Here is a 72089-nt window from a genome sequence, read left to right on the forward strand (position 1 = left end):
ATGGATGAGATGGTTAGATGGATGGATGGTTAGATGGCATCACTGACTCAATGCACATGAATTTGAGCAAACTCTGGGATATGGTAAAGGACAGGGAAGACAGCCATGCTGCAGTCCGTGTGGTAGTAAGGAGTCGGACTCGACTTAGTAACTGAACTACAACAACAACCCTTTTATCATTATAAAATGATAATTTTTTAAATTATAACAATTTATAAATATTATAAAAAATTGTAAAAATTTTCCCTAGACTAGGTAATCTCAGTTGGTCTACAAGTTCACTCATCTTTAATTCTTCTTGCTCAAAACTGCTGTTGAACTCTTGTAGTGAATTTTTCATTTCACTTATTGTACTTTTAATCTCCAGAATGTCTATTTGGATTTTGTATAATTTCTATCTTTTTATTCATGTACTCTATTTGATGAAACATTATTTCACAATTTTTCCTGTAGATTTTTAGACATGTTCCTTTAGTTCCTTGACCATATTTGAAACAACTAATTTAAACTCATTATTGTTAAGTCCCAATGTTTGGCCAGCCTCAGGACCAGTTTTCTATTGATTGTGGGTATGGGCCATCCTTTCTTGTTTCTTTGTATTTCTCCTATTTTTTGTTGAAAACTAAACATTTTGCCTCATATAATATGGCGACTCTGGAAATCAGATTCTCCCTCTTGCCCAGGGTTTGTTGCTGTTGCTGTTTGATGTTTATTCAGCAACTTTTCTGAACAAATTCTATAGTGTCTGTATTCTTTTGTGTGTGTAGCCAGGAAAGTCTCTGCTCAATTATATTAATGGTCAGCTAATGCTTCAACAAAGACTTCCTTAAAAGCCTGGAACTGCTTAGTCCCCCAGTCTTTGCCTAGAGCTGTGTGTGTGTGTGTGTGTGTGTGTGTGTGTGTACTAGATAACACCTTTAGCACTCAGCTGGGCTGCAGCTTCTTAGCCTTCTTTTTCTGCTTGCACAGAACCTCAGGTCTAGCCAGAGATTACCCACTCCAATTCTCTTGCCTGGAGAATCCCAGGGATGGGGGAGCCTGGTGGGCTTCCGTCTATGGAGTCGCACAGAGTCGGACACGACTGAAGCGACTTAGCAGCAGCAGCATGTTTTAGTCTCTCCTGAGCACAGACAGTCCTGGTCAGATACACAGCCCAACACATGCACATAGGCTTCTAAATTCCCAGGAACATATTAGGGATTTCCAAAGCCTCCTATGGACATCTCATTCTCTATCTTTTCCTTTTAAGCTTTTGTTAAGCTATTGTCTCAGCTGTTAGCCACTGCTTCAGGGAGTTGCACTAAACAATCACCATATATATACATATATATATATGTATATATGTATAATATGTATTATATATATATATATATATATATTCAAATACCCCTGGAAAAAAGGCTTCTGGCATTGGGTGAACTTCAAGTTACAACATTTAAAGACAGCTTTGCAAGTGCGATCTTTTAGGAAACCACAAAACAGGTCAAACAATGGTCAGCTCTCTGGGAATGAAGCTTTGAAGATACTCCAAGCTTGTTATTCCTTTTCCAAAGGCTGCCAAACTGCTGGCTTTAGCTGTGGTTGTGGTTACTGGTTTTCAAGGGCACTAAAATTTTCGGGGTGGGGGTGGGAATAGGGCAATTTAAAGCACTGTAAAGCTTACTTTTCTTAATGACATTTATCCTTTTTTAAAATGCCCTATGAATTGCTGCAAGCTTATAGCAAATTTTCAGTTATAAAAATGTCAGTTCTGACAATTTTTACCCGTGTTCTCACTGTCTTTATAGAGGAGAGGCTTTTTGGATGTCCTTACCAAAATTTTCCACTACAAAAGTCTGTCTAGTCAAGGCTATGGTTTTTCCAGTGGTCATGTATGGATGTGAGAGTTGGACTGTGAAGAAAGCTGAGCGAAGAAGAACTGATACTTTTGAACTGCGGTGTTGGAGAAGACTCTTGAGAGTCCCTTGGACTGCAAGGAGATCCAGCCAGTCCATTCTAAAGGAGATCAGCCCTGGGTGTTCTTTGGAAGGAACGATGCTAAAGCTGAAACTCCAGTACTTGGGCCACCTCATGCAAAGAGCTAACTCATTGGAGAAGACTCTGATGCTGGGAGGGATTTGGGGCGGGAGGAGAAGGGGACGACAGAGGATGAGATGGCTGGGTGGCATCACCGACTTGATGGATGTGAGTTTGAGTGAACTCCGGGAGTTGGTGATGGACAGGGAGGCCTGGCGTGCTGCAATTCATGGGGTCGCAAAGAGATGGACACCACTGAGTGACTGAACTGAAATGAACCAAAATTTTCATGATGCTACTTTTAACTATTGAAAGACTCAGTTAATGGTGTTTATCGTTCTCAATTGGCTCAACAACCTGATAATATGAGTATCATTATTATTCTATTACAAATGATTATGAAGTAAAATATTTGGTGTCTTCCACCTCCTTTGTCTCTACTATTCCCAATTCACCTGCTGGAAGGGCTCCTCATTCATGTCTGTCCTCAGAAAGGGATTTTATATTAATCAATTATGTCAGGTTAATCAATTATATGGATTTCAGGTCATATATTTTCTCTGCGAAGAAGATGTATACTGAGTCAAACTGTCTTTATTTTTTTAATGGAGTTTGAAGTATCAGTGCAAAAAGTGGAATTTTGATTTTAAGGCAGGGAAGGCCTTGAGTGCCTGAAAGAGCATCACGTGGACAGGAGACGTTAGTCTTTTTAGTGGGTCTAGTTTGGAGTTCGCCGTTGCCTGTGGGCTTGGTGATCTGCCAGGGCTTGTGTGGGATGATTTAGGGCACTACCTCAGGGGGTGGTGTGCAAAGAGGGGAAGCAGCCTAGAAAGTTGATTGCATTCTTGCTGGGATGTGATGAGGACTGGCTTTATAACATGTGGCTGGCCAACTCCTAATAGGATGTGAAAATCAATAGCAGAAAGCCATGGCTGTACCTTAGGATCAGTAATGTCGTAAGACCATCTTACTCAAGAAAACAAAATTTTCAAACATCTCGTTTGCTTGTTGATACAGCAAATAGACCAACTGTGTTTCAGAAAAGAACTCCCTGGAATTGATTTCCCTCTGTGGCTCCTTCTGCATAGATGACATACTATGCTTCCATAAATGACAATCATTTGAAGGATGATCTCAAAGAAGATTCTGTTTTAGGTAGAGGAAAGATTCTGCCTTATATGCTGGATCAGTCCTATACCAGATATACTAACTGCTCAATTCTAATATAGGTGCTTCAGTCACTAGAGATAAAATGTAAAAAGATTCAGAAAACTGAGACTTTTTTAAGAAAAGAAATGTATTGTTTAATAGGATTCAAGCATCTTTGGCACAGCAGAGCATGGTTTAATAACTCTGTAGCACTTCTCACTGCTGCTAAATACTCTCACTGTGCTTGGGAGAGTAGTATCGCCAAGATGAAAAATTCAGCACCACCTTGGATATCAACTAAGACCAGCTGTGTTCTTTCTGCCTTTTCTGTCTTTGTTTGTTTGTTGTTGTTGTTTAGTTGGTTGGTTTTGATTTTGTGTGTGTTTGTGTATTTGTTTGGTTTTGCTTTGCTTTGTTTTGGTTCAGGAGAAAACAGCAAAAGCCTAATATTAATCTGGTATTGGATGTGGGCCTATAGAATCATCTGACTTCAGATAAAGTTTCATGAATGAGGAAACTAAGGCCCAGGGAGTTTGGGTGACTGTCTACTGGAATTCATGAATCAGAGAGCTGGACCTTAACCCCATACCCATGTTCCCCTTTGCCCAATGTTTGTTTCATGTTACTGCTCTACCTCACATATTCCATTTAGGTGAAATATAATATTAAGGTGAGAATACCTGAACATATGTGAAAATATCCACAAGTGTGTTTGTCCTTATTATATGCACTTTAGTTATAGGATTCATGTTATGTGAAAAAATTCAAGCCCATTTAATATAGAAATCACTTAGTGTGGACACTCTGTTGATATGAATGCAATACGTGTCGAATACACTCCTTTAGTTCATAAATTAATATATTGAAAAATGATGATTCACCTTGACTGTTGGTTTTAAAATTAACTCCAATTCAGGTAAGAGAATTTGGATTCTGTTTGCCTGCCTAAAAAGGATGAAATGCCAGGCAAATTGCTAAGAGAAGTTCTGGAGTTTGTTGTACTTGCAAATAGTTTAAAAACAAGCATATAGTTTATTTGTCTTCTAGTTTATTTTGTATGATGGTCTACATGGAACAGGCTTCCCTGGTGGGTCAGACGGTAGAGTCCACCTGCAAGGTGGGAGACCCAGGTTTGATCCCTGGGTCAGGAAAGATTCCCTGTAGAAGGAAATGGCTACCCACTCCAGTATTCTTGCCTAGAAAATCCCATGGAGAGTCGCCTGGTCAGCCACAGTCCATGGGTTCACAACGAGTCAGCCACAGCTAAGCAACTTTCACTTTCACTACTTGGAACAAAGTGACCTTTCAGATTTTTCAAAATCTGTGATTCTTGATGGAATGTCATTTCCAAAAGGACTTGTTACTAACAGCCGAGGTGAAAGTCAACAAGCTCAGAAAGATGATCTCATAGCAGATAAAAGTTAGAATTTTCAATGATGCAAAGGATGACACAGAGAAACAATAATAAAATGCCATAGAGAGTAAAAAATAAGTAATGTAAGCACGTTATATACTGTGATTATAAACTGCTGAATTGGCTTTTACTGTAACAAGAGTCTCCAATTTATTGGATGCATGTCACTGGAATTTGCCCTTTCTATTTATGTGTCTTTCCATGATGAGTCCTGGTGCTGCAAGATGAAGAGCTCTTACCCTTTTCATACTTTGCATAGTGCTCGCAAACTTCCCAACTGATGCTTCTGTAATTTTTGCCTCAAGGTCACCGGAGGGGACAGAGTCATTCAAACAAGGTCACTGACTTTATTGAAAGTTAATAGTTGTTTCTTGAAAAGAGAAGTCAGAGAAAACTTAGGGCGACACAGATACAATTACTAGAAGATGGAAGATGGAGTAAGAGAATACTTTCCTTTAATAATGAAATTCATGTAAAATAAAATGTGATAAATAGTGCCTGGACAACTAAGGTCATTTGGTCTGCTCTCAGTAATTCAATTAGGAGAAATCTGAAAGCAGTAAGTGTATGGTAGGTGGGAGCTGTAAAAGCACTGGACTGTTAATAATCGGAGGCTTTCTCATCCCTTTATGTGGATGAAAGTGGATCAATTATGTGAACGCGTATTGTCCTCATTTCATGTATGGGCCCTGAGGGACATTGCTCAAGGACCCCAAACGGTGAGGAAATGATCTTTTCTTTTTCAAGAGGGTCACTGTCTTCAACTTGATTTTTCAAACCAGGAAAAACACAATAACAGATTTTTTGTTGCTTTTTTTTTTCCTTTTTAAGTCATAATTTCAATGTTCTGAGAACACGGAATCCTTTTGAATCACAGCTTCTGTTAAGAACTAGGATAGAAATTCAATGGTGATTTGAGAAAACATTTAGCACGATCATAAGCAGAGCCATCCTAAGAGTGCAGACCCAGAGAGCATGTGGGCCAGGTTTCTGACAGGTTTTCCACTACAGAGTGGAATTCTTAGATTTGGGTAGGCTTCTCCACCCTCCGGCAGACACTGGGGGTGGAACCTAAATTTAATTTCACCCAAAGCAGATCTGCTAACAGTGTTAATGTTTTTCAAATGAAAAAAATTAGAATACATGGGTTGACAATTACAAATACATTTATGAGGACAGTAAGACTGTCCTGAAAATTTTTAGAAACAGGATTAGTACACATATGCTGTACCCCAAAGCTAAATAGAGCTTTTAAAAAGTTGTCTCATACATCTGATTGTGATAACAAATGTCTAGTTATCCATAGCATGATTCGTATCTAAATAATTAAAAATTAACAATCACTTGATTCTGTTCTTTAATGAAGTTAATTGCACACACACAAACTAAATTATCTAGATACCACCTTTTTTTCTAGTGGCTTTTCTTAGTGTTTATCAGTGCAACAGGCCTGTTGGCTATTCAGTGGAATGCCTCATAGCAAATGTCAAATGACCTTTAAAAAGCTGCTTTTGAGCACATCTAGGAAACCACATTAACCATTTGGAAAGTCTAAATAATGTATGTTATTTAGTATTATGTTGGAGTATTTAGATGTCTTGATGACATTCATTTTAAGGAAAGCTGAAAGTGGTATATTTTTTTCTTAGAGTAGTTCAAACTGAAATCCTTATATAGGTATGGTGAAAAACTTGTGTCTATTCTGAGAGAGGCTGAAAAGAAAAATTCTTGTCTGTATCTGATATACTTTCACCTATCAGGGAAAATATGTAGAGAGAAAGGGGAAAAAGCTACTTTGTAACAGTAGCAAAATGATGCTAGCTTGAAAAATTAATCTAGAATATAGCTTCCTCTTTACTGACTTACTTATGTCTGTGCCGGGTCTTCGTTGCTGCTCACGGGCTTTCTCTAGTTGCGGCGAGTGGCGGCTGCTCTTCGTTGCAGTGGCTGCTCTTGTTGCAGAGCCCAGGCACGTGGGCTTCAGTAGTGGTGGTGTGTGGGCTTCGTTGCCCTGCAGCATGTGGGATCTTCCCAGACCAGGGACTGAACCCACGTCCTGCGTTGGCAGGCGAATTCTTAACCACCGGACCACCAGGGAAATCCCTAGAATTTAGCTTCTTCTTTTGCTTTCTTCACTTGAAGCTCTCCTGAGCCCCTTAATATCTTGGCTCTAGTTTTCTCCTGTTTCTCCTCTGAAGATTTCTTTCTTTCCTATGACTTTAATTTCCCTTCACTAGAGATGGTGTCACAAAATTTAAAAGTTTAAAAAATATTTTATTGATGAATGGTGATCTCCTAAATCTGTGTCCACAAATTCCAAAACTCACAACACTCTGTATACTTTAAAATATTCATTTTTTTTTTTACCAACATTAGATGCTATTATATGGAACAGAAAGCAAAACAAAACCCTAGTAAGCCAAATAACTGGTAGGATGTTCAGAATACTGCACAAGAGAAGAAAAACATTCAAAAACATTTAATAAATTATTGTTTTGAGTCTTAGCCCTATGTTTCCAGCTGCCACTAAATGTTGTGACTTCTGGTTGGTAGCTTACAATCAGCCATGATGGGAATATTTACACTGGAGAATTTGGCAAATGCTGCAAATTACACTCCCCTCTGCTGGAGTCAGTTGTTAAATATTTATCAGCACGTCATTAGCGGTCACCTGAATTTCGAAGTTCAGCTTAAACACAGCACGTACAAAATGAAACTCATTTATTGAATTGGCCATGTCTCATAACACTGAGGCTTTCTCTTGTGCCCTTAGGGACAGCACCATTATTCTGCTCAATCTCTTGGTGTTGAGTGCCTCTGAACCCTGTCCTTGGTCCTCTGCTTTTCACTTATTCCTTTGGTAATTTCATCCTGTCTCATTATTTTCTATGCAGCTTATATGTGAGCATGTTCCAATTTATACCTCCAACTCAGACCCCTCTGTAGACCTCTACACCCAACTGCCTTTTGAACATCTCCTTTGGTATCTATTAGACATCTTTTGCTCCACATGTGCTGAGCTGCAGTCCCAATTATCAGCACAAATCTGCTCCAGCCACTCTCTTCTCTACCTCAGTTTTTATAGCAATTTCATCTTTTAATTGTTTGGGCAACAAAACCCTTTCACTCTCCGTCCATTCCCTCTCTCTATCCAACTCATCAGGAAGACATGAAATACATCTCAATTCTGCTCACTGCTCACAGTCTCTATTGCTACATCCTGATGCGACCGTTGTCATGTCTCACCTGGGTGGCTGCAGAAGCCTCCTCACTGATCTCTCTGTTTCTATTCACAGTTTGTTCCTTTTTTTTCTTCAATGCACAATCAGAGTAATCCCTAAAAATATCAGGCAGGTCAGGTTACTTGACTCAAATGTGCTAATGGCACCTAGTGAAAACCAAAGTCCTCACAATGGCTTATAAAAACCTACAAGATTTTCTCCAGATTTACTATGATTTCATGTCCTGTAAGACTCTCTTTTACTTACCATGAAGGAGATATCCTGGTGTCCTTGCTGTTTGCAGAACTTACTAAACATGTTACTATTATTCCTACCTGGAATGCTCTTCCCCTAGATACTTACTTGGCCATTTACCTCCATCTTCTATCCAGTCTTGGCTTATCGTTCCCCTCCTCAATGAGGGCTGCCAGCCTGACTCAATGTCACATCCTACTGGCCCACTTCTTCTGCCTTCAGTACTGACTCCCCCATACCCAGCTCCCCTTTTCCCATAGCACTTAGCATCTTCCAACAGGCTCCATCTTTTATATATATTATCACATTTCTCACGAATTGATTCGCTCCCCCACTTAGAAATCAAGTTACGCAAGAGAATGAATGTTGGTTGTTTTGTTCTCTGGTTAGTATCAAGCATGAAGAGCCATGATTGGCTTATAGTGGAAGCTCTATAAATATCTATAACGGAATGACCTGCCTTATAAGACAATTGATTTTTGACTTTTATTTCCTTCCCACATATAATCTATACAGAAGTCCTCCTCTACTAACTCCTTCCTTGGTGGATCTACCTCCAGGGGGCTCAAGAAATAGGGTAGGTTCTGAACAAATAGGCCACCTTTGGGGTTTGGGTCCAAAGGCTGAGGCTGGGATGAGGGATACACTTACCTGAAGTAACCAGGAACAGAAGGAATACAAAAATGAATGCTGAACCACAAATTGGGGAAGTAGAACTTATCTTAAGTCCAAGAGAGATGTAGAAACTTGCCTGGAAACAGGCAATTGAGCTAATAGGGCAGAAGACCAAAATATGAGAATGATGCTAGAGGGGAAATAAAGTGTACAGACCTAAACCATGGCCAAAATACGCCTAGAGAGCTTGCGGTGTGTATTTATTGGCTTGCAAAACTGTGTGTTCTTGTGGGTGGGTAAGTCTGGGAAAGCTATGTAATAGCAGTAGATAGTTCTACCTTTCTGATGTTTTCAAAGTCATTCTATCTCCATCTATTCAATTCCTACTGTTACCTAAATCCCTGTTAATTTGAGTCTGCAGTACAGTGATAGGCTATTCTTTCTGCTACTTCTTCTCTAATCCATCTTTTATGTCAATTCTGGACTCACAGTGCTGCTCCTGTCACTTTTGCCTTTGAAAATCCTTTAGCCCCTCCTTACTGGTGACTGGGGCTTCCCAGGTGGCGCTAGTGGTAGAGAACCTACCTGTCAACGCAGGAGATGCAAGAGATGTGGGTTCGATTACTGGATCTGGAAGATCTGCTGGAGGAGGAAATGGCAGCCCACTCCAGTATTCTTGCCTGCAGAATCCCATGGACAGAGGAGCTTGGTGGGCTACAGTCTGTGCGGTGGCAAAGAGTCAGGCACAACTGAGTGGCTTTCACTTTCATTTCACTAGCATATGCCAGGAATGAGCAAAGTTTCTTATCCTAATTGTACATTTACCATTCCCTAAGTCCACAATATGTTCTTATCTACACTCATTTCCTAATGCCATCCTGTTCTTCTGGAATTTTTTTTTTCCATCCCATTTCTGACTATAGAAGCCATATTTATTGTTTAATACTTAGTTAAAATGCCTTGTCTTCCCCATTATCATCCCTGACCGAATCAGTAATTGCCCATCTTCTGACCTAGATTCAGCACGGTGTCTACATCATAGACCTCCTTGTCCCTGGCATGGCTTCCTTGCTGCACCCTCCTCTCCAGGTGGGTGAACCTCCATGCGATTCCTCGGAATGGTGTCCCCTCCTTCTGGCAGGGCCCTGCTCACATTTTTCTATTGGCTTGCTGAACTCTTACTCCTTTTCCAACTGTTAAAATGAACTCTAAAACATCCCCTTCAAGAAACATTTCTTTGTACCCTTCCATCCCCAGACCATACAATGAAAATCCCTTCTTTCTTTAGTTCTTCTCAGCCTCAGGTTTTATCTGTATCAGGACACTGGCTTCATACTGTTCAGTGCTCAATGAGTTGTTTATATGACTTTTCCTTAATGCAGTTTGAAACTCATTTGAACTGTGGAAACCATATTCTCATTGACCCTCTTATCTCTTCAGTATGTGGTTCAATTCTTTGCTCATAACAAAATCTTTAGTAAAATTTTGTGGAATGAATGAATGCACTCATAATTCATATTTGTCATGACATACAATGCCATACATTGCTGTCATGACACGTATCAGATATGTAGAAGCTTAATACCTTGTATCTAGTCTCAGATACATATATTATATTATACATATAGTTATATATATATATCACCAACTCAATGGACATGAGTTTGAGCAAAGTCCTGGAGATAGTGAAGGACAGGGAAGCCTGATGAGCTGCAGTCCATGGGGTCACAAAGAGTTGGACGTGGCTTAGTGACTAAACAACAAAAAATAATTATGTATATAATTAAGTTCTACTATTATATATCTATATATCTATATAAATTCATTTGTATGTATGTAAGTGGTGTGTATATATATATATATGTAATATATACATGCTTATTTGTATGTATGTGTGTATATATGTGTGTCTGTCTGTATGTATATTTGTCCCTGGAGTAGGAAATGGCAACCCATTCCAGTGTTCTTGCCTGGAAAATCCCATGGACAGAGGAGCCTGGTGGACTACAGTCCATGGTGTTGCAAAGAGTTGGACACCACTGAACAACTGTATTCATATATATTTGTATGTGTGCATATATGTATACACACACTTATATAAAGTAGACAATTTTATATTTGGCATGCAGTCCAATATATATAGAAAATTTGATATACAGTCCAATAATAGAGGCTTCCTATCACCTTCCCTTGAGCTGAATATATCAAGAAAGCCCTCATGTTAAGTAGCAGGAAGGACAGACAAGAGGGTGTCATGGCTGTGGACCACGTGAGTGAGAGCAGTAACGAGCGAGTGGTGTGGGCACAGGGAACAACATGCTGTGAGCTGAGAGTCTCCCGTGTTTCTCTCCATGGGGGCCAATATGGCATTTTCCCAGCTGTTGACTCCATCCCTTGGTCACAGATGTTCCGACACTGTGCCTGTTGGGCCAGCCCCCTTATTCATCCCTAACTCTTTTCATCTTGGACAGCAGCTGTCTTTCAAGGAAGAGACTAGACCCTTTGGAGCATTGGGAAAGGTAGTGCTGGGACATGCTGGATGCTCTTCTGTGTGTAAATCTAATCTCCCTCATTCAAACTCAGATAATCCGCTCCCTGCCAGTCAGTCTTCACATCGTCCTCTCCATCTATGGTCTCCGCATCTATGGAAGAGAGGCTCAAACACACTTTTTGTTTCTTTGCCTTTCTCTCTATTCCATCTCTTCTCTACCTGTTTCTCTCCCTCCCTTCCCTCCTGTCCTTCTTTCTCTTCCTTCCCCCTTCTGTTTGTCTATCTTTTGCTTCCTCATTCTTCATCTTTAAGATATGACTCTGCTTTGATGTACTTGGTACACACAGTAAAAGAAGCTGATGGGTAAAATAGCCATCATCACTTCGTATTGAATTGTTGATATATAGCCTTATGGATTGAAAGCATCTCACCTGTTTGTTCTTGATTGTACAGTGCATTAGGACAAATTGTTCTGTATCTTTCTTTGAAGGGAAGACTAAATTCAGTCAAAGAATGCTTAGTAACCTTTGATGTGAATTATGCCTCCAGTCTTTGAGGAACTGTGGGGGCACAGTTTCTGGAAATATTGCTACAGTCAGCGATAACACTCGTAATTACTCTAAAACTGTAAATTTAAAAAGGCATTGCAGGGCCATCTTCGTCCTCCTATTTGGTTGTTTTTAAGAAATGCCTCTTTAAAAAAAAAAAGCAACACTGGGAAAGGAAATGGGACAGATTTTCTTACAGTGTCACAAAATTCCAGTCACATCAGAGTAATTGTCAATGAATTGATGACCAGACTCTGATGGTTGGCTGTTTGCTCTGCAAGAAAATAGAAATGCTTTGAGCAAGTTTTTTAAATGTCAGTACTATTTGGGGTCTTGCATTTGCTAAAATCTTTCCTGAGGTGAATGCAAAGGCAGGGGATCTTCACTTTTTTACTCACATGGATCTTGAACCAAGAGTTTTAGAAAACCCAATTGTCTGTTCACTGTGGATTTAATTCTTATCTTTCATTCTTTCCCATTTAACAGAGACTAGATAGTAGGTTATGGATAAAGCCTTTTGCAATTTGTGTTTGTAAAAATGCCACTTGCAAAAAAGAAATATCCTAATTGAAACAAATCAAATCTGTAGGAACTAGCCTCTCTGTGGCTTATTTTTAATCATTAGTATAAAAACATGCATCTCATCTTTATCTTTTACACATGCTTAGATATGCCTATTCTGAAAGCCATCATTATTAGGGAAAAAAAATAGAGTTAACCTGTGTGAAGTGATTATTTAATTTGACAAGGTTAGAATCAGTTTTTTTCCCATCAGGAGTTGAAGGAAATTTTTTGCTGTCATGGCTGGCTTACCAGCAATTTTTGTTATTTTTTGAGGTGTTTATCAGTGGAGGGCGAATATCACCTGTGCCCTTAGGACATTGTTAAGTTTATATTTTTTTCTCTGCCAGTATCTGACAGGAAAAAATAAAATGATCATCTTACTTCCTTACTTTGTGCTTTTCAGTTCAACCCAATTTCTCAACAACAACAAAAAACACACATTCATGGTGGCAGGGACTCGAGAAACCGTAAGCCCACCCCTGACATGGGTGGGTGGTCACTTTGTCTTAAGGAGACTAAATCAGGGGACATTTCATATATGTTAGAAAATGAGTTTCAAAGTCAAGTTCAATGGGGGGATACAAAAGTGCTTGAAATGCACATGATTATGGCTTATGTGCAGAAGGATAAATGCAAAATAGAAAACATCATCATTTTAAATTCTTAGTCAAAACTCATGTCAAAGGGAGGGGAGCTATCAAAGGGAGGACTACTGATTTTTACTTCGGTTTATTCATTTGTATCTATCCCCCAGTAATCAGTCTTCTTGGAAGCCTGTACAAAAGAACTACTACTTTGTGTAGAAGATGGTTCAAAGACCCTCTGTGGTGAGCCATCCCTACGAAGAAAATTCTGCTTGTATGCTGAGTATTATTAGAGCCAGTGCTGTGGGAGGTGAGGCATTGGTGATAAAGAGTAAAATGAAACTCTGCCAAAAACCTGTAGATCTTTCTCCTTCCACATTCACTGGATGTGCATTTTGTCTCTGGAAGTTGGATACGAATGGCTGGGGGGAAAGGACAAGAAAATTAGGCCGCGGTATGACAGAGTGGAGATGTGTCTCCTGACTTTGTTTACTTGCCAATCTTCTATCAGGCTACTCAAGTCTCTCTATATCTTCTGAGAGGAGAACTCGCATCTCAAGAACAAAGGAATGAGCTGAACATAGTTTTTGGTAGTAAAAGATCTCACTCATTTTCACTGTTATGATGATGAGTCTTTGGTTTAATGATAATTCAGAATCATTGGTTGCCAAGAGAAAATCAGATAATGTATGAAACATATCTATAGGTATAATTCCCTGAAGAGCTTCCAAATTAGACTAATATTTCTGTCTTTGTTTATAAACTAAGGGAACGGTGAAGCTTGTCTTTGAACCTCTGAGAAAAGCATTGTTAAGAGTTATTGTTTAGTCTCTAAGTCATATCTGATTCTTTTGCTACCCCATGGACTTGTAGCCCACCAGGTTCCTCTGTCCATGGGATTTCCCAGGCAAGAATGCTGGAGTGGGTTGCCATTTCCTTCTCCAGGGGATCTTCCCAGTCCAGGGATCGAACCTGAGTCACTTGCATCTCCTGCATTGGCAGACAGATTCTTTACTGCTGAGCTACCAGGTCATGTAATATTTTTTCAAATGCAAGAAAAGTAAATTATGGTCATGGACCTAGATGCCAGGTACAGTTTAAAGTTATATACTGGATAAATTGATTTTTATTCTTCAAAAAAAAAAAAGTAATATGCAAAGCAGAACATTAATGAAATTAGTAATTTATTCTCCAGTAATGTTTCCCACCCATGATTTCTCAAGATGATGTACAATAGCCCAATTACATCACACCATAAATAAATTCTTTTCCTACTGAATTTTTGGCACCTTTGTCATAAACCAATTTACTCTATATGTGTGCATCTGTCTCTGAACTATCTATTCTGTTTTCACAGTCTTCAGTAAATTTTTTCTGCTTACATATTGTTGTTATATTCTCATGTTAATAGGTATTCTACATAGTACTTTTTAATGAGTAGGATTTAATTTATAGATGCACCACAATTTACTTAATTCCCTAATGGCCTATGAACTCAATTACTAAATTTATTTTTTCTTACATATACGGAAATATATGTACCCTTGTTCCATACACATGTGGTAAGACTAGCAAGGAAATTAAATTTTTAATGAAGAGACCTCTGTTGTATAGTGTGAAATATATTATTCAATACAACATCAGAAGAACTGAATTCCAATCAAGATTCTTCCCCTAATAACTGTGCAGAATGGGTCTCAGCTGTAATTTGTGTATAATAACACTTACCTCCCAGAATTATTAAAAGAATAAAGCCTATTAATGGACATGGGAATGCTTTCAAAAATGTGAACCATTATAAAACATTTTTGCTATAGATAAGTAATAAATGTTTGACAATCATTTTTGCATGTTTATTAAAAAATAGATTTATCTGACACAAGCCTCTAATTCAGAAGATACTTCCAGTCTTCAGGTACTTTAAATTGTAGCAACCTTTTATATATTAAATACTTGCCCTATCTCCAAAATTGGAGCCCCCCTAAATCTATAATTGTTAGGTTAACCAGACAAGTTATTTTAAAGTTTCAAGAGGAACTGCCCCTGTGTTCCTTGTCATCTACCTTATGAAGCATGGTAGGTACACTTGTTAGCCTAGATTGCAAAAATTAATAAAGGTGTCTCAGACATAAATTCAGGGAAGGCAATGGCACCCCACTCCAGTACTCTTGCCTGGAAAATCCCATGGATGGAGGAGCCTGGTAGGCTGCAGTCCACGGGGTCGCTAAGAGTTGGACATGACTGAGCGACTTCAGTTTCCCTTTTCACTTTCATGCATTGGAGAAGGAAATGGCAACCCACTCCAGTGTTCTTGCCTGGAGAATCCCAGGGACGGCGGGGCCTGGTGGGCTGCCATCTATGGGTTCGCACAGAGTCAGACACGACTGAAGCGACTTAGCAGCAGTAGCAGCAGACATAAATTCAAAGACCTGGGGAAATGTTAAGAATAAAACAGTCCTTTAGTTTACCACGGTTGGAGTCAAATAATTTTGCATTGCTTGGACACTAGCAATTTCAGCGATGACATTGCAGACGAATGGTCCTCTTAGACATTCTAGAATTGTCTGTAGGAGACATGATGACTTTGCCATCTTGAGCCTACCCAAGGTGGAGATCAACAAAAATGTATCTACCTTTGTTCATTCCAAAATGTTGCTCCTCACACTTAACTCATTGGATAGTTCTCATTCCTATCTTCCTGAGGTTCACAGAAAGATGGACTTATTCTGAACACTACTTCCAGCTCTGGGACATTTTAGTCAACACAGTGTCCTGTTGTTGTATGTCGGTCCATGGAAATAATAACCTAAGTGACATGGAGACAGTGTATTTTCTAAATATTAAATGATGGGAATTGTATGCAATTGGATTCTCAGAGAATGCAATATATTGTTATATGTGTTTTGAAGGGCAGACTTTGGGAGAAGTGTGTGTGTTACTGGGAACGAGAAGAAGATGGAGTGTCTACATGTAGTGGCTGAAAAGCAGCAGTGAATCTTAACTGGCAGGTGCAGTGCCCAACAGAGTCATAAAATTGTTAAGGTTAAAAACTGAAGCACCTGCTCTGTTGGCATCAGTCACTTACCTGGTTGATGATATTGTAAGCAATAAGAAAAGCTGCCTTCTTGAAGGAATATTAAGATATAAATAGTGAAATGTTTTAAAGTTTTCCTTGTATCCTTAGAACTAATAGGATATCTGAAGTCATCAAGACCACAGAAAAGAAGACAAGAAGTGACTAGAAACTCAGATAAGCCATATCTGATCTCCAGGAAGAGTTAAACACTTATTTCCAAATTGAAAAGTTACCTAAAAGAAAAAGTATGCAAATTTTCCTAAGAACACAGTGCTAAAACTGTGTCTTATTACCTAACCTTACAATTGCTTGTTTAGGGTAGATGGTGTCTTTACTGGCTTTGTAATTTAAACCTGTAAGGTGCTAATTAAGGAGAAAAAAATCAATTTTTTTTTCCTGTTTTGTGATGTCTGTATGCTATCTAGAAGAGATGCAGACATAAATAGCTTGAAAGTAAAGATTGGAAAAGGAATACCATGAAACAATAAAGATTATGGGTCTGGAGTAGTTATATTAATATCAAACAAATTTTAATATAGTAATATTATAGAAACAAAGAAGACATTTCATAATGTCAAAAGAGTCAATACATCAGAAAGATGTCACAATTATAAATGTATATGCACCTAATAATAGAAACTCAAATGCTTGAAGCAAAAACCAACAGAACTGAAAGGAGAAATAGACAATTAAAGAAGTAATAGTTGGGGATTTCGATAATCCACTTCAATAACTGATATAAGAAGTAACTCAACAGGCTATATGCTGAGCCATTCAATAATTCTCAGTACAATTTTTAACTTAAATTATGCAACGTCTGTTTTCTGACTATAAAATAAATTGCAGATCTAAAACAGAAAGAAATCTGTGCCAAATATTTGGATACTAACATACTTCTAAATAACCCATTGGTCAAAGAAGAAACCAAAAAGGAATAAAAAAAATATTTGGAATTGAATGAAGACTAAAACAAAACAGATGTAAATTATGGAATGCAACCAAAGCACTGCATAGAGGAAAATTTACAACTCTAAATGCTTATAACACCAAAAAAAAAAAAAGAAAGTTTCCAATCCCAATGTAACCTAAGCTTTCACCTTAAAATACTAGAAAAGAAAATAGCAAGCCAAATTGAAAGTAAGCAGGAGGAAGGGAACAATAAAGATCAGAACAGAAATAAAATTCTGTTTACAAATTACCAAAATGGATTCAAGAAAAAATAGAGAATCAGAAAAGACCAGAACAAGTAAAGAAATTTAATTAGTAATTTAAAATCGTCCCACAAACAAAAGTCCAACCCCTCATGTCTTAATTAGTGCATTCTATCAAATATCAGTTTTGACAAACAGAAAATGGATGAAAATGGAACACTTCTTATCTCATTTTTTTCAGGCCAGATTTACCCTGATGCCAAAGCCAGATAAAAACATCATGGGAAAAGAAAATTATAGACCAACGTCCCTTATAAAGATAGAGGCAAACTCCTTAACAAATATTAACAAATTCAGCAGCATATAAAAAGGATTATGCACCATGAGCCTGTGAGCTTTATCTTAGGAATGCAAGTTGGTTTACATCTGAAAATCAGTCAGTATAATAACCACATAAAGAGAAGAAACAACAGAAAGCATATGACCATCTCAGTAGACACAGAAACACATTTGACACCTACATTCGGGTGGGAATACACAGTGATACATCTACTTTGAAAATCATTTTGGCAGTTTCCTAAAAATGTACATAACCTTACCACACACCCTTGTAATTCCAAATTCCACTTCTAGGAATCTACACAAGAGAAATAAAAATATATGCCCACACAAAGAATTCTACATAAATGTTCACAGCAGCATTATTCATAATAGTCCCAAACTGGAAACAATTAAAATGCCTATGAATTTTAAAATGTGGTATAGCCATATAATTAAATTCTATTCAGCAATATAAAAAGGAGCAAAATACCGATACATTGTACAGCATGAATGAACCACAAAAGCATTATCCTAAGTGAAAGAGGCCACATAAAAAAACAAATCTTTGTATTCTTTGATTCCATTTATATGAGATGTCAAGAAAAGGCAGATTTATTGAGATAGATAGTGCATCTGTGGTTGCCTGGGTTTGGGGGTTAAAGCAGGATTGAGTGCAAACAGGCTCAAGGGAATTTTTTGGAGTGATGAAAATGGTCTAAAACTGTCTTGTGGTGATGGCTGCCAACTGTAAAAACTTATAAAAATTATTTAATTCTGCATATGCAATGGGTGGATTTTATGGCAAGTAAAAATATACCTTAATGTGTGCGTATGCAATCGCTTAGTCATGTCTGACTCTGCGACCCCCCTGCCAGGCTCCTTTGTCCAAGGAATTTTCCAGGCAAAGATGCTGGAATGAGTTGCCATTCCCTTTTCCAGTGGATCTTCCTGACCCTGGGATCCGACCCAGGTCTCCTGCACTGCAGGTGTATTATCATCAATTCATTGAACTACATTAATTCATGCTGATTTGTTTCTTTTTAAATTAATTTTTATTGGATCATAGTTGCTTTGCAATGTTATGTTGGTTTCTACTGTACAGCAAAATGAATCAACTATATATAAACATATATCTCCTTTTTTGGATTTCCTTCCCATTTAGATCAACATAGGGAACTGAATAGAGTTCCCTGAGCTATACAATAGGGTCTCATTTTATATCTCTTTTATATATTGATTTTTTTTCTAATACTACTTTATTTCAATATTTTTATTAAATTAAGATTTTAATACAGATCAGTTCAGTGCAGTTCAGTTGCTCAGTCATGTCCGACTCTTTTCGATCCCATGAATCGCAGCACGCCAGGCCTCCCTGTCCATCACCAACTCCCGGAGTTCACTCAGACGCACGTCCATCAAGTCAGTGATGCCATCCAGCCATCTCATCCTCTGTCATCCCCTTCTCCTCCTGCCCCCAATCCCTCCCAGCATCAGAGTCTTTTCCAATGAGTCAACTCTTCGCATGAGGAGGCCAAACTATTGGAGTTTCAGCCTTAGCATCATTCCTTCCAAAGAAATCCCAGGGCTGTTCTCCTTCAGAATGGACTGGTTGGATCTCCTTGCAGTCCAAGGGACTCTCAAGAGTCTTCTCCAACACCACAGTTCAAAAGTGTCAATTCTTCGGCACTCAGCCTTCTTCACAGTCCAACTCTCACATCCATACATGACTACTGGAAAAACCATAGCCTTGACTAGACGGACCTTTGTTAGCAAAGTAATGTCTCTAGTTTTCAATATGCTATCTAGGTTGGTCATAACTTTCCTTTCAAGGAGTAAGCGTCTTCTAATTTCATGGCTGCAGTCAGCATCTGCAGTGATTTTGGAGCCCCAAAAAATAAAGTCTGACACTGTTTCCACTGTTTCCCCATCTATTTCCCATGAAGTGATGGGACCAGATGCCATGATCTTTGTTTTCTGAATGTTGAGTTTTAAGCCAACTTTTTCACTCTCCTCTTCACCTTCATCAAGAGGCTTTTTAGTTCCTCTTCACTTTCTGCCATAAGGGTGGTGTCATCTACATATCTGAGGTTATTGATATTTCTCCCGGAAATCTTGATTCCAGATTGTACTTCTTCAAGCCCAGCATTTCTCATGATGTACTCTGCATAGAAGTTAAATAAGCAGGGTGACAATATACAGCCTTGACGTACTCCTTTTCCTATTTGGAACCAGTCTGTTGTTCCATGTTCAGTTCTAACTGTTGCTTCCTGACCTGCATACAAATTTCTCAAGAGGCAGGTCAGGTGGTCTGGTATTCCCATCTCTTTCAGGATTTTCCACAGTTTATTGTGATCCATACTGTCAAAGTCTTTGGCATAGTCAATAAAGCAGAAATAGATGTTTTTCTGGAACTCTGTTTCTTTTTCGATGATCCAGGAGATGTTGGCAATTTGGTCTCTGGTTCCTCTGCCTTTTCTAAAACCAGCTTGAAAAACTGGAAGTTCACGGTTCACGTATTGCTGAAGGCTGGCTTGGAAAATTCTGAGCATTACTTTACTAGCGTGTGAGATGAGGGCAATTGTGCAGTAGTTTGAGCATTCTTTGGCATTGCCTTTCTTTGGGATTGGAATAAAAACTGAACTTTCCAGTCCTGTGGCCACTGCTGAGTTTTCCAAATTTGCTGGCATATTGAGTGCAGCACTTTCACAGCATCATCCTTCAGGATTTGAAATAGCTCAAATGGAATTCCATCACCTCCACTGGCTTTGTTTGTAGTGATGCTTTCTAAGGCCCACTTGACTTCACATTCCAGGATGTCTGGCTCCAGGTCAGTGATCACACCATCATGATTATCTGGGTCGTGAAGATCTTTTTTGTATAGTTCTTCTGTGTATTCTTGCCACCTCTTCTTAATATCTTCTGCTTCTGTTAGATCCATACCATTTCTGTCCTTTATCGAGCCCATCTTTGCATGAAATGTTCCCTTGGTATCTCTAATTTTCTCAAAGAGATCTTTAGTCTTTCCCATTCTGTTGTTTTCCTCTATTTCTTTGCATTGATCGCTGAGGAAGTCTTTCTTATCTCTTCTTGCTATTCTTTGGAACTCTGCATTCAGATGCTTATATCTTTCCTTTTCTCCTTTGCTTTTCACCTCTCTTCTTTTCAAAGCTATTTGTAAGGCCTCCCCAGACAGCCATTTTGCTTTTTTGGATTTCTTTTCCATGGGAATAGTCTTGATCCCTGTCTCCTGTACAATGTCACGAACCTCAGTCCATAGTTCATCAGGTACTCTGTCTATCAGATCTAGTCCCTTAAATCTATTTCTCACTTCCACTGTATAATCATAAGGGATTTGATTTAGGTCATACCTGAACGGTCTAGTGGTTTTCCCTTCTTTCTTCAATTTAAGTCTGAATTTGGCAATAAGGAGTTCATGATCTGAGCCACAGTCAGCTCCTGGTCTTGTTTTTGCTGACTGTATAGAACTTCTCCATCTTTGGCTGCAAAGAATATAATCAGTCTGATTTTGGTGTTGACCATCTGGTGATGTCCACGTGTAGAGTCTTCTCTTGTGTTGTTGGAAGAGGGTGTTTGTTATGACCAGTGCATTTTCTTGGCAAAACTCTATTAGTCTTTGCCCTGCTTCATTCCATATTCCAAGGCCAAATTTGCCTGTTACTCCAGGTGTTTCTTGATTTCCTACTTTTGCATTCCAGTCCCCTATAATTAAAAGGACATCTTTTTGGGATGTTAGTTCTAAAAGATCTTGTAGGTCTTCATAGAACCGTTCAACTTCAGCTTCTTCGGCGTTACTGGTTGGGGCATAGACTTGGATTACTATGATATTGAATGGTTTGCCTTGGAAATGAACAGAGATCATTCTGTCATTTTTGAGATTGCATCCAAGTACTGCATTTTGAGCTCTTTTGTTGACCATGATGCTACTCCATTTCTTCTGAGGGATTCCTGCCCACAGTAGTATATATAGTGGTCATCTGAGTTAAATTCACCCATTCCAGTCCATTTTAGTTCGCTGATTCCTAGAATGTTGACGTTCACTCTTGCCATCTCTTGTTTGACCACTTCCAATTTGCCTTGATTCATGGACCTGACATTCCAGGTTCCTATGCAATATTGCTCTTTACAGCATTGGACCTTGCTTCTATCACCAGTCACATCCACAGCTGGGTATTGTTTTTGCTTTGGCTCAATCCCTTCATTCTTTCTGGAGTTATTTCTCCATTGATCTCCAGTAGCATTTTGAGCACCTACTGACCTGGGGAGTTCCTCTTTCAGTATCCTATCATTTTGCCTTTTCGTACTATTCATGGGATTCTCAAGGCAAGAATACTGAAGTGGTTTGCCATTCCCTTTTCCAGTGGACCACATTCTGTCAGACCTCTCCACCATGACCCGCCCGTCTTGGGTGGCCCTACGGGCATGGCTTAGTTTCATTGAGTTAGACCAGGCTGTGGTAAGATTTTAATACAGTTATAGTAAAGTAATTAGCCTCCAATTAAAATAAATAAATTTAAAAAATAGTTATAGTTAATTTTCAAAGTGCTGAAGATAGTTTCATTTTTTTCTTTACCATTGCTGTTATTTAATACCATGGTTAGAATGTTACAATATTTTTAACTTCAGCTTCTTTATTTCCAAAATAAGGGATTTGAACTAGATAATAACTATGGTCATTTCCATTTCTAACAGGCTGTGGATGCACATTTCTGATCTTTCTGTGTAAGTTAATTTTCAGAATTTTACTTTTTATCAAATAGTAGCTATATTTTATGCCTTGATGAAAATAAGTAAATGAAAGTAATTCATATAAATATTTCATCCTGTTTCAAGATGTGTAATTTGTAGATAAGACAGTGCATCTAGTTCAGTGGCTTTTTTATGTAGAATAAATTTGAGTCAAAACATTCAAAATTCATACTAAAAGACATTTAAATTGTCTTAATGTTTATATTAATACATTTTAATTATATCATGTCATCTACGATGAATTACACCAGTGTATTTGCCAGTTTTTGTGTTTTTTTCTTATGTAGATGTCAACTAATCATGGAATCAAAAATGTCTTTCTCCTACTAAGAGGGTTTTTAAACCACGATAAACATCAAATTCCCACTTTTATTTGTTTTATTTATGATCCTCATAAAATAGTATGACTATGGATTGTGCATAAAGCAATTTGTATTTTGCTAAAGCCCAAATTCATCAATGGTATTGAATATGAAGTAAAAGCGTGTTTGTAAGGCAATATTTAAACAGTCAAATAATAAATAGAAAGTAGCAGACAACTCCAGGTAGATTTTTCTATTCTCTTAGTATCCAACTTTAACTTGTAACAAAATCTTCTGAAAGGGTCAGTATCCAATTATACTCTTGTACTGAATGTTGAATACAGAAGCAGTTGCTTCTTTACAGGAAATATGCCTTCTGGAAACTTCTATAATGCATGTCAACTTTTTGAGGATAAAAAAGCACATTTGTTATCGTGGTTCAGAGATAATTGCTTGCCATTGGGCTGGCTGGAACGTAAATTATACTCATTTCTGTCAGCTAGTATGTCAACTTCCCAAACTCTATCTCCATCTGCCCCTCTAGTGACAAGCTGAACATCATTTTGCTTTCCACCGAAATGATAATGACTCATAAATGTAAATTTCACTGAAATCACACGTGTGGAAACATTTATTAGCTTTTCTATTTTTTTTTTTTTTTTTTTAGGAATAGAGAAATCAGATGAGTTATCTTGGTTAAGCAACATTATTATTAAAAAAAAAATCCCATCCAAACTTATTTGGTTTTTTTCTTACAATAGTGTAAACATATTGTTTACTTTCAACTTTTTTTTCTGGTTTTTTCTTTTTTTTTTTTTTTTCCTTCTCTCTCTCTGTTTCAAGAACTCTATATGCATTTGGCAGTCAGGGCCTTAGACATGTGTGTCACGGAAGAGGTACTTGCTATGCCTTCCTCTAGAATGGGGTGGGGCGGCGAAACCAGCCACCTGCACATTTCCTTGTGCCAGGATTCTCGTCTCTAAGCCCAGAAGCCACATTTTAGCACCACAGACTGTGACTTTAGGGAAAAGCCTTTAATAAAAATAGCTGTGGTCTCCAAAGGACCTACTGTGTTTTTTCTTAATGTTCACCAAGTCTGTACTATTTGTCAGGCTCTGTTTTAAGCTCTTTATAGGTATGAACTCATTCTAATTTTTACAAGAACCCTTGCTATGATGGGGCTCTTGTAAAAAGATAAGATGCTGTTATGATGCCCGTTTTGTAGATGAGAAAACCTAGGCACAGAGAGGTTCATACATATTCACAGACCAGGAGAGAGGAAGCCAGGATTTGAACCCAGGAAGTGTGGACCATTGGATGTTACCCTGTTAATCACAATATGTGTTTATTCTGTAGCATACAACCTTATTCAGTCCTGAGAAAAACCTGATCGGGCGGGTTGAGAAAACAGATGCTCAGAAAGGTAAGCTAGTGCCCTCAGTGGAACAGCTAAAGCAACTAGTAGAGTGGCAGAGCATACCTGGCTGAGGCTAGCGCATGCTCAGAGTGCTCTGTGATGTTGTAAGATCCACGCCTGCCTGTTGATTCCCTACAAGGTACTGATCTGCTGAAGGTGGCGAGGTAGGAAAAGGTCACAGTGCTGCTGCTACACTCTATCCATTCCTGGTAAAATCCTTTCAGGACTGGGCTGAGCACATTTAACTACTGTATCACACCAGTTCTAGGGGGAAAATGAAGACAGTGGAGGGAGCTAAGCACATCATTGGGCTTCCCAGATGGCTCAGCAGTAAGAATCTGCCTGCAACGTAGGAGACAGGGGTTCCATCCCTGGTTTGGGAAGATCCCCTGGAGGAGGGCATGGCAACCCACTCCAGTATTCTTGCCTGGAGAATCCCATGGACAGAGGAGCCTGACATATTACAGTCCATAGGGTCACAAAGAACTGGACATGACTGAAGTGACTGAACGTGCATGCACCCACGCAAGCACACCATTACAAATCGTCTCTTTTTTTGGTATTAGGTACATTTGGTATAATGCACATTTAACTTGTTCATCTAGATTTTCACAGGAAAAAAAAGGCAATGTGGTTTTCTTATAAAGATATGAGGTACTGGCACATTAGTCTTACATTTACCCTTGAGGATAAGAATTCTTCCTGATAAGAAGTGAGCAATAAAATATGGATACCATGTCTCTAGTATTTAAGGATAAAGCGATAAACATGCAGATGGGGCCATTAATGAACATTAATTGCTTTAAATTAGGTTTTATTGTGCAGCGGGTAAATTGGAAAGTACACATTTGCATTGGTAATAGAAAATTAATTTAAATGCTTCAGGAAGCAAAATATCACCTGATGTGCTAAAACCTGTTATTTGCGGTAGACTTCAAAGGAAACTTGAAGGGCACTATGCATTAAAATAAAATAAAGTAAAATAAAATAAAATAAGCTATGCTGGAGGCACACATATGTGAACACCTCCTTGAGTGTACACCCTGATGGCTACTGAGTTTGCCTAGGCCAGGATAGCTCCAGATGGGAATTGGTTTAATGTTACGTGTTTATTGCACTGTGTCACCAAAGCATGGTGGTAATGTAATGATGCACGTGAATCCGAGTGGAGCCCTCAGGAGGTCATTGGATCCCTGCTTCTCCCTGCAGGAAGGACATGTTGTCTTGACATCTTCCAGAACAAAATGCTGCCTACCCAGTCTTGTAAATGCTTGGAGGGACAATGTGTCTCCCTGTTCTAGTGGCCCATTTCTAGCTGGGACCCATCTGGGCTCACATCAAGAAATCTCTCTCTCATGCCTCCCTTAGTCTCTGCAGAGGTGGTTTAAGCCTATACCTTCTTTAGTTTCCGAAGAGTTGGTAACCAGAGGATATGCGTGATTTGATGGTTCTCCAAGTTTCCTATGTTACGGAAGTAACCTTTAGTCTTCTCTTTAACACTTAAAAATTTCTTTTCATATCACTATTTTTCTCTGAATGCTGCTCTGAAAATGATAGTATTTTAAAATATTAAAAATTCTCTAATAAGGGAGGTACATTATAAAGACCTTTCGTTTTAAGAAAAAAATAGTAGGAAATTGTCATTATAGCTATTCTATTGACTCAGCCCATGGTTGCAGCTCCTTAAAATAGGGGAGAGGAATAGGGTTGGGAGGAGGAGCAGAAAATTGAGCCTTAAGTAGCATAGAATACACCACTGTGGGGTTGGGAAGACAAATTGAAGCTGCAAACTTACATTTGAAAGTCATCACTTTATAGATTATTTTCAAAGCTATGGGATTGTATGAGATCAGCTAAGGAGTAAATGTGGAAAATGAAGTTACTATAGAAAGAACTGAGCCCTTGGGGCAGTTTGGCATTTTGAGGTCTGAAAAGAAGGGGAGGACTCAGTAAAGAAGACTTAGAAGAAGTGAGGCCAGAGATGAAATAGGAAAATTGGGAGAATGCGGTGTCCTGGAAACCAAATAAAGAAAATGCTTTAAGAACATGGAAGCAGCCAGCTGTGTTTAATGTTGCTAAGAGGTCGAGTCAGAGGAGGTCCTTGTTGACCTTGGCAAAGTCATTTTTAGTGGTGTAATAGGGACAAAATCTATTTGAGATAATTTCAAGGGAGGTTGGTGGATAAAAGGCAGAGCTAGTGAATATAGACATCTTTTCCCCAGGAGTTTAGTATAAAGAGAAATGGATAGGGTGAGAGCAGAAGGGACTAAGAGATCAAGAGTAAATTCTCTTAAGCCAATGAGATCTTACAGCAAGAATGTGTTCTAGTGGAAATAATTCAGTAGAAGAGAGAAATGAGAGAAATAGTGGTTCTAGAGAGAAAGGAACTTTCAGGCAGAGAACAGTAGCCAGTACACACGTGGAGTACTGTTCCTAGATCCACCCAGGGAGAACTGTCTGTTGTTATTGGATAGAAGTCACATATGGACAGGTAAAGAATCCACCTGCAATGCAGATGTAAGAGATATGGTTTCGATCACTAGATCAGGAAGATCCCCTGAAGGAGGACATGGCAGCCCAGTCCAGTATTCTTGCCTGGAGAATCCCAGGACAGAGGAGCCTGGTGGGCTACAGTCCCTGGGGTCGCAAAGAGTCAGACATGACTGAGGCGACTTAACACATGGAAGTCACATATATTGGTACAGATGGAGGATGTTTAGAGATTTGGCTCATTAAATAAAATACTGAACTGCTCTTTTTATATATTTGAGTCAGATTTTGTTTCAGGTAATCAGATATTTTCCCAAGGCTTTGATTAATCCACTGATGCTTGAAAAACTGTTGTGTCAAATGAGTAATGAGCAGCTAACAGAAATGGAAAATGTCGTGCTGTTCGTGCAGCCAAAAGATCTTGTAAGTGCTTTCTGCCGAGCATAGCTGCCTGCCTTGGGGGTCTCCCCACTGATGTTCCACTCTGACTGTCCCTTGGTCAGGCCTTCTGAAACTTGGGATCAGACCTCCCAGTGCAACAGAAGCAGCCAGGAACTTCAGGAGGAGTTTACGGAACACTTAGGGAGAATGAAAGTACACCACTCAAGAGTAGGTTGTTCACTTATACTGGACTTAGAAGTCCTGGGTCCAAATGCCATCATACCTACTCTCCCAAATCCTTTAGAACTCAGACCAGAAGGAAGTCTTTTCTCCCTTATGTATTTAAAGAGGTGCTCATTTTCTGCACCAGGGTTTACCCTCTTCCCAAGCTGACTGACAGTGGCAATTCCCTTCAGCCGAATCTCTGCCTAGCTAACTGCAAGGACATGTCCTCGACCCGTACCCTAGACGGAACAGTCACCGTGACACAGTTCCCATGTTGGGGCTGCCATAACAAAGAACCCCAGATTGAGCAGCTTAAACAATAGGAATTCACTTCTGATTAGTTCCAGTGTTACTTCTTATCAGTCATTTTGCTTTGTAGGCACTTTGTGGGCAACTTAATCTAGAAACTTGTGTCCTTTATTTCAAGGATATTTTCCTTATTGATTTTCGAATGTATCATTTTCTCTTGTGCTTTCTGTTTCTTGAACTTTTTGTTTCAGTTTCTGAGAGATTTCTTAAACTTACCTTGTGCCTGCTGATCCTCATGTTGATATTCATTTCTGATATTAAAATTTTAATATCTAATACCGTGTTCCTCCTTGCAATAGCATCCAATTCTTGGTTCACGATCACAATATTTTCTCACCCCTTAGGATTTTTTAATTAGTTGTTTTAAACTTCTTTGTCTTCCAAATGCTTTAAAAATAATGGTCTGTTTTTACCTCTTTTATGCCGGGAGATTTTTTTCAAGTGTCTGAATAATTGCTCATATTATTAGTAAGTAATAAAATCTTATAAGAAGATCATCAAATATGTCAGCTTTTTTGTTTTTGGCTGGGTGACTTCCAAGTGTCAATTTCTTTTCTTTTCTTCATATTGGTGGTTTTTTTTCTTAGAGAGATACCCTCTGGCATCCTCCTGAAGGGGTTGAACCAGCTAACATTGTGGGAGTTCGGTAGGAGAGGGCCAGGCTTCTCAGCACTCCAGCAGCAAACATTCATGAGTTCTACATTCAGCCTGTGTTGCATGACCCTCAAATGGATGTACGGTTCTCGAGTTCACACGCTGATTTAGCCTCAGCAGAAATAAACAGTCCTTCAGGATGAGAGCCTTGGCAGCACATGGCACTTCCAGTTTCTGAGTCCGGGGTCAGCAGTGTTCACTGGCTGACTTCTTCTTAACCCAGCCCCCAGCTCGATGCCTCCCCTTCCGTCTCCATGCCTCCCCTCCCCCATGCACTGTAGACTGATATTTCAGCTCCGCTTTAAACATTTTTGTCAATGTCTCTTACTTGATTTGGTCTCCTCTCCCATTCTCAAGAGAAATATCCCTGTGATTTTATGCCCTTTTTATTCTTTACTATTTTTTTTTTAATTAAAAAGTCATGATTCAGGAGATGGCAGAGATAAATGCAAGGTTTCCACTTACCCTGTTTAACCTTAGCATGAAATACCAGGAAATGTAGCATCTGAATAATCCATTCCAGCTTTGGCTGCACCGTCCAGCCTTTCTTCCAGGGTAAGAAGGAGAGAAGTCCAGGCCTGCATCCTTTACTGCAGGATTTCAGTCTCCATTCCTGATCTTGGAGAAGCCAGTGCTTGGACAAGAATGCAAACAGAAGACCAACACACATACACACTGATACAAATTGAAACTTTAAGTGTACATGTAATTCTATAAATTTAGCTCTTCCTAAAGAGCTAAAGTTAAACCCATATTTGATAAAAATCAAGAGCTATATTTCCCAACTTTGAGGAACAATAATTCATCACTATATTATAAATATATACATATATGTTATTGTAAATAAATAAATATTATACATATATTATTTTTCAGCTGTAAGATAAATAAGGTCTGAGGATCAAGGGTATGACATGGTGGCTACAGTGAATAACATTGTATTGTATAATTAAAATATAATTATACTCAATTTTCAGTATGAAAAGATATATTTTTATTTCATTTTAAAAAAAGGACATTTTGGTTATTTCCCTGAGTATAAGAGTTCCTCAAGAATAAAGTGGTTAAGTGTTCAGGAACTTTTTCATATTTGCAGAATGAAAAAGGTCCCACTTTTTGGAAGAGAGAAAAGATTTCTTCTCAAATAAAAGATGGTCTCTCCCAAAACTAAATCTCATTTTCAATTTGTATGCTTCTTCTTCTATCATTTGGAACAACAGTTTTGTCCCATTTCAAAACAGTGTAAGATCAAGTGTTTCAGGGACATGTAGTTACTTAAGTGTTTTAAGAAAAGGTGTTAAGCATCACTAATCATCAGGAAAATGAGTGAGATATCATCTCACAGCTGTTAGGATGACTGTTGCTGAAAAGACAAGCCATTAATCCTGATGAGGATGTAGAAGAAAGAGAACCATGGTGCACTGCTGATGAGAGTATGAGCTGGTACAGCCACTATGGAAAACAGTGTTGAGGTTCCTCAAAAAGTTAGAAGTAGAACTAGCCTATGAACCAGCAATGCCCCTTTTAGGTAGACCTCCAAAAGAAATGAAATCACTATCGAGAAGCAGTATCTGCGCTCTCGTGTTCACTGCAGTGTTATTCACAATAGCCAAGACATGGAAACAACCTAAGTGAACGTGGTATATTTATATACATTGGAATATAGTCAGCTGTCATGAAGAAAGAAATCTGCCATTGGTGACAACATAGATGCCGTGATGCTGAGTGAAATAAATCAGAGAAAAACAAATACTATACAATCTCACTTATATGTAAAATTAAAAAAAAAAAAAAAACAGACTCATAGAAATAGCGAATAGAATGAGTGGTTGCCAAGTTCTGTGGAGAGGGTGGGGGAGATAGGGCAGGGTAGGTCAAGGGGCACAGATTTTCAGCTCTGAAATGAATAAGTTCTGAGGATCAAGGTGACTATAGTGAATAACATTGAATTGTATAATTAAAGTATAATTTTATTATAATTATATAAACTAAGAGAGTAGAACTTGAGTATTCTCACCATAAAATAAATAAATAAAATATATAAAGTGATTTTTTTAAAAAAAGAGAAGGTGAAGAAGGGGAGAGCTAGCAGAGCTAACTGTAAGGTTAAACGAGGTTTGGAATTGGACTTGGAAATCAGCCTGAGGCAGCGTGAAGGAGGACCCTCTCTCCAGTTTTCACTGCGAGCCCACATGGTGCCTCCCTGTGCTGTCGCTTTTCTCCGTGTGCAGCTGTACCTTCTTTATATTTTGACTCTGAGTCTGCCGTACCCACGCATGAACACTGGTACACACCAGTCTGGTTGGGCAGCTCAGTCACTGTCCAACTGAGCATTCAGCTGTGTCCTTGGCCACCCCACAGGGTCAGTCAGCCTAAACATGAGTTACCTTTGTGTCACTTGCTAAGCCCCGGTCCAGTAAGAGCCACCTGGGCACCCCAGGGACCCCAGAGCTGCATCTTGGCACAGGACTTTGTATTAGTTTGCTGGGGCTGCTGTAATAAAGTCCCAGGCTGCATGGCTTAAATGACAGACATTTATCTCCTCACAGTTGTAGAGACTAGAAGTCCAAGATCCAGGTGCTGGTAGGGTTAGTTCCCTCTGAGAACTATAAGGAAAGGATCTATTCCAGTCCTTTCTCCTTAGCTTGTCTTAATAGATGACTGACTTCTCTCTGTGCTTTCATATCATTTTCCCTTTGTTTGTGTCTGAGTTCGAATTTTCTAGAAGGACAGCAGTCATACTGGGTTAGAGTGCACTTCATTTTACTTTAATTACCTCTTAATGACTCATATCTCCAAAATATAGTCACATTCTTAGCTACTGGAGGCCAGGAATGCAAATTCTGAACTTTTGAGAGGACGGAATTCAACTCCTCACAGGCTCTATGGGGTAGAGCTGCCTGAACCAGAAACCAGCTCCTAAGGTACAAGCATCATAACTGGCCTGCTCAGTGTGATGTTCAGCTTTGTTACATTTCAGTGAAACAAACTGAACTAAATGAAGTTGAATTATCCAAGAGTCCCTCCTATCAATTGTAGGTAGTGCCAGACTCAAGACATTTCCCTGATAAATTGCTTTACGTTTCCCATGCCTTCCTTAAGAGACACAGACAAATAAGTTTTTGAAAGTCCACATTTCCAGATTGTGGTTGTCTAGCTCAAAATTTTTGAGGTCTAAGTCATAATTTTCTAAATTATTTATGATTGTGCCCTTCAAAAAAGACCGAGAAAATCTGACAAGTCTTGTGAAGTCAAGATAAATAACACCTTCAGTTGCCTTTCATCTGTAAGATCCATTACTCTGTCAGGAGAGTACTTTAGATGGCTGTGATTTGTTCCCCCCAAAGTTATTTTGGTTCTTCCAGCACCTTCTCATTGGGTGTGGTCATCAGCAGGTTCTTTAGTTAGAAAATCTCTCCAAGTGAACTAGAAACAGCAGAGGGATCATGATCATAGTCAGTGGAAATGAGGTGGCTTTCTATTTTACTTTGTTCAGTCGCTCAGTTGTGTCCAACTCTTTGCGACCCCATGGACTGCAGCACACCAGGCTTCCCTGTCCTTCACTATCTCCCAGAGTTTGCTCAAACTAATGTCCCTCAAGTCAGTGATGCCATCCAGCCATCTCAAGCCCTGTTATATATGCCTTCTGTCAATACTGCATCATGATATGTGCAGGAGATCTCTGAGACAGAGCAAGGGTCATCTTTATGGATGGTCAGGGAAATTTTCAGATTAAAGGAAGATCATCACATGATATTGAGTCTTAGATTACATTATATGGGGTAAACTACAAGAACATCTATGCTGTTGTCTTGAGGCTCAGAGTTTTCTATATTAAAGCAAGTTGATTAGATTGGTTTGTACTTTGACAGTGTATCTGTTCTCTGTCAATAAAGATGAAATAAATTATAAGATGAGACATATCATTAAAAGAGGAGGTGAGTGAGTCAGATTTCGTTGATTACATTTTGGCCAGCTTTGTCTCTCCTCCTCTTTTTGTCGGCAGATGTGGCATCTGGATGTATGGAAAGCCTCTCTATTAAATAGGACGTGAATGAGCAGGTCTTCCTACAATGGTCATGAGTGTTTCTTGGCATTTTAAATCTCACTTAGGCATGTACGTGTATGTGTATGTGTGTGTGTGTGTGTGTGTGCGTGCACATGTACATATTGAGCATTTTTTTTGTTCAAAAAAATTAAAATGAAAGAGAAGATTACAGATGATTTTCATTCCTGTGCTGTATTTCTTTTTTAAAGAGATTTATTTTCAAGATATTATTAGCAACTCTGTGCCTGTATCACTTTGTGCTCAACTCTTTTATATGTCTTATGACATTGTGTTGTAAATATTTGATTACATCTCTTTTCTCAAAATCTCATTTCAAATTTAAGTGAATATTGTATTCGATCAAAACGTTTATTTATTGTTTCATACTGAGGTTTTTTTTTTTTTTTTCATACTGAGTCCTTTAACATAGAGAAATATTTTTTAGGACTTGGGCCTACAATACTTGGTAATGCTCCTATTTATAATACATTATTATCACTTTCTGGCTAATACTTAAAACCAGATAAAAGCAAGATTGGTCTTCTGAAACTCACAAGCGATGTGAAGAATTGATGATAATTCTGAATCAAGCCACTTTGATTCAGATTCTAATTTACCTCATTAACTGTGCACCTACTAATTACCACACTATGCATGTCATCATTTATTTATTTTTACTATCAGTTCAGCACTTCATGCAGCCTGCAAGCATGAGGAAAAGAGAACAAAGAAAGCAGAACTTCAAATGGATGCTTTTGTTATTTATAAAACAATTGGTTAAAATGTCAACCCCAAGCTCAGGCTCACCCTGAGTATGGAGATGATGGGAAAATTACATCTCTTTCCTTGACTGGTCAAAGAACAAAGTCACTCCTGTAGGGACCAAGAGAGTCAGTGCAATGCCCTCATTCATCTAGCAAGTTCCGCTGTGCTTGTTATTTCACTTCCTTAAGGCTATATGACCTTCAGATACCAACCTGTTCCCATAGTAGACTATTGGGTAGGACCAGCACTTATGTTAGGAGCCCCTGGTGGCTCAGATGGTAAAGAGTCTGCCTGCAGTGTGGGAGACCTGGGTTCAATCTCTGTGTTAAGGAAGATCCCCTGGAGAAGGAAATGGCAACCCACTCCAGGATTCTCGCCTGGAGAATCCCATGGACAGAGGAACCTAGCAGGCTCCATGGGGTCGCAAAGAGTCAGATGTGACTGAGCAACTTCCCTTGAACACTTATATTTGGGTTCTGAGCATCTTCATATTATCCACAAGAGGCTCACATCCCAGCATCTTAACAGTCAAAAGTTGACTGATGGTTCAACTGGTTAACTAATTGGCTCATTGATAATGAGAAACGCGAACATCTCCTTAGAAAGCTCTGAGCAGGCTTGTTTAAGGCCCACAGCAGCATCTCCAACTGCCTCACCCCAAGAGACAGGCAGGACCAGAGACTCTTCACTACCCTGCAAGCCCAGAAACCACACAAATTCTTACTATAAAACAATTGCACAGACACACCCTCGTGTATATCTGAGTACCTTTAAGATATAGAAGAGAATTGAGCACTAAGTGATACAGACAATGATTGCTGAAGGTTCTAGTAGGCGTTGGTGGTGGGTGGGATGAAGAATGAGGGAGTACATAAAGGTACTTAAAGTCCATGTGGATGTGTCTGCTCTCCCCTAGTTTCCTGTATCCACAGACACCTTCTTTCATGGAGGTCAACCCCCGGTTACTGTGGCAACCATACTGTACGCAGCAGCTTGGTTTTGCCATTTTCTTTCTTTGAGGCAGATGTCAGATATTCATTCATCAAACATGTAAGGATCTGGTATTTGCTGAGATCCAGTAATGGGATCAAAAGTTCCAAAAGACAAGTCCTGGCCTTCAAAGTGCTACAGTTCATCGGGAAAGTATAGGTGTAATAAGAAATGGGGTTCCTGAAACTCCAAAGTCCCTATTCTTAACTTAAAAGCAGAGGTGGTAGAAACATGAGGAAGGAGGGCAAGAAAGGGAAATAGACTGCAGAGCTGGGATAATAGGCTCTGTTTTGTAGATTCTCCACAATTTTGGTTCCAACAAGAATAATAGAACTTAGTCATATAAATTTTGTTTGGATTGATTATATGCATGTATATTTGAAATAAAACTAGGCACAAAAAGCAAGGTTTATGCTGCCCAAGGTAAGAATATTTTGTGAAATAGGAAATTATGACATCTGTTTTCAACCAGTCACCTTTGTCAAATCTGAGATATCGGTGTCAACTTTTCTTTCATCTTCGTACTCAGATGCTTGACTGTACTTTCTCTCCATCCTAATTTCCTTTGCTCTGGACTCTCATGGATCTCTTAGCTTCTGTCATGATACCCGCCCTGAGAACTATTCTTCATTCTGCTGCTACTACACTTACCTCCCAAGAAAGCAGACTGAAACTGTCACTAACCCAATTACAGCATTCATTGGCCACATTGTCCAAGATTAAAGTACAAACCCGTTGGTCATGCAAGGCCCTTCATTAACCTAGATTCTTTTTAGTATTGCCACCAGTTCATCCCACTGTGGATCATATGCCTTTAATGAATTAATTTTCAAATATATTTTTCTTAGTAGCAGACTACTTCTTCAAAGGAAATCGAATTTCAGTATGGCAAAAACCACTACAATATTGTAATTAGCCTCCAACTAAAATAAATAAATTTTTTAAAAAGAAAAATGAATGAAAGGGGGCTGCTGTAGTTCAGCTGTGGATAGGGAATCAGGAGTCCTCAACACTCATTCTTCAATTTCTTCCACTCCGCCTTCCCTTCTGTACCAAGAGGTTCCTTGTAGCCACTTTTTAAATCATTGTCTCAGTTTAGGCTTGCTGACTTGTGGCCATTTACTGAATAATCCTATTCTTATGCCTCATCTAGAAATCTGCCAGTTTCAATGCTTCCTCATCCATTAGTACAGTATTCTGTTTGGTATCCCCTTCTGCAAAGTCTGTGATGACTACTCAAGCAAAATCAAGGATTTATTTAATGTAATTGTTTGGATATATTCCATAGACTGAGCAATTGGAGACAAATGACATGTATTATTTAGCTGTGTGTCTGGACCAAAGAGGGTACTTCATACATATTTGTAGTGGATGCTTCAGTATTTGGGGAACTAAAAAAGTAAATTTCATGACAAAGTGGAAGTGTTAGTTGCTAAGTTGTGTCCGACTCTTTGCACCCCCATGGACTGCAGCCCACCAGTCTGCTCTGTCCACGAGATTCTCCAGGCAAGAATACTTGAGGGGGATACCATTCCCTTCTCCAAGGATATTCCTGACCCAGGGATCAAACCCTGCATTGCAGGCAGGTTCTTTACCGTCTGTGCCACTATACCTAACAATTATCTTTCCTCTCAAGAAAACATTAATTAATACACAGGGCTTAGGCTAGCTGTTAAGACTCCCTGTCCATAAGCAGACACATATGTCTTTATACATGAATATATAACCTCTTCATATTCACAAATACATACTAAACTCACTGAAATTGTGAGTTTAATTGCATAAATTAAACTCATAAATATTGCATAAATATTTAGGTGGCATGTGAAGTGAAAGTCGCTCAGTCATGTCTGACTCTTTGTGACCCCATGGACTATACAGCCCATGGAATTCTCCAGGCCAGAATACTGGAGTGGGTAGCCTTTCCCTTCTCCAGGGGATCTTCCCAACTAAGGGATCGAACCCAGGTCTCCCACATTACAGGCAGATTCTTTACCAGCTGAGCCACAAGGGAAGCCCTTGTGGGTTATTATTAGGTGGCATAATAATTTTTAAAGCATCCAACCTTCATATCATTTATATTCTCTTTGCATTGACCGTGTTCAGGGACACCTTGCCTTCTATAGCTAAATGCTTTATTCCTCTTCTAGGTTTAGTTTATCCTTTGTTCTTATGTCGTTATGGATGAAGACTTGTAGAAACACAATGATGCTTTGATGCATGCTGAATTATCAGAGGACCTCCAGATAGAAACTGGGCAAATGGAAGAGAATAACTTTGACTGCAGAGACCACCAGTGACTCTTGGAGAACTGAATACAGTGGATCATGCATAGATACTGGAGCTGCAGTTCCTGGATGCTAGACTTGATACAAAAGAGACTTCATAATAGCAAATTCCGTTCATTAAGCTGAAGTGGTTCAGGTGAATTCATGGTGGAAAGCTCATTAAAGGCCAATAAAGGAAGAAGCTCTTATATTGACGTTTTAAAATAAATGATGGGTTTATTTCTTTTGTCTTGATCATGATGCAACCTTGCATTAGCTGATGGGTTTTTCCCATGCCTTTTGTTAGCACAAAATGAAAATAATTCCAGGAAAGGACCTTATTAGCGATGTTTAAAAAAAAAATAATCCTTGACACATTTTCAGAAGAAACTTTATGTCCTCCCACTCCTTTTTATAAACATGAGATTACCTTTAGGAGTTCTTTGTGAGGCTTTTTTCTTTTTAACAGAAGACCCTGCATGCATTGAATGAAATTGGTTTCACAAAAGTTGGTCTGATGCACCAGTGTTGCTGTAAGGTTTATTTGCATCACTTGTGCTATTTCCTGTGCCTTGTGTATTTAACATATCTGCTTATCCTTCTTAATATTGACAGTGCATTAGTGAGGGAAGTGTATAAAATATCATTTATGATATTTAAATGTCAAACCCCGTTCACCCAGCTACAGTCCAGCTGTATGTAACTGCTCTAAAAAATTAAATCTGTTTTATCTGTGCCTCAGTTGGAAATGTCAATTAAAGAAGAATCTAATCTCATTAGAAAAGCTTAGTGACAATGCCATGATATTCACATTTATCTGTCAAATTGTGTTCCTCCCTTACATTTTGATGTTTTAATTAAATCTTGGTGTGCCTTGGCACAACTTTTACTGATAGAGACAATCCTCTAAAGCAGTCTCCTTTTTATTGCATGTTCATTAAAGACATCGTAAGAGCATGAATTCTAGCAGATATGATTTCATCATTGGTTTAATACATGCGTAATTCATTTATTGTCATCATTTGTTTGAAGCAAGTGCTAGCTGAAGCACTGTGGAGACAAGGTTGTTAGCCATTTGTACTAATAGATTTTGATTCATTTGGCCAAGTCATTGCATTGTTGTTAAACCATCTTAAGTTTGGGGGAAATGCCCTCTTATTATATGTATGATTCCTTTATTATTATTACTATTTTGTTTATTTTTATTTTTGTCTACACTGGATCTTCATTGCTACGTGTGGACTTTCTCTAGTTGCGACAGTGGGGATACTCTCTAGTCATGGTGCTCGGGCTTCTCACTGAGGTGACTTCTCTAGTTGCAGAGCACAGGCTCTAGGCCATGCCAGCTCAGCAGTTGTGGCTCATGGGCTTAGTTGCTCTATGGCATGTGGAATCTTCTGGGACCAGGGGTCTAATTCGTGTTCCTTGCATTGGCAGCCAGGTTCTTAAACTCTGGATCACCAGGGAAGTCCCATATGTGTAAATTCTATTGGTATTACTGGACTATTACTTGCTTGCACCAGAAAGAGTCCTAACATTTTTCTGTAGGGAAAACACCTTCAGTAACAATAATAGCAAAACCTAAACAATGCCAGGTTATTTAGCATAATAGAACACAATTACTGCTATCTTCAATTTATAGAAACTTTGTGGTATAAGAATTACCAACCACACAGAATCTGGAAGCAGCTGAAATGTGGGTGGATGAATTTGAAGCCTAATGTTTGTTTTTCAATAGAAGTAGGGCTTTCTGTGCCAAGTTACCCTACATACCTCTCTAACTGAAAAGATCTTTGTATACTGGGAAATCTGAAAGGTTAAGTGGAGAGCTAAGTCACTTTCTACACACCCATTAATATTCACTTAGCCAGAAATTGTTAAGCAGCTGTAACTTTGGAGATAATAGGTTTGAGTAGCCCAGGTTAAACACTGAATTCACACATACATTCATTGCCCTAATAACTAAACTGTTTCGCTCAGAGTAAAAAGTTCTGTATTTTCTATGATACAAAATTTCTAGGAACCCAGGTAAAATAATTATCTTTTGTGTTCAGGTCTCTTTTTAGCTTGATTGTTTTTCCTTAACATACCCTTTGTTTGTTTGTTTGTTTCTGCCTGGATACTCCAAACAGTGGTCTGTTTTAAACTGCATTTCTGTATATCTGAACTTCCCCAGTGGCTCAGCAGGTAAAGAATCTGCCTGCAACTCAAGAGACACACAGGAGATGCAGGGTCAATCCCTGAGTTGGGAATCCTTGGAGTAGGAAATGGCAAGCCCCTCCAGTATTCTTGCTTGGAAAATGCTATGGACAAAAGAGCCTGGTGGGCTACAGTCTTAGGGTCACAAAGAATCAGACACGACTGAGCAAAGCTCATTAACTTTCTGTGTATCCAGAGACACCGTGTGCAGAATCAATTAGGAAATGTCTAACTTTTGATCTGCCTTAAGTAGTTAATTAAATGTTGCTATATTGTTGATATCAGCCAATACTTTTGAAATGATGTCTTCACTTACAGTCAGAAATATAGGTGGAAAGAGGATTGGTAGATTTGTGTGTATAATTTTAAAGGCTTCTCCAAAACTCAAGACTGAGAACTTTGTTCTCAGTCTGCACATATTGGCTAGAAGCGTGAAGAGGGCCAGATGATGCTACAAATAGATTCTCCTGCAAAGGTAACCTGTTGCTTGAGAGAGGCTCACACTTTCAAGTGACTCCTGGATTTGCAGTATTCGCATTGTGTTGTCATCTCTGCATTTAATGTCCTTTATACTCTTGACACTTGAACTGACAGCCCTAACCTGTTATCATTTGATAGTGCAGCCCCATGACATGAAATGTACAGCTAATTACAATGCACTCTGCAGTCACACATGACAGCAAGGATGCCCACAGAAGACCGGGCCAAGCAAGAAGTTACTAGGTGCCTTTCAGAGCTGCTCACCAGAAGAGTCACAGTAGAAAAATGCTTTGTGTGTGTATGTATGTATGGGTGTATGTGTAAAAATGTGCGTGTGTGTGTGTAGTATACACATATGCAACAAAATCATATTTATACAGCATTTTTATTTGGTTCTTTAGCTTGCAACAAAAACACATGGCTGAAAAAATGATCAATACATAAAATAAGCATTCAGCACACTGCACACGAAAGCCATCTATTTGGCAGTGGGCTGGTTCTCTTAATTTGACAGTCTTCTATTTTTAATAGAGAAATGTCATTTAACTATTATTCTCTCTGTCTTGATTCCAAAGCAAACCAATGAAAAGATAATGCAGGTCAAACCTATCACTTTGGCACTAGGTAGACCAGAAACTGATTTTACTTAGATCAACAGGATTTATACGCAGATAGTTTATTTCTCATTACTGCATTCTTATTTTTTGGTCATAAAAACAAGATGGAAATGGGACAACTGTTTGTAGAAAGAGTGTTAATTCTTAAATATCTGGCATAAGATTATGGAAGAAGAAAGGCCATATTGTATTTTGTGATTTTACTCCAATTTACATCACAAGCACAAGTTTATGTTTCTAATCATTTACCTAGTGAGCTCCATAACAGCAGTAAGAAGTATTCGAGTTGAATTCTGCATAGAGAATAAACATGATATTTATTCACTAATTCAATCAATGTATGCTGAGCATCAGTGATATTTGAGATACTATTATGTAGTTGAAATCGCCTGTTCTGTAGGTGGTGTGTCATGTATGAATTATGGCCCTCAATAGCCTCTTGATGAAAGTGAAAGAGGAGAGTGAAAAAGTTGGCTTAAAGATCAACATTCAGAAAACAAAGATCATGGCATTCGGTCCAGTCACTTCATGGCAAACAGATTGGGAAACAGTGGAAACAGTGAGAGGCTTTATTTTTTTCTGGGCTCCGAAATCACTGCAGATGGTGACTGCAGCCATGAAATTAAAAGATGCTTGCTCCTTGGAAGGAAAGCTATGATCAACCTAGACAGCATATTAAAAAGTGAAGACATTACTTTGCCAACAAAAGTCCGTCTAGTCAAAGCTATGGTTTTTCCAGTAGTCATGTACGGATATGACAGTTGGACCATAAAGAAATCGGAGCATCGAAGAATTGATGTTTTTGAACTGTGGTGTTTTAGAAGACTCTTGAGAGTCCCTTGGACTGCAAGGAGATCCAACCAGTCCATCCTAAAGGAGATCAGTCCTGAATATTTATTGGAAGGACTGATGCTGAAGCTGAAACTCTAATACTTTGGCCACCTGATGGGAAGAACTGACTCACTAGAAAAAACCCTGATGCTGGTAAAGATTGAAGGCAGGAGGAGAAAGGGCTGACAGAGGAGGAGATGATTGGATGGCATCACTGACTCGATGGACACAAGTTTGAGTAAGCTCCGGGAGTTGGTGATGGACAGGGAGGTCTGGCATGCTGCGGTCCATGGGGTCACAAAGAGTCAGACAAGACTGAGTGACTGAACTGAACCTAATCTTACAGCCCCAAGTACCCTTGTGGCTCAGCTGGTAAAGAATCCACCTGCAGTGTGGGAGACCTGTGTTGGAAAGATCCCCTAGAGAAGGGAAAGGCTACCCACTCCAGTATTCTGGCCTGGAGAATTCCATGGACCATACAGTCCATGGGATTGCAAAGAGTTGGACACGACTGAGTGACTTTCACTTCACAATCTAATAGTATTTAACTCAGCTGGTAAAGAATCTGCCTGCAATGCTGGAGACCTGGGTTCAATTCCTGGGTTGGGAAGATCCCCTGGAGGAGGGCATGGCAACCCATTCCACTGTTGTTGCTTGGAGAATCCCATGGACAGAGGAGCCTTGTGGGCTACAGTTCATAGCATTGCAAAGAGTCGGACACGACTGAGCGACTAAGCACACATCTTACAGTACACTTGCCCCATGACAAGATTAAGAGGGAGAAGAAGTAGAATTACCCCTAAAGAAGATAAAATATCACCTCTTACACACAGACCAGGGGAAAGATGGCAACTACTGCATTTCATTCCTGTTTTCTTTCCTTTACCCAGAATAATTTCCAAGACTTCTGAGAAGTTGAGTGACGTGATCCACATCACTCATGTCATGTTATCTACTGCTACTGCTACTGCTAAGTCACTTCAGTCGTGTCTGACTCTGAGCGACCCCAGTGATGGCAGCCCACCAGGCTCCGCCGTCCCTGGGATTCTCCAGGCAAGAACACTGGAGTGGGTTGCCATTTCCCTCTCCAATGCATGAAAGTGAAAAGTGAAAGTGAAGTCCTCAGTCGTGCCCCACTCTTAGCGACCCCATGGACTGCAGCCCACCAGGCTCCTCCATCCATGGGATTTTCCAGGCAAGAGTACTGGAGTGGGATGCCATTGCCTTCTCCGTCATGTTATCTAACTCTCTACCAAATCCAGAGAGTGATTCAGAGCATGACATGTTCATTTTAGATGCTCAGTTAATGACAGTGGCAGACGAAATTACAGGTATATGGCATTGGGGTTATATTTTAAAACTGAAAATAATTTCATTTTTGGCATATACAACTTTGCTCACCTAAGTTATTATTTTCCCATTGGAAAACTAACCCATCATTAAATTTTCATACAAGGAGGAAGGTGTTTGCCTGCACTTAGACACAACTCATCATCACACTTTCTCATTACCATACATGTCTCCTCCAATTTGGGGTCTCATTTTCCTTACAAACGCAGCTTGAAAGGCTTCCTCTTTGCCTATTTATTCAAGCAAATGATGACCTTTAGAGCCCAGAAAAGAACTGTCACAAGGGAAAAGGTGTTTTTATTGATGTAAAGACCAGATTGTGGTCTAGCCTGCAGCACTGCATTTCTTCCCCTTTAATAATTATAGTTTATTACCTGTGTAAATAGTGCTGAAATGGTCCTTAGTACATCCAGCTCAGAGGCCAAAGCCATTGAAAAACTGTCTTGAGTTATTGTAGTTTTCAATTGAATGCAAGGTAACTGAACCTATTCAGGTTTAATGTTCTATCTTATGTTGGCTAGGCACGTCTTAGAAGGATTGATAGTCATTTTTTTATTGCTGTTGTTGTTGTTTTAATTTAGTACATCTAATAACTTCCATTCCTGAGACACTGAACGCACCAGACAGCCCCTTCCATCAAGAAGCTCATGATCTGTGCAACTAAATAGCGAAAAAGGAAAGACTCCTTGATAAAGCAAGCATGCTTACAGCCAAGCAAAGTTAAAATGCCATATGTTTGTTCCAGTCTTCTAATCGTTGTCCCTACGTAAAATTATAGCTCCCGCACTTAATGTTTCCATTGCGGAAACTGACTCAGAAGATAACTCCGTATAACATTGGTGTTGAGGAATGGAATTCATGGCCATATGTTACAGAGGCATTTAATTTGGCGTCTATTGTCTATAGGTACTTTTCAACACTCTTCCCCATTGTGGAGTCCAAGGCATGTGATAATAACCTATATTAAAATGTGGGTTTTGGTATTTAATATTCACCAGAGATAGAAGTGCAATTTAATTTATGCATGCTTACCGCTTTCTTTCCTCCAGGCTCTTGTCTCCTTTTCGTTAAAGAAACACGGAGCAAATACCAAATATATTCTGAAACAGCCAGAAGAGGCTTTATTTATCCATTTTTTTTTACACACGATGGCAAAATGTTCCTTTTGTGAATATTTTCAGTCTAACAAATAGACAAAATAATTCTGTTAAAAAATAATCTGTGCAGTGAGGCAAATTTATACCCTCCACCCCCAGTGAATACCTTATTTTTATCCACAGTAGAATATGTGTGTGATTTCAAGGCAGACTATTAAAAGTTTCCTTTGGGGTGGAAAGTTCTGAGTTTAGGGTGGGTTTTTGTGGTGTAACACATGGCCTGTTCTTTTTTTATGATTTGGTCACAGTTGGCTGAAAGTCAATTACTTTGAATTTGGGCAACTTATGTTTGTAACACATCTAGACAGGGTGAATTTTAAAAATGACTACAATATGCAGAGCGTCTCTAAACACGCTCACAGTTGAAATCACTTTGGTATTTCAGATTTGCAGGAAATGAAGGGCAGAAATGATTATATATTTCCAACTCACATATCAGCCAATCTCTGAAAAATGTGAAGCACTTTCTATCTCTCAAATGATCTAGTAGTGTGCATGTCAATCCAAGAGGCACTTCACACAATGGCTGGATGTATCTAAATATTATCTTGGACGAGGACAGGCATGTTGATGGGTGGCAAAGGGCATGATGTAGTAAAGGTTAGGAGATCTGGGAAGGATGGAGGCCCAGGGTCTTTTTAGGGACATGGGCAATGGAGGAAGGAGAAAAAACCAGTGAGGCACCGTGACTGACACAGTGCAATTTCCCACTAAAAGATTGGCTAACGCAATGAATGAGACAATCGAACACCGGGTTAGTCCTCATTTGTGCCATTTGGATAATAAGTCCCTGAAAGGAATTGACTCTTCTGGCTCCAGTTTTGTCAACAAAAACCTTTCAAACCTCCCCCTGCTGCTACTAAGCAAGGCTGTGGAGCTCAGCTGGATGCTGTGCTTTTATATGCAAATAAAATTTGCTTTTATTTTTAATGGATTTTGTGATTTGTGATTGATGTGACTTCCTCCAGCTGCTGGCATGAAGAGGTACGGTTAGTTGGGTGTAGATCCAGAGGCTGGTAGATTGAAGGTATTCTTTCTTCCTAATTGCTGCCCCCAACTTTTCAGGTCTTGAAGAGTACGGCTGAAGGAATAACAGAAGAGATGCTCACTTGAAAGAGAGGTTTATTCTGACTGTGTCAACTGCCAAATTCACAACCTCAGAATTTAAGTGTATTTTTCTTAATGAGTTTTTTCTTAAATCTATGAATCTGCAGGTTGTATTCGAACTGAACTCCCTGTCATCTACAGTTACCTATTTAGTGTGATAAATATGTTTATAATCTGCATTCAGTAAGTTGCCCATCACCATGCAAATGGCCCCACTAGTTCCAGGCATGTATCTTTCACCTAGCTGCAGTGGTTGGCTTAGGACCTACCAAAGATGCTTCACCAATCTTTATTTATTCAAGACCCCCCATTCTTTAAAGCTTTTTATTTTGTACTGGGGCATAGCCAATTAGCAAACAATGTTGTGATAGTTTCACATAAACAGCAAAGGGGCTCAGCCATATATATATATACGCGTATCGATTCTCCCCCAAACTCCCTTCCCATCTAGGCTGCCACATAACATTGAGCAGAGTTCTGTGCACTGCATAGTAGATCCTTGTTAGTTATCCATCTTAAACATAGGCGTGTGTACCTTTCCGTCCCCAGTTCCCTATTTATTCCTTCCCCATCCCCACCTGCCACCACCATAAGTTCGTTCTCTGAGTCTCTTTCTGTTTCTAAATAAGCTCATTTGTTTCATTTATTTTTACATTCCTCATAAAAGGGATTTCATGCTGTAGTATAGTTGATTTACCGTGTTGTGTTGGTTTCGCGTGTACAGCAAAGTGAATTAGTTATTCTTTCCCCATAGAGACCATTACAGAATGTTGAGTAGAGTTCCCTATGCTATACAGTATGTCCTTACTAGCAGGACTCCCCCCATTTTAAGCAGCCTCCTATTACTGCCTACTTATTTGAATCCTACTTATGCTTCAAAGTCCAGCATGTGCTGTCTAAATGGTGATCCAAAGAGCTACCATTTAGAGAGCATCTGTTATCTTAAGGCTTTCCTGGAGGCTCAGACATTATAGAATTTGCCTGCCAATGCAGGAGACCCAGGTTCAATCCCTGGGTGAGGGAGATCCCCTCTAGAAGGAAAGGGCAACCCACTGCAGTATTCATTTGCCTGAAAAGTCCCATGGACAGAGGAGCCTGGCAGGCCACAGTCCATGGGGTCGCAAAGAGTAGGACACGACTGAGCATCTTAACACTTTCGCTTACTTCCACTTTTCAGTGTTATCTGTATCTGTGCTAGGTCCTTGCAGTCCCTGCAGGAAAGCTGCTGAGAGACAGTCAGAGTCCAGCTATGTTCTGCGGCTTATCAGTTGTGTCACCTGGGAGAGTTATTTACTTTCTCTGAGTCCTAGTTTCATCTTCTGTAAAATAATCAAAGTACAACCCTTTAGAAGTGCTCTGAGGGTTAAACCAAATGGCACCTGTAAGGGTTAGCTCAGTATCCATAGTCAGCACCAGGCACCCGATCACCACTCATCCTGAGAGAGGTCACAGAAGGTAGGAATCACCACTCTGGCACCTAGTAAGTGGAGGAACTGGAAAATAGATACAAACTTATTGAGATATAAAATCCAGACTCTTCTTTATTTCCCATATTTTCCCCTCATCTGAGTTCCTAAAATACTGATTGTAGCATATTTGCTTTATCCTAAACTACATTCTGGTGTCATTTATGTGCATACCCTACATCCCCATCTGTACTGCCAGTCATGTAAGAATAGGCACCATTTCGTAATTTATACTTAATAAAATGGTCTCCAAAAATGAATTAATTTGTTGCTTAGCATGATTTGTGTTTGTGGGGGTTTTTTTTCTTTTTTTTTGGTAATTGTGTGGTTGACTGACATATAGAAATAAATACATAATACCCCTTACTTTATGGCTTCCCCCAGTGGCTCAGCTGGTAAAGAATCCGCCTGTCATTGCAGGAGATATAAGAGACACAAGTTCGATCCCTAGGTTGGGAAGATCCCCTGGAGAAGGAAATGGCAATCCACTCCAGTATTCTTGCCTGGTAAGTTCCATGGACAGAGCAGCCTATGAAGGAAATGCAGTGCAAATTTTGGTTCATCTTCCTCCTAGAAAGAGAAAGGCTGCTTCCTTGCTTATACTTCTTTTTAAAAAAATTATTAATTTTTGGCCGCACTGGATCTTTCTTCATTGCTGTACTCAGGCTTTCTCTAGTCGCTGCGAGTAGGAGGTCACTCTCTAGTTGGGATGCATTGCCGTGACTTCTCGGGTTGGGGAGTGCAGGCTCTCGGTGCATGGGCTTCAGTAGTTGCAGCTTCTGTGCTCAGCAGTTGTGGTCTGTGGGCTTAGTTGCCCCTCAGCAGATGGAATCCTCCTGAACCAGGGATCGAACCCATATCCCCTGCATTGGCAGGTGGATTCTTAACCACTGGACCACCAGGAATGGCCAGTTATACTTCTTTCTAGAAGCATCTAGAAATTTCTGTCGGTAGATATTAATTGAGAAATACATAATACCTCAGATCATGCTCTCCACAGGCATCTTCTTTCTTATTAAGAATATGCAACTTCCAGTCTTGATTTTATTTCAGTGTTAATAATTTAGCCAAATCTTAGACTGTCTGATATGTTGGAGAGAGGGTATAAGTGGGGGAAAGTGGCCCATTTTGAGAAAGGCTCTGAGTGTCCTTTAATTACTCATGTTTTGAATTACAGTGAAGAAAGCCTATGGTGGATACTATGGATAGAAATCACCTCCCTGCTACACCAGAGATTTGAGATTTTGACTCAGTCCTTACAAAGGGAGTTCATACCATCCCATTTTAAACTATTAGATTTAAAAGCATGAATGAACCTTTGAATTAAATGAAATAGAAACTAAAAGGAGAGAATTATCCTTAAAAAAAACTGAAAACAAAGAGTAGACAAACTCCAAACATAAGACAAAAATACAAGAATCCTAGAGCATTTGGATTCATTACGTGGGTTATAATTTATATGCAGACAGTATGCTGTGTGCGGTTTACTATTCAAAAGGCAATCAAGTCATCTTTGTTTGATAGATTGGTATTTTGAGTTTTCATAACAAAAGCTTTTTTAGACACTGTTGCACGGCTCCCTTCCGACTTGGTATTTGAAACCAGAGAGTGGGATATCTTATAAATACAACACAGACATCTCTGGTGTGTTCCCTCGGACTTTCATGGATCATCTGAAATGAAAATCATCTCCCGGGCCAGGAGGGAATGCAGAAGAAATACTCTGGGCTTTGGCACCCCTATGTTGTTTTCCTCCATCTACCAGATAGAGATTACCCTTCAAGCACTGTCAAGGGCTTCTGAAATTGTGGAAATGCATTTTGGGATCATTTTTCAAGGTGTCTCTGTGCAGAGATCACTGCTCTGCACAGAAACTAGGAATAGGGAAACAAGAAAAATCCATTCAGAACACATGAAAGGGTCATGTTTCTTGTGAAATGAATGCCCACAAGAGATATAGGGGAAAAACCTGAATAAGGTTTTTATTCTTATTGTCACTGCTCAACTATGCTAGGTTTCAAATGTTTCAAGTGCTAAACTGAGAATAAGTTATACCTACCTAATACATTGTTGTTGTTGTCCCTAAGCCCTGTCTGACTCTTTGTGACCCCATGGACTATAGCCTGCCAGGCTCCTCTGTCCATGGGATTCTCCAGGCATGAAATACTAGAATGGGTTGCCCTTTCCTTCTCCAGGGGATCTTTCCAACCCAGGGATCGAACCCAGATCTCCTGCATTGCAGGCAGATTCTTTACCATCTGAGCCACCAGGATAGCCTAATAGATAATTATAGGGAAATAAAACAATAAAGTGTCCTCCACCATCCTTGGCACACAGCAGACCTTCTATAATTTGCAGCTCCTGTGCTGTCCTATGGAAAATCCATTGCACTGGTCAATGGTTACTGTGTCTGAACAACAGCAAATACTACATCAGAAAGTAATGATTCCAAACACATGACTAGTAGCCTTTAATGGATCTGCTTCATTTCACATCCCAGCAAAATGTTTATTTCAAATAAATGTGTCCTGACATAAGGACGGGGTGTTTTCAGCCAAAATATTTAATTTGCAGCTGTGTCATGATTGACACATTGTCAGAGGGCCACGTGTAAGTGATTGCTCTGGTGACAGGCTACCGAAGATACAAAATTTAACATGGACTGTTAAATCTGAGAGTGGTAGCCAGCTTTCCTATGCACCTACCCTTGCTCATTTGATCTCTATAATCTCTCAAATTGTTAGCCAGTGAAAGAAGCCCATTGTATCTTTTCTTAATACTGGTAGTCATATAGGGAGGACTGAAGAAAGAAACAATTGGTTGGTATTTGAATGAACTTATTATAGTGAAATTTTTGACTTTGTAGGATGACACATTTGGTCTTTTGACAGTTTGCTATTCAGTTCAGGCAACTCTGCTTAGTTCTTCTTTTTCTTTTCTTTCCTTTTCTTTTCTCTCATCCTATATCTTTGGAACAACCTGAACACTAACTCAGCGGAGAGAAGAGTTTAAAGAAATATAGCAAATTCAGTGGATATGTGCCCTAAAGAAATTCAGTTCCGTTCAGTTCAGTTGTTCAGTCGTGTCCGACTCTTTGCAACCCCATGGACTGTAGCACGCCAGGCCTCCCTGTCCATCACCAACTCCCAGAGTTTACTCAAACTCATGTCCATTGAGTCAGTGATGCCATCCAACCATCTCATCCTCTGTCATCCCCTTCTCCTCCCACCTTCAGTCTTTCCCAGCATCAGGGTCTTTTCCAATGAGTTGGTTCTTCACATTAAGTGGCCAAAATATTGGAGTGTAAGCTTCAGTATCAGTCCTTCCAATGAATATTTAAGACTGATCTCCTTTAGGATGGACTGGTGGGATCTCCTTGCAGTCCAAGGGACTCTCAAGAGTCTTCTCCAACACCACAGTTCAAAAGCATCAATTCTTCAGTACTCAGCTTTCTTTAGAGTCCAACTCTCACATCCACACATGACCACTGAAGAAATTACCTCTTAACTAGCTCTTAAAGCACTATTCTATCTCATGTAACTCTTAGCTCAGTTAATCACCACTGTTGTCGTCCAGTCGCAAAGTCACTCTTTTCGACCACGTGGACTACAGCATGGCAGACTCCTCTGTCATCCACTTTCTCCTGGAGTTTGCTCAGATTTATGTCAGTTGAGTCAGTGATAATGTCTAACTGTCTCATCCTCTGCCACCCACTTCTCCCTTTGCCTTCAGTCTTTCCCAGCATCAAGATCTTTTCCAAAGAATTGTCTGTTCATACAGGTGGCCAAAGTATTAGAGCTTCAGCTTCAGCATGAGTCCTTCTCATGAATATTCAGTGTTGATTTCCTTTAGGACTGACTGGTTTAAACTCTTTGCAGTCTAAGGGACTCACAAGAGGCTTCTCCAGCACCACAACTCAAAAGCATCATTTCTTCGGTGCTCACCCTTCTTTACAGACCAGCTCTCACATCCATACATGACTACTGGAAAAACCATAACTTTGACTATACTGACCTTTGTGGGCAATGTGATGTCTCTTCTCTTTAATATGCTAAGTTAATGGCTTTTCTTTCAAGGAGCAAGCATCTTTTAATTTCATGGCTGCAGTCACCATATGCAGTGATTGTGAAGCCCAATAAAGTAAAATCTGTTACTGCTTCCACTTTTCCCCCTTCTTTTTGCCATGAAGTCATGGGACCAGATGACATGATTTTAGTTTTTTGAATATTTTAAGTTTCTTGAGTTTTGAGCCAGCTTTTTCACTCTCTTCTTTCACCTTCATTGAGAGGCTCTTTAGTTTCTCATCACTTTCTGCCATTAGAGTGGTCTCATCTACATATCTGAGGTTGTTTGATATTTCTCTTGACAATCTTGATTCCAGCTTGTGGTTCATGCAGTCCAGCATTTCACATAATGTACTCTGCATATAAGTTAAATAAGCTGGGTGATATTATGCATCCTTGATAAACTCCTTTCCCAATTTTAAACCAGTCCATTTTTCCATATCCAGTTCTAATTGTTGCTTTTTGATCTGCATTCAAGTTTCTCAGGAGACAAGTGGGGTAGTCTAGTACTTCCATCTCTTTATGAATTTCCCACAGTTCGTTGTGATTCACACAGTCAAAGGCTTTAACATAGTCAATGAAGCAGAAATAGTTGTTTTTCTGGAACTTCCTTGCTTTCTCCATGATGCAACAAACGTTGGTGATTTGATCTCTAGTTCCTATGCCTTTTCTAAACCCAGCTCGTACATCTGGAAGTTCTCTGTTCACATAGTGTAGATTGAGTCTAGTTTAAAGGATGTTGAGCATAACCTTGCTAGCATGTGAAATGAGCACAAATGTAGGGTAGTTGGACATTCTTTGGCATTGCCTTTCTTTGGGATTGAAATGAAAACTGAACTCTGTCCTGTGGCCACTGCTGAATTTTCCAAATTTGCTGATATATTGAGTGCAACACTTTAACAGCATCATCTTTGGGATTTCAAAAAGCTCAGCTGGAATTCTATCATTTCCACAAGGTTTGTTCAAGTAAAGCTTCCTAAGGCCCACTTGACTTCATACTCCCAGATGTCCAGCTCTAGGTGAGTGACCACACCATCATGGTTATCTGTGTCATTAAGACCTTTCTTGTATAGTTCTTCTGTGTATTCTTTGCCACTCTTCTTAATCTCTTCTGCTTCTGTTAGGTCCTTACTTTTTCTGTCCTTTACCATGCCTATCCTTGCATGAAATGTTCCCTTGATATCTCCAATTTTCTTAAAGAGATCTCTAGTCTTTCCCATTCTATTGTTTTCCTCTATCTTTTTGCGTTGTTCATTTAAGGAGGGCTTCTCATCTCTCCTTAGTATTCTTCCTTTACAGAAGAAAAAAACAATGGCAAAAGTTAAGCAATGTACACTCAAGGTCATGCCATTTCCATGTGGGAGAAATAGCGCTCCAACTTGAGCCTAAGCCTAAGTACAGTGCCCTTTTACTACAACCGCCCTGATTGAACTAAACAGTTTAGTATGAGGATGAAAAAGACTTAACATTTAGAAATCTGAAAATTGATCATTCAGTCATCAGATCAGATTGAAATTTTCCAATTCGTTCAAACAAATATTTCTGGGAAATAATTTCTTCATTTGTTCAGAATTATGTAGCCTTGGGGACCTCACTAATTTTCTAGTACATTCAAGGACACTTGCCAGTATTAGGGCAGCTACAGATTCCCAAATCTGCTGGGAACTTTAATCACAGATTGCTTTCAGGGAGCTTGTACAAATCCTGAAGATGAAAATAATTAAACTACATTAAGATTCCACACTCAATGATTCAGCAGTATCTATTTCTATACAAATATTAATAATGTTTCATGGAATAACAGATGTTCATTTTTCACATCTTTTCTTTTTCTGGCATAGCTATTATTGGTCAAATTAGTAAACAAAAAATGTATATTTTCCTCTCGCTTATTTACTAATTTTGGTCTCCTGTTAATGCTTTGGGCTTTCCAGGCGGCACTAGTGGTAAAGAACCCGCCTGCCAATACAGGATACATAAGAGACGTGGGTTCAATCCCTGGGTCTGGAAGACCCCCTAAAGAAGGAAATGGCAACCTACACCAGTGTTCTTGCCTGGAGAATGCCATGGATGGAGGAGCCTGATGGGGTGTAGTCCATGGTCCATAGCGTCGCACAGAGTTGGATATGACTAAAGCAACTTAGCACACAATAATCCTTTATCTGCCTATACTTTGTGTTCAGATTTATACAAATCTGATTACTATTCTCAAAATTCATTGTGTAAGAGAAAATATGTGCCTTTGGGGGACATAGTCTGGTCTGTGTTTTATCAAGGTCATCTTGGAATTTTTGCTTGAAAAGGGCATTGTGGCCAAAGGATAATTTCTGTTGGAAAAAATGTTTCACACTCAGCTGCAGTGACTCCCAAGGGTTGATGTCCACCTATAATTCCAAATTCTTGGTTTCATTTTAGTTCTGTAAGATAGAGTTCACCCTTCAGGTATTATCTACCTTTATATAGGTAAGGTTGCTTTCTCTACAGGTGAGAGATGAAAAAGCTTATTGTCCTGTTTCCCCTATTTTTAGTAAAAATATGAAGACAGATCCCAGCCTCCTTGTTGAATATAGAACAACATTCTCTAATGTCTGGAGAAGGCAATGGCACCCCACTCCAGTACTCTTGCCTGGAAAATCCCATGGACGGAGGAGCCTGGCAGGCTGCAGACCATGGGGTCGCGAAGAGTTGGACACGACTGAGCGACTTCACTTTCACTTTTCCCTTTCATGCATTGGAGAAGGAAATGGCAACCCACTCCAGTGTTCTTGCCTGGAGAATCCCAGGGATGGGGGAGCCTGGTGGGCTGCCGTCTATGGGGTTGCACAGACTTTGTTATGCCATTTAAAAATGTTTAGCTAAATTCTTTAGAGTTGCATTGGAGTTACTGCATAACCCAATGTGTTTCAGCTACTTGTTCTCCTAGTAAAATGATTATTGGCTATAAGCACAGTTTGGGGGGGAATTTCCCACGTGCCTGAGTGGTAAAGAATCCACCTATACCAATGTACGAGACTCGGGAGATGTAGATTCGATCCCTGAGTTAGGAAGATCCCCTGGAGGACCAAGTGGCAACCCACTCCAGTATTCTTGCCTGGAAAATTCCATGGACAGAGGAACTTGGTGGGCTGCAGTCCACGGGGTTGCAAAGAGTTGGACACAACTGAGCAGGCACGCACAAGGCACAGGCAGAGCTAGTGTGAGACCATCCCTGGCAAAGGCTAAAGCCAGGAGGGACGGCTTTCATACTCACATTCTTGATCTGGGAACATCTTTCATTTGGAAATTCACTCTAGCCCTGTAAAAGAGACTCCTCTTTAAATTAAACAGCCCAGATTTGACCCTTAAATTCATGTTGCTCTCAGCAACCGATTGTAACCTACAGACCTAAAACCCCAAAAGCAACTGAACTGAAGCAGTAATGTGCTTGTCACCTCTGCAGGCAGTCATGTCATCTTTCCCTGTCCATAGTATTAAATCTTATGAGAATAAAACCACCTTGATGTATCAAAATAAGGGACACACACACATACACACAGTTGCACAGAAACACAGACACCTTAGAAACTCTGGGTTGAAAGTATCCTTAAAAATCTTCTGGTTCAAAGTCCTAGACATGTGATGATTGATAGTAATAGCATCCGGCTAAATGCTTAAACAAGACAGGTGATGAGAAAACCCGTTTCAGTGAAGGGTAGTGTCATAGTTCTTTCTCTTTTTTTAAAGTCTTTATTGAATTTGTTGCACTACTGCTTCTGTTTTGTTTTGGTCTTTTGGCTGCCAGGCATGTGGGATCTTAGTTCCCCAACCAGGGATTGAACTGAACTGCCAGGGAAGTCCCTGTAGTTCTTTTTAAATTTAAAAAAAAAAAAAAAAAGTTTTTAAATATATTTTGATTTAATGTTCTTTCTTATGCTGGCCAGAAGAAAACAAAAATAAAAACTTTCTCTTCTTAGATTCTACTCATTGGTCCTAGTTTATGCCTTTGAGGCAAAATAATGAAAACTGTTCTGTACCATTTGAGTCTTCTCTAGGGTCAACCATCCCTAGTTCTCCTGATTATAGGACAATTTCTGATCCTCTGTCTTCATAACAGACAGTCTCATTTGAAGGGTTTCCAGTCCAATGGCCTCTTGGAAATTTTGATAGTCACTCAGACATATTACAAGCAGGATTGGAAAATACGCTTAAAATTCCTGGAGGACAATTTGGCAATATATAACCAAAGGATTTTACAACGTGATTACTCTTTGATTCAGCAGTTTCTCTTGTAGGAGCTTAGTATACAAAAGCATTGAGATATATAAGGTTCACACATGATATGCAACACAACATCAATAATAATAATATTAATAATGAAAACTTGGAAAAACTGAATTATCCAAAATTAATGAGTGAATTAAATCATCAGAGCCTTCTGGCATCAAGTGATACACTAAGACTATATATTCATATCTTTTTCCTTCATAAAAATTTATTTAAATATAGTTGTATAAATCCATAACAGTAAGCAGAACTATACCGGGGAAGGAGTCTCTGAATGGTTGAGAGAGCTCAACAAATTTCTAAATGTATCCATCAGCATCCAGCCAGAGAAACAGTAGGACATATATATTAATTCGGAGAGGGCAATGGCACCCCACTCCAGTGTTCTTGCCTGGAAAATCCCATGGACGGAGGAGCCTGGTGGGCTGAAGTCCACGGGGTTGCTAAGAGTCAGACACGACTGAGTGACTTCACTTTCACTTTTCCCTTTCATGCATTGGAGAAGGAAATGGCAACACACTCCAGTGTTCTTGCCTGGAGAATCCCAGGGACAGGGGAGCCTGATGGGCTGCCATCTATGGGGTCGGACAGAGTCGGACTCGACTGAAGCGACTTAGCAGCAGCAGTAGCAGCATATATTAATAGGAGCTTTAGTACAAGGAATTGGCTTACAAGACTATGCTGGCTCCTTGAAAGTGAAAGTGTTAGTCCCTCAATCGTATTCAACTTTCTCTGACCCCATGGACAGCAGCCCACCAGGCTCATCTGTCCACAGAATTCTCCAGGTGAGAATACTGGAGTGGGTTGCCATTCCCTTCTCCAGGGGATCTTCCCAGACCCAGAGATCCTGGCTCCTTAGGCAGCTCCAGAATCCACAGGCCAGGCTGTCAGGAGAGCTCATGGCACGGGCTGAAGCAGCTATTAACAAATAGAATGCCTTCTTTCTCAAAGAAGCTCCAGCTTTACCCTAAGGACTTTTGACTAAATGAATCAGGACCACCCAGATTATCTAGGATAATCTCCCATATTTAAACTCAACTGATTGGGAACTTTAAATCTCATCTACAAATAACTGTAGAGCAGCTGCTGGATTAGTGTTTGATAACTGGGAACTGTAGCCTCAGTTCCATTCAGTTCCGTTCAGTTGCTCAGTCGTGTCCAGCTCTCTGCGATCCCATGAATCGCAGCACGCCAGGCCTCCCTGTCCATCACCATCTCCCAGAGTTTACTCATACTCACATCCATCGAGTCGGTGATGCCATCCAGCCATCTCATCCTCTGTCGTCCCCTTCTCCTCCTGCCTCCAATCCCTCCCAGCATCAGAGTCTTTTCCAATGAGTCAACTCTTCACATGAGGTGGCCAAAGTACTGGAGTTTCAGCTTTAGCATCATTCCTTCCAAAGAAATCCCAGGGCTGATCTCCTTCAGAATGGACTGGTTGGATCTCCTTGCAGTCCCAGGGACTCTCAAGAGTCTTCTCCAACACCACAGTTCAAAAGCATCAGTTCTTCGGCACTCAGCTTTCTTTACAGTCCAACTCTCACATCCATACATGACCACTGGAAAAACCATAGCCTTGACTAGATAGACTTTTGTTGGCAAAGTAATGTCTCTGCTTTTCAATATAGTGTCTAGGTTGGTCATAACTTTTCTTCCAAGGAGTAAGCATTCTTTAATTTCATGGCTGCAGTCACCATCTGCAGTGATTTTGGAGCCCAAAAAGATAAAGTCTGACACTGTTTGCACTGTTTCCCCATCTATTTCCCATGAAGTGATGGGACCAGTGCCATGATCTTAGTTTTCTGAATGTTGAGCTTTAAGCCAACTTTTTCACTCTCCTCTTTCACTTTCACCAAGAGGCTCTTTAGTTCCTCTTCACTTTCTGCCATAAGGGTGGTGTCATCTGCATATCTGAGGCTATTGATATTTCTCCTGGCAATCTTGATTCCAGCTTGTGCTTCTTCCAGCCCAGCATTTCTCAGGATGTACTCTGCATATAAATTAAATAAGCAGGGTGACAATATACAGCCTTGACGAACTCCTTTTCCTATTTGGAACCAGCCTGTTGTTCCATGTCCAGTTCTAACTGTTGCTTCCTGACCTGCATATAGGTTTCTCAAGAGGCAGGTCAGGTGGTCTGGTATTCCCATCTCTTTCAGAATTTTCCACAGTTTATTATGATCCACACAGTCAAAGGCTTTGGCATAGTCAATAAAGCAGAAATAGATGTTTTTCTGGAACTCTCTTGCTTTTTCCATGATCCAGCGGATGTGGGCAATTTGATCTCTGGTTCCTCTGCCTTTTCTAAAACCAGCTTGAACATCTGGAAGTTCACGGTTCACGTATTGCTGAAGCCTGGCTTGGAGAATTTTGAGCATTACTTTACTAGCGTGTAAGATGAGTGCAATTGTGCAGTAGTTTGAGCATGCTTTGGCATTGCCTTTCTTTGGGATTGGAATGAAAACTGACCTTTTCCAGTCCTGTGGCCACTGCTGAATTTTCCAAATTTGCTGGCATATTGAGTGCAGCACTTTCACAGCATCATCTTTCAGGATTTGAAATAGCTCAACTGGAATTCCATCACCTCCACTAGCTTTGTTTGTAGTGATGCTCTCTAAGGCCCACTTGACTTCACATTCCAGGATGTCTGGCTCTAGGTGAGTGATCACACCATCGTGATTATCTTGGTGGTGAAGATCTTTTTTGTACAGTTCTTCTGTGTATTCTTGCCACCTCTTCTTAATATCTTCTGCTTCTTTTAGGTCCATACCATTTCTGTCCTTTATTGAGCCCATCTTTGCATGAAATGTTCCCTTGGTATCTCTAATTTTCTTGAAGAGATCTCTAGTCTTTCCCATTCTGTTGTTTCCCTCTATTTCTTTGCACTAATCGCTGAGGAAGGCTTTGAGCTGTAGCCTAGTATAGTCAAATTGACCCATGAAACTGACTATCACACCAGAAGATAGACACAGCATGGCAAAAAGTGTTCAGATCAATCAGAGAGGAGGAAGTCCCAGCATACATAATACTTTAATGGGACCACAGCAGAGCAGGGAGCCTGGCAGAGCCACAGGGACAATTTTTAGGGAGGACTGGGAAGTGAAGCAGAAAAGTAGGTATTTGCTGAAGGTCAGTTGATTTTTCCACATCTTTCTTACTTGTGCTCTTGTACAGTATCATGCAACTAACCTTAAACCTGAGTGAAAAATTTGAGAGCTTTTCTCTAACGAAGTAGAACCAACATCTAGGAAGAATTAGGATGACCAACGTGGGTATTGACAGATGAAAGTAAGGCCTGCATCATTTGGTGTTGAGAAGAGGCCAAGAATGCAATATTTAAAGAAAAAAAGAAAGAAAAAGCCCAATGACAAGACTGCTAGAAAATAACAGAACGTTCAAGAAACAGAAAATAACACACAATAACTGCAACTATTATATTCAGGGCTATTTGAGAAGAAGATACATTCATAAAACAAGAACAAGATGACATGAACAAGATAATGAGACCAAAAAAAGTCCCTCAGAAATTAATATGTGTGTATGTGTGTATGTGTGCAGAAAAGAGAAAAGTATATTGCAACAATAGTAAAAATAATAATAGGAAAACATGAGCTAAAATATTAGAGACATTAAAATCAACCCATGCATTCCAACATATGACAATTAAAAGTTTCACCAAAAGAGTGGAGACAATACAGCCAGAAAAACTAGAAAAGAACCAAGGCAAGAACATTTTTGGAGCAAATAGAAGACAAGATTCTTCCATTTAACAGTTTCCAGTGACTGTTGACTAGGACTAATGAGTTAACACCAGAATTAGACATATCCATGTGAAATTGAGAAAATGTCCTTAAAGTTTCCAGAAGAGAAAATTTAGACAAAATAAAGCTGACCCCTGAAGGAGGTATCAGCAGCAGCAGTGCATGCTTGAAGACAATGATATGGTGCATTTAAAGTAAAAGTGTGAGGGGAAACAGTTTTGATCCCAGAATTCTAACAGCCAGTGGTTATTTTTGGATGGTGGAGTGATGGGTTATTTCATTTTCTTGGGGGGCATATTTTTATATTCTACTCTAATTTTCTCCAGAGACTGATGCATTTTTATACTTTCAAAAATGTGAATTATTTTTAAATAAAGCAAACACAAAATACCAAATACAGCCTAATCAGTGATTAATACTGCAGGTTTATTACATAATTCTTTCAGGTACTTTATTTCTACTGAGCAGTGGACCAAGATTATATTAGCTTTTTTTGGTGACAATAGTTTTTGCTGCATCCTGTTAAACTTATTGACTTTTTAAGCCCTTAAACTATTTTTCATTTCCATGTCCTTAAAACGTATCTGCCCTGCTCAGGACCTCAGCAGACCTTCTTTTTTTCGTGTTTGTAGTTGTGTCCAAAGCTTTGCATTATCCTTTTTTCAATTCTTTGTGCTCGAACAAGCCCATCATGTACGTTGTCAGCATTTTTGTGAATACTGGTTTTTATCTTAACATATTAAACCTAAACTAATAAATCTGTTATTCCTAAAGCCAAGGAAACAACTTGAATCTTTTGCTTGTCATCCTATTATATCTGGGCCTGTGGAGGAGAGGAGGAAATATTATCCCCTGTAAGGAAGAAGAGGCCTTAATTTCCTCCTGGCTTCAAAGGGACTGCTTGTCACAGTGGAAAAGGTCATTTGCAAAATCGTTTCTTTTTGGCCTAAAATAGATGACACACTTCCCCTAGAGCGAATGATTCACTCTTATTTCATTGGGTTTAATCGTTAGGCTAGATAATGACTTAATGAGTGTAAACTGGTTCCTTCTTTATGGCAAGGGCATTGGGACATCCGAGTTCCATTTAGTTAATCCAGAGAAGTAATCTCTCGAGTGGAAATTCACCTCCTGGAATGACATGGTCATGATTTACGGGGGAATGGTTTACTTACAGTGTTGTTTTGATCATCATAATAAGCAGAACAATTTTATTTAGCTGATTTGGAGAGAAGAAACCTGTTGGATAATAATAAGCTATTTTAAATAGCTGGGTTGATCTATCAATCAAAATTACCATTGAGCAAAAGAAGTACTATACTTCTTTGTCAATTAAATGCTGGAGCCTCAGTTACCAAAGTCACGATGTTTCTATTATGACAGATGGCATGGCATATTATTAAAGCCAGCGTTTCACTTTGTTTTCATTTCATCTACGATATTAATTACTGGTCTGAAGATATAGAGAATGACTAATCAAATAATGTGGTAGCTCATTGAGATTCCGCATTATGTATAGACAAATCCAAATTATGGCGTTTAAGAATAAAACTAGACGAGGATGGATTTTAAATAACTCTTGGAAATGGTTAAATAAACATATTTAACTTGCCTTAGGTTTCTTTTTTCTGGGCACAAAAATAAAATCCAACAGTACAGAACTCACAGAGCTGGGAAGAAAAGTCAGTCAAAATTTAATATTCAGAGCGTGTTCCTATATTCTGGGTACTTGGTGGACTTAAAAAGGAGTCTCCATGATCCAGTTGTTTATAATTTAATGAGAAAGACAAGAAAGATGTAAGAATTACCTGTAAGCAAAGGGAGGTGAAGAAGCAATACGTAGCATAGACAATGGATAGAAAAAGAGGCTGGATCAGGTGATGATTAGAATTCGCAGAGGACAGAAAGAGGGAGATGAGAGGAATAGGAACAGGCGTGGCTGCACAGAATCTATGAAATTCAGTATCCCGGTGAAGTTAATTAGAGGCAGCACTGGTTGTTCGCTCCACGTGATTTGTGAGGAAGAATCAAGAGTTGCAGATGAGACCATTAAAGAACGTGTGGTCCTTTCCTTTTAGGTTAAACGCTGTCTGCAGTCATTCCAGTGCATGCTCAGTCGCGTCGGACTCTTGTGACCCCATGGACTGTAGCCTGCCAGGCTCCTCTGTCCATGGGATTTTTCAGCTAAGAATACCAGAGTGGTTTGCCATTTCCTACTCCAGGGAATCTCCCCAACCCAGGGATCAGATCAAGTTTCCTACGTTTCCTGAGTTGCAGGTGGATTCTTTACCTGCTGAACCATTGGGGAAGTCCAGTGAGATGATGCACAAGGCATCTGATAGGGATTTTTCTTCCTTTAGTCATAGTCTTTGGGCTTAAAGAATCTGCCTGCAATGCAGGAGACCCCAGTTCGATTCCTGGGTTGGGAAGGGATAGGATACCCACCCCAGTATTCTGGCATGGAGAATTCCACCAACTGCATAGTCCATGGGGTTGCAAAGAGTCGGACACACCTGAGTGACTTTCACTTAGGGTCTTTTAGACAGAACTTTCTATAACTCTGATCTATTTTGAGACCTCTTACTTTGGCTGCTAAAATGATTGAGCTAGAGAATCTTCAAGGTCCAGTCTCTTCCACGTTTAAAACATTCATGTGTATTAGGCATATTTGCTCTCTGAATTGCTTCCATTAATGTGAAATTCAAATACTGAGCATAGGCTCTGTTACCAGGAAGTTTCTGCTTCCAAATAGCAAACCATGTGTATCTTATGAGATAGCTTCCACTAAAGACTAACTTTCCTACATGATCTGTTGACACTGGCATTGCCTATCATCAAGGCTTTCCCTGGGCTTAAGAACTGTATTTAACAAATGGCACTCAGAATTTTAGCTTTAACCCGCCAAGCAGCTCTCCTCATCTGCATTTGTTAAGGTTGTGAGAAGAGTAACCAACCTGTAATTTTCTGGTGCATCCTAATTAAAAATGGAGAATGAAAATAATGTTATGCTCTCATCAGAGGCACTTACCCTGATTGAGCGCTTGCTTTTTGTTCAGCATAAAATTGCTGCAAATATTTTCGTATGACTAAAGTGGGGATAACAAAGAAAACGTAGCAAATTCATAGGCATCAGTGTTACCACTACTTACTGATAATCACTGTCTTATGTTCTGTTTGCTGGATTTGTTTGGATTTCTTCCTTCACTACTGGGGCACTTCACAAAGCATGCGAGATGTCTCTTGTTATTAAAGCAAACAAAAAAACTTGACTTGAACATGTTGGCCCCAGTCCTTCTCCTCACAGTTGTTCTCAGAAGGCACTTCCAATTAGCCCTGAATAGCTCAGGCAACTCCACGGTCTGTCCTGAAGCACATCAAGGTTTTGTTGTTGTTGTTGGTTAGTCACTAAGTTGTGCTCTACTCTTTTGCAACCCCAAAGACTGTCATGGGATTTCTCAGGCAAGAACGCTGGAGTGGGTTGCCATTTCCTTCTCCAGGGGATCTTCCCCATCCAGGGATCCAACCCATGTCTCCTGCATTGCAGGTGGCTTCTTTACCACTGACCCGCAAAATAGAGGTTAGTGGGTTATAATATCAGCTGGAAAAATAGAAGGCAAGAGGAGAAGGGGGCCGCAGAGGATGTGATGGTTAGACAGCATCACTGACTCAATGGACATGAGTTTGAGTGAACTCTGGGAGACAGTGAAGGACAGAGGAGCCTGGCGTGCTCTTGCAGTCCAAGAGTCAATCACAACTTAGTGACTGAACAACAACAACAGCAAATACCAGCAGACAGCAAGCTCAGCCTCTGGTCAACATTACACAAATCAGATGGGATTCCACACCAGGTATTTTCAAGACTAAACCCTGATCTGAAAGCCTTTTTGGTTCTCCATGCATATATCATGGAGTTTATAGGACTCATTCCCAAGCTGGCCTGTCCTAACCATCTTGCTGAAGACAGACATCAGTAGTCAGGGCAAATTGATGTGGAAGTCTCAAGTGGAAAGATAATTATAGATTAATGCTATTATTTGATCCAGAGCAAAGACCAGAAGTTAAAATGATTGAATTTATTTAGAAACAGTAAGTCTTAATTGAGGCTTCCCTTGCCACTTATAGGCTGTGGAGAGATGCTGAAAGTTTTCCTCAACAGCAGTTCTCAAACTTGACTTTGCATTAGAATAACCAGGGTAGCTTAAAAAAAAAAAAAAGATTCCTGAGTTCCACTTCAGTTCTACTGTATCAGGATCTCTAGAGGTGTGACCCAGGAATCTGCAGTTGTCAAGCCTTTCCATGACACCATGATGCATCCAGCCAGGCTGAACCAAAGAGCTGACACTGGAGAGCTACTGTAGCGGGCTGTATGTAGTTCATGCCAGTGGTTCATGCTGGCCATGTTTCCTCTGGCTTCTACATTCGTACACCGGGAGCCAGACTCCCTGGATACTTCTTTGCACTCTGTGTGCTCAGGCTCATAAAAGGTCTCTGAAAGTCCCAGGGCTGGTGTCCACATAGGAAGGATGTAGGAATGATCCAGGATTTATCTCACTCTCCTCTCCTTTTCCCAACAGAGAGCCAAGCTAAGCAGGCAGTGAAACACAAAGGAAAGTCCTCGGAATGAAAGGTCCTCTGAATGCAAAGCAGTTAATAGTGAACCATCTCAGACCCTCTATTGACCATTAATGATCTAAATGAAGCAGTGGAGTTAGTAAGGTTTGCTGATGGCATAATCAGTGTCAGTCAATAAGAGTAGCAAAGGAATAAGGGCATTGCACATGGGTTTGAAAGTTAGGAAATCTAATGAAATAACTCCTGGGGATATTGGATTTGTGAACCTTTCAGGCAGCCTGCAGAAAAACACTAAGTGCTGGTGTCATGAGTTCAAGAAAACAGCGATCAGAAATCACTCCAGGACTCTTGTTTACCTGTCCCCTACTTCACAGTATGTTTGTGGAAAATAAAAAGTGTTGCACTTAGAAGTCACTTTACATTTTTTTCCCCATAATTATCTGAGACCAGCTAGTGACTGCATTAAGTTTCTGAAAATTATGAGACCGCGTGAAAGTCAGACCTCATATTTGCAGAGTGTAACATGCAATTTTCAGTAATAGTATTCTGACTTCCCAAGGCACAGTCAGTCTAATCCGAGCATGCACCAGTCCCTTTCTCTGGCCTCTGTTAGGCTGTTTCACTGAGAAAGGTCAGAAAAGTACTGATGCAGTAATATTCAATTTGCTAATATTTGCTAAAATTCAATTAACTAATATTGCTAATACCCTTCACTTATTTTCTTATCACCAATAATAATGTCCTCTCTCTTTTCCTTCTTCATATGACCCCTGCCCTCTCTACAAATAGTTCAGGCTTTTTAACTGAGTAGCCTTCATACACAACCCAGAGACTGATTGTCTCTAGGGAAAAAATGGCCCAGTGGTGCGGGCCTGACTATACCACATTGCTGCTGCGGCTGCTAAGTCACTTCAGTTGTGTCCGACTCTGTGCGACCCCATAGACGGCACCCACCAGGCTTTCCCGTCCCTTGGATTCTTCAGACAAGAAGACTGGAGTGGGTTTCCATTTCCTTCTCCAGTGCATCAAAGTGAAAAGTGAAAGTGAAGTCGCTCAGTCGTGTCTGACTCTTAGCAACCCCATGGACTGCAGCCTACCAGGCTCCTCCGTCCATGGGGTTTTCCAGGCAAGAGTATTGGAGTGGGGCGCCATTGCCTTCTCCTATACCACATTGACTGAGCTGGAATTAGGTGATTATTCCTTCCACTCATCTGTAGAGCAGTTTAGCATTGCAACGAAGATGCAAAATGATAAGCCTGTCAATGAGGAACAAGGGAATGGAAAGGCAATGTTACCAAGTAAATCCTCTTCGGTTGTTGATAGAATGCAAGAAAGGACAAGAGAAAAAATACTGTTTGACTACCCATTCCCCACCCTACTCCTAAGTGCCATCTTTTTTCTATCCCCACCCCTACCTTCCTCACATCTCCCTCCAACTTTCTCCTTTTTTTTCCATCTCATACATAGAAGCATATGTGCATATGACTACTGTTGCTTTCAGTGAAGGCATTGTATCTTTTATTTTATTTTTAATGGGCTATAACTGCTTTACAATGCTGTGTTAGTTTTGGCTGTATAATGTATCTTATTCCGCTTTGTATCCCTGGAGCCTTTTCCAGTGTAAGTGCTACAGGCTAAATGTTTGTGATACCCCAAATTTGTTTGTTGAGGCCTTAGCCCCCAGTGTGTTGGTATTTGGAGAGAGGACCTCTGGGAGTTAATTTAGGTCATGAGGGTGAAAACCTCCAGAATGGGATTTGGGCCCTTGAAAGAAGGGAAAAGAGAGAGATGGATTTCATGTAAGGATACAGCAAGAAGGCGTCAGTTTGTCAACTATGAAGAGGGTCCTTGCAAAGACCCTGCTGGCACCCTGATCTCACATTTTCAGGCTCCAGAATGTTAAGAAGTAAATGTTTGTTGTTTAAGCCACCCGGTCTATGGTACTTTGTGGTAGCAGCCTGAGCACAGAGAGTAAGCAATCAATAAGTGTCAGATTGATGACTCAAGGTGAAGCACTTAAAGATACTGTTTAATTTTAATATCTATGTGAAGCGGTAAATTGAAATAGCTGCATCTTCCTTATTATGATTACCATTTTGTAATGTGAAGAAGATGTAAAGAAAATAATTTAGAATTCAAGCAAAGGGCTCCAAGTGGCAGAGCTATATTTGAACCTGCATGTACAGTCCATGTCCCTAAATGCCACTCTGAGCCCTTTCTCAATCACTGGGACATATAAGGGAGGCATGGTAGCTAAACCAATTCTGTTCATAGTAAGTAATTGCTTCGTGCTATTAATGTCTATTGCAATGACTATTATTCTAATGTTCCCACTATATATAATTAGCCTACTAAATGTACAGTTTAACATTTTGAAAAAGGCTAAAAAGACAACCAAAAGAAATAGGGTGAAGTATTAGGCAGTGTCATTTAACAATAAATTTAGAAATTAAACCATAGTGCAGCGCCCAGGCTGAGCCGGCTACTTTCATTTGGGGGCCTGACTCAGCAGAGGTCTGTCTGCAGGCAGCTGGCCCTGGGTTACCCAGAACCCCACACCCACCAGCAAGACTTTGGCAGCACAGCCCACCCAGAGTTGGCTGCTTCAGGTCCCAGAGATGAAAGCGATAATACTGAGCCATATGAAGTGCTGGCATTTTGTAGGAGAGTGCAAAGAATAATGGAGACTCTCTCTGTGAACAAATGCAGAGATTAGGTGGATAACTCATTCTTTCATTTGTTATGTAACACGTGTTTATTAAATACCTACTAAACCAGGCACAGCCCCAGCCCCCAGGTTCCTTTTGCCAGGCTGACCCCACTGCAGTGGGACTCCCCCCACCCATTATCCCTCCATCTCCTGGCAGGTGCTGCCTCCCAGGCAACCTCCCCCTCCAAATCCAAACCAAGAGACCCCTGATGAGGCACCAGAAGTTCTCTGTGTACAGAGAAATGCTTCCTCCATCTGGGAGAAGACCTACTGGAGAATTCCGGATGGAAGCTGAGCCTACCTGTGCCCTGGGAAACCAGGCCTAGTGAACCATCCCAACCCTTGAAGATGAAACAAGGGCTATCTCAGAGTGCCCGTAGCCTGCTGGATCTGGGTGGACCATTCAGGTCTCAGAACAGTGCATTTCTCTTAGACTTCTCAGCAATTTAATACTTTGACTAGTCTTTTGCTGGTCTCTTCAACAAAACTATGACTTTTGTCCTGAGTCTGCCCTATATCTTAACCTGCTTTACGTGTAACCTTCCCAGTCCAAAGGGAGGTGAGCAGACTGTAGAAACTAAGCTTTTACATACTCAGCTTGGGCATCTTTCTTAGACTTTTAGCTGTACCAGCCAGGAACCTTAGGCTAACCTGTTTTCCCCTTGCTTGGCCTCAACCTATATGCCCTCCTAACCCAGCCTGAATGAACTACTCTCAAGTTTTCAGAGCCTGACCAGCCAAAACATCCATCAGTCATATAATGACATGGTGAAAACAAAGTAGCTGGGCACTCGAATGACATATAATGCAGAAATTCCCAAACATATGCACAATTTATTAATAAAGTAATAAGTAGTAATAGAATAATAATAAATAAACACTTTAACCTTGAGATGAATCATTTTTATATGGCAAAGATATGTTTATTAAATAATTCTCTCTATGAAAATGGAATCTGAGCAGTTATGACAAGATGGCCCTCATCTTTGCCTGTCTTCATTCTCTCTGGCTGTTGTTACTTCATGTCCTTCTATGAACCTTTTAGTTTCTACTTTGCATACATATTTTTTTTCTCCGAACTTCTAAGGATGTCTCCTTATTAAGCTACCATCTAAAGCATCAATTAAGCACCTGCACATCCATAGGCCTTTTTTCAGGGACTGCCTTCCCACATATTTTCTATTTATGTGTCATTGCGTGTCTCCTTCCAGACTTCCCATGTGTTTCCCTGTATATTTTGTGCCACACTCTCTCTGTGGGTTTTCTTTATGACTTCATACTTTTTTTATATCCCTACCTTGTGATTTTATAATCCAGACTGTGCTCAATCTGAATTTTTTATAGTCTCAGGGATATCCCATATAAAGCATGGTTTCTGATAGTTGCAATAGATTGAGTAGATCGATGAGTATTCTATCTGTGAAGTTAAGATTTCTTATTCTGATTCTCTGTCCTAGTAGAATAGAAAATATATGACTTGTTAGAACTCCAGTTTTATGGACTAACAGATGCATCACTTACTCTTCTATGGCACATTTGTCCAAAGATGCCAGCCAGGAATGGTCTGATTTCATTTCTTGTCTATTGTGTGAACCAGTCCCGATTTTTCTCTTGTGAACTCTTGGCCAAGGGATTGTGTCAAGGCTGCCTAGATTTGTGAAAAAATGGCTAAATTGAACTGAATTGAACTAAGGTAAATGCTAGAGAGAATTAAACACAGTTCTAGGGTATGAACACTAAGAGATACAGATAATCTGTTTCTTGACAGCAGTATCTCTGTAGATACCTCCTGATGTGACAGACTTGTAAGAACTTAGAACACCAATAAAGGATGAAACAGGTGAATTAGGTATCACTCAATGATTTGGAGCTATGGAAATTTGAGTTTCATGGTGATAGACTCTGTTAGATTAAAATTCAATATATTGAACTCAATGATATCTCAAACTCACCCAAGCAAAAGTCTACAGTTTCTATTAATGCAGGCTGAGGGCTGAGGTGTTGTGTGTAGTCAGACAATGAAAGAAGGAACTAGCCACCAGGACTGCACCTAATCCTCTGGGGATGTCAAGTAGCCATTTTTCCAGAGTATGAAATGTTGGTTTACCATCCAAATAAGTCAAGGTGATATGTTGATAAGCATTTCATATGTTGATAAGCAATTGTTGGGTAGCTTCCAATTGTCCCCCACATTTTTCTGACACTGTTTAGTCAATAAAGGCTTTCCAAGAATCTCGTTCTGGGACCTCCTCTTCCTCCCCACACACCCAGTGCACTGAAAGAATTCGATAGGTGTGATGCAAACAATACAATGGAAATGTAAGTGACTCTAAAGAGAGAAGAGAAAGGAAATAGAAACCAAGGCTGGTGCAAACTGAATCAAATGAGATTTTTAAAAAGAGTAAAGCTTCAAAGCTTATTTTCAGGAGAAATTGTCTTCAAAATGACTCCTACCGAGTAACATGAAATGAAAATCCAATTGAGGATATAAAAAGGATGAGCCAGCTTTTCTTGTTTGGTACCACAACTTCACTATTGTGAAATGTCGTCTTTTTCTGTGCTAAATTTTCTTGGCCTTTTTTGGGTGTGATGTTAATGGGATATTTTCAAAGTTCCACATCTGCCCCAAGCTACAAAGAAGCATTTATAACCATAAGCTTGTAAGTCTGCTTGTTATAGAAGTTTTAAATATGGACTCTAAATATTCTACATCTTTCAAAACCATTGATTGCCATTGATCAAATAGAATTAAACTGCTTTTGAGTCTCTTTGGACCCCCTGCATAAATACATATTGAGGGGCTGTTTTAAATGCCCATTAGGTCTTAAGGTTTCTCTTTGGAGCCATTACCATTTATCATATGACTGTAAATATAGATTAAGGGATGTTTAAAATACACATTATTTACCTGGCAAGGCTTAATGGCTCCAAAAGATGCATTAGAGCCCGTTTATAACTCCTCTCCAAGAATAGATCCTGAATACCTCCCATATATGAATTTTATTTTATATCAAGAGAGAAGATTACATGGCTGAGTAATTTATCCAGTGTTTTAAATAAAATAGATTTTCCAAAGCATGTGCTTTGGAACAATTTTGTGACTATTTGTAAAAGTAATTTGCTTTGATAGAAGCAGCCATCCATGGTTTTACTGAAAGTTCTTTAAAAGTAATAGAGGCTCAAAGAAAAGGAAAAATTCTCTACCTTTGTGGTAAAAAAAATTACTAGATTTTCTATTTTTATTAATACTTATTATTTTGAAGTTAATATACATATATGGTTAAAATAAATGTTTTGAAAAATCTGATAGTGAAACATACATGACTCCTGGAACAGAACATAACTCCTTAGAAAGTTCCTGTACATGTATGGAAATGTAATATAACAAGGTAACATATACGAGTGGATAAAGAATGGGCAAGTCAGTAAGTGATACTAGGATAACTCGTTATCCACAAGGACAAAATTATACCCTTACCTTACACTAGGCTCCAAGCAGCTTCTATGTGGACTGAAGAATTAAATGTGAAAATGAAAAAGCTAAATAATTTAGAAGAAAATCTCAGAGAATATATTATGACCTCTTGGTAGAGAGACATTTCTTAAGGTACAAATCCCCACAAACTTTAAAGCAAAAGATTGATAAATTAAGCTATATTAAAATGTGTAACATCTACATACAAATCTATCATATATCAAGTGGAAAGACAATCTAGAAAAAGATATCTGTAAGGTATAACAGAGAATTAGTATCCTGAATATATATCAGTTCCGTTCAGTTCAGTCGCTCAGTCGTGTCCGGCTCTTTGCAACCCCATGGACTTCAGCACACCAGGCCTCCCTGTCTATCACCAACTCCCGGAGCTCACTCAGACTCACGTCCATTGAGTCAGTGATGCCATCCAACCATCTCATCCTCTGTTGTCCCCTTTTCCTCCTGCCTTCAATCTTTCCCAGCATCAGGGTCTTTTCAAATGAGTCAATTCTTCGCATTAGGTGGACAAATCATTGGAGTTTCAGCTTTAGCATCAGTCCTTCCAATGAGTATTCAGTACTGATACCCTTTAGGATGGACTGGTTGGATCTCCTTGCAGTCCAAGGGACTCTTAAGAGTCTTCTCCAACACCACAGTTCAGAAGCATCAATTCTTCTGTGCTTAGCTTTCTCTATTGTCCAGCTCTCACATCCATACATGACTACTGGAAAAACCATAGTCTTGACTAGATGGAGCTTTGTTGGCAAAGTAATATCTCTGCTTTTTAATAAGCTATCTAGATTGGTCATAACTTTTCTTCCAAGGAGCAAGCATCTTTGAATTTCATGGCTGCAGTCACCATCTGTAGTGATTTTGGAGCCCCCCAAAATTAAGTCTATGGCTGTTTCCACTGTTTCCCCATCTATTTGCCATGAAGTGATGGGACCAGATGCCATGATCTTAGTTTTCTGAATGTTGAGTTTTAAGCCAACTTTTTCACTCTCCTCTTTCACTTTCATCAAGAGGCTTTTTAGTTCTTCTTCACTTTCTGCCATAAGGGTGGTGTCATCTGCATATCTGAGGTTATTGATATTTCTCCCAGCAATCTTGATTCCAGCTTGTACTTCATCCAGCCCAGCGTTTCTCATGATGGACTCTGCATATAAGTTAAATAAGCAGGGTGACAATATACAGCCTTGACATATTCCTGTCCCAATTTGGAACCAGTCTGTTGTTGTCCAGTTCTAACTGTTGTTTCTTGACCTGCATACAGATTTCTCAGGAGTCAGGTGAGGTGGTCTGGTAATCCCATCTTGAAGAATTTTCCACAGTTTGTTGTGATCCCCAAAGTCAAAGGCTTTGGCATAGTCAATAAAGCAGAAGTAGACATTTTTCTGGAACTCTGTTGCTTTTGTGATGATCCAACGGATGTTGGCAATTTGATCTCTGGCTCCTCTGACTTTTCTAAATCCAGCTTGAACATTTGGAGGTTCACAGTTCACATACTGTTGAAGCCTGGCTTGGAGAATTTTGAGCATTACTTTGCTATTGTGTGAGATGAGTACAATTGTGCGGTAGTTTGAGCATTCTTTGGCATTGCCTTTCTTTGGGATTGGAGTGAAAACTGACCTTTTCCAGTCCTGTGGCCACTGTTGAGTTTTCCAGATTTGCTGGCATATTGAGTGCAGCACCTTCACAGCATCATCTTTTAGGATTTGAAATAGCTCAACTGGAATTCCATCACCTCCACTAGCTTTGTTTGTAGTGACGCTTCATGAGGCCCACTTGACTTCACATTCCAGGATGTCTGGCTCTAGGTGAGTGATCACACCATCATGATTATCAGGGTCATAAAGATCTTCTTTGTACAGTTCTTCTGTGTATTTGCCACCTCTTCTTAGTATCTTCTGCTTCTGTTAGGTCCATATCATTTCTGTCCTTTATTGAGCCCATCTTTGCGTGAAAAGTTCCCTTGGTATCTCGAATTTTCTTGAAGAGATCTCGTCTTTCCCATTCTATTGTTTCTCTCTATTTGCACTGATCACTGAGGAAGTCCTTCTTATCTCTCCTTGTTATTCTTTGGAACTCTGCATTCAAATTGGTATATCTTTCCTTTTCTCCTTTGCCTTTTGCTTCTCTTCTTTTCACAGCTATTTGTAAGGCCTCCTCAGACAATCATTTTGCCTTTTTTGCATTGCTTTTTCTTGGGGACGGTCTTGATCACTGCCTCCTGTACAGTGTCACAAACCTCTGTCCATAGTTCTTCTGGTACTCTGTCTATAAGATCTAATCCCTTGAATCTCTTTGTCACTTCCACTGTGTAATCATTAGGGATTTGATTTAGGTCATACCTGAATGGTTCCCTACTTTCTTCAATATAAGTCTGAATTTGGCAATAAGGAGTTCATGATCTGAGCCACAGTCAGCTAGCTCCCAGTCTTGTTTTTGCTGACTGTATAGACCTTCTCCATCTTTGGCTGCAAAGAATATAATCAATCTGATTTCAGTGTTGACCATCTGGTGATGTCCATATATAGAATCTTTTCTTGTGTTGTTGGAAGAGGGTATTTGTTATGACTGGTGCATTCTCTTGGCAAAACTCTGTTAGCCTCTGCCCTGCATCATTCTGTACTCCAAGACCAATTTACCTGTTATTTGTATTTGTAACCAAATACCTGTTACTCCAGGTATTTCTTGACTTCCTACTTTTGCGTTCCAGTCCCTTATGATGAAAAGGACATCTTTTGTGGGTGTTTGTCCTAGAAGGTCTTTTAGGTCTTCATAGAACCATTCAACTTCAGCTTCTTCAGTGTTACTGGTTGGGGCATAGACTTGGATTACTGTGATATTGAATGGTTTGCCTTGGAAATGAACAGAGATCATTCTGTCATTTTTGAGATTGCATCCAAGTACTGCATTTCGGACTCTTTTGTTGACCCTGGTGGCTACTCCATTTCTTCTGAGGGATTCCTGCCCACAGTAGATATATTGGTCATCTGAGTTAAATTCACCCATTCCGGTCCATTTTAGTTCACTGATTCCCAAAATGTCAACGTTCGTTCTTGCCATCTCCTGTTTGACCACTTCCAATTTGCCTAGATTCATGGACCTGACATTCCAGGTACTATGCAATATTGTTATTTACAGCTCGGACTTTACTTCCATCACCAGTCACATCCACAACTGGGTGTTGTTTTTGCTTTTGCTCTATCTCTTCATTCTTTCTGGAGTTATTTTTCCACTGATCTCCAGTAGCATATTGGGCACCTACTGACCTGGTGAGATCACCTTTCAGTGTCCTTTCTTTTTGCCTTTTCATACTGTTCATGGGGTTATCAAGGCAAGAATACTGAAGTGGTTTGCCATTCCCTTCTCCAGTGGACCACATTTTATCAGAACTTTCCATCATGACCTGTTCGTCTTGGGTGGCCCTAGACAGCATGGCTCATAGTTTCATTGAGCTAGACAAGATTGTGATCCATGTGATTAGATTGGTTAGTTTTCAGTGATTGTGGTTTTCAACCTGTCTGCCCTCTGATGGAGAAGGGTAAGAGGCTTGTGGAAGCTTCCTGATGGGAGAGACTGACTGAGGGGTAAACTATGTCTTGTCCTGATGGGCTGGTCTATGCTCAGTAAATCTTTAATCCAATTTTCTGTTGATGGACGGGGCTGTGTTTCGTCACTATTATTTGACCTGAAGCCAAACTCTGATGCAGGTAATGAAGATAATGGCAACCTCCTTCAAAAGACCCCATGCAGGCACTGCTGCACTCAGTGCCCCCAACCCTGCAGCAGGCCACTGCCGACCCATGCCTCCCCAGAGACTCCTGGACACTCACAGCAAGTCTGGGTCAGTCTCTTGTGGGGGCACTGCTCCTTTCTCCTCGGTCCTGGTGCACACCAGGTTCTATTTGTGCCCTCCAAGAGTCTGTTTCCCCAGTCCTGTGTAAGTTCTGGTGGCTCTATGGTGGGTTAATGGCAACCTTCTCCAAGAGCACTTATGCCAGGGTTGGCTGA

The 72089-nt window shown here is 39.8% G+C and overlaps 1 long non-coding RNA gene across 1 annotated transcript; it reads left to right on the forward strand.

Annotated features, from left to right (window-relative positions):
• Window positions 1-22113: 22113 nt before the first annotated feature.
• LOC147361967 (uncharacterized) lies at window positions 22114-37047 on the forward strand. Its single transcript, XR_015138414.1, has 3 exons — window positions 22114-22145; window positions 23831-23897; window positions 35904-37047. It is a non-coding gene; the product is annotated as an uncharacterized LOC147361967 (long non-coding RNA).
• Window positions 37048-72089: the final 35042 nt, after the last annotated feature.

This window comes from Bos grunniens, chromosome 12 (genome assembly GCF_055505025.1).
Source record: "Bos grunniens cultivar Pamir isolate PY7600 chromosome 12, Bosgru_T2T1.0, whole genome shotgun sequence".
NCBI classification, from domain to species: Eukaryota; Metazoa; Chordata; class Mammalia; order Artiodactyla; family Bovidae; genus Bos; species Bos grunniens.